This window comes from Pseudonaja textilis, chromosome 4 (genome assembly GCF_049901715.1).
Source record: "Pseudonaja textilis isolate UNSWEBS1 chromosome 4, rPseTex1.2, whole genome shotgun sequence".
Taxonomy (NCBI): Eukaryota; Metazoa; Chordata; class Lepidosauria; order Squamata; family Elapidae; genus Pseudonaja; species Pseudonaja textilis.
The window spans coordinates 39,483,443-39,555,531 of NC_141993.1; positions in this window are offsets into that span (position 1 = coordinate 39,483,443).

Sequence of the window (72,089 nt, forward strand, 5' to 3'; positions counted from 1 at the left end):
TAGAACAGAGTTTATTTCCTGGAGAATAAAAAGTACTGGTTCCTTCTTATCACAAGGCAACTTGGCACATCATTTTACAAATGAAAAATGCTGAATGAATGAAGGACCTTTACAGTTATACTGCATCCAGATCCCTTAAAGGCGCTTAGTCCTATATCTTAAAATTTAACCAATTCTCTGAGCAAACTCTTCTTATTGAGCTGTAAAACCAGAACTGAGAGAAGTATGAGGAGACTTTAGAAAACAGTATATATTTGCAAAAGTAGAAAAGTTTTTTGTTTTTTTTTAAATGGAATAGCAAGCCAGGGAGAACTAAGCAATAATTTGACAACCAATTTTTTATTAATATGAAGAAGAAGAAATGCCAAAGGATTTTCACATAAATGGCATAGAGGCTACCTAACTAGTTAGAATAGAATTTCTTCCATCTTTCTTTCTTCTGGATCCCCAGCTCCATAGTTCCATAGTTAATTAGATGTATTGTGTACATGTTTGTACATGGGTATATGCGTTACAGTGACTGCATTTTTGAAGCTTTCTACATCTCTTGCCATAAGTATATTTTAAATTTGATTTTTTTTTCTTAGAAAGCTGAGATGGTCTTATAATGCACTTCATTGGTATGTCATCCATGTATGTGTCAAGTCCTCAGCTTCAGTTTCAATCTCTTGTACAATTAAATGTGTCCGCAGTATGTTCGTGAAACATACTTATACTTATGCACCAGCTCCCAAACTGTTTAAACCTCATGCCTAGGGACAAATAGCTACTACCTTATACGTGGGGTTTTTCGCTACTACTTTATATGGAGGGGGGTTTCCTTACATTTGAAGATTTGAAAGCTTCCAATGATTGGAGCTATTATAATACTGAATTCTTGGTAACATCTGAACTATTGCATCAACATAAAACATCTGTTTTATTTTTTCAGAACTTTTAACCTCTTGAGATTGATTACTTCACTCAATGAGTTGAATTAGTAACAGTTTCATTCCTCTCCCTCTCCAAACTTCATTTAACTTGGACTTTAATAAACTGGACTTCCATTTCAATGAAAGTTCATACTGAAATTCACATGCAGCAGAAGACGGACAACGTATTCTCCTGGGAGTCAAGATATTTATCTTCTTTCTCTCTCTTTTTTTTTAAAAACAAATTTGCAAGGGTATCCTTCAGAGGGATCCAAAATGTCCTGTTGATTAAAAAAAAAGTCAAGAAACTGTTCATGACCATATAGGGGGTGGGGGCTTTAATTGGGCAGTCAGGATGACCCTCTTTACTTTTTAGAACCACCCATCCACTTAACCCTCACTACCCCACTGCCACTGACATTCCTCTGAATCTATATATCTTTTTGGAGTCAATAGCAGCATTCATTTTCAATCTTTTTAATGTTTCAGGGTAGTTGAAAGGCTGTAGGAGGTGATGAAGCAAAGCTCGGTAACCAAGGATGTTCTGTTTTAAAATTATATTGTAGTTTTGCATTTGGGTGGGAAATGGAGACTTTCTCTTTTTTTAATGCATTACTATAAGCCTTTGGAATGATTTTTTTCCCTATCTCAAAGAGGCAGATAACAATATTTGTGGAGACCTTTCTCAAATGAAACGTTCTTTACCTATGCTGGGCTATAATTCCTAATCAGTGACCATCTTGACTGGGGGGAGTGTCAAGATGACAGACATTGGTGGCATTAAAATCATGTGGTCAAAATGGCAGCCACATTGCCATTCCCTTTGGATCTAGCAATGACTTTTTAGATTTTCTGGGAACAGGGCCACAAGAAAAGTTTTTCATAGAGAACATTATTACAATGGAATAATTGAAGGACTGACTGAAGTGTCAGTCAAGGCACAAGTCTGGTGTACTTAGTACATAATATACATTTTAGAAAACAGGCTAATTACATAATTACCTAATTATGTTTGTTTGAATGGGTCATTCTTCTTTTTAGACAATTAATATATTTATTTAGTAGAAAGAGAATTGACAGGCTAGGCTTTTATTTATTACAGAAGCTAAAAGGTTTCTGAGCAAGTTGTTCTGCTCTCTGATTTCACTGTTCCTAAAGAAGAAGAAAATCAATTTAAATAGAATGGGAAAGAGGTGAGGAGAAGAGAGGAGAACCTGAATGACATGAATTGGTCAAAGTGATTTAACGCCATCTACTAACTCTGTATGTTCAAACTAAGATTAACTTCATCCTCATCAAACTTTCAGTGCATGTGACTATTTCTACTCCTTTCTGCAGAAGAGTAGAATGGATCTTTTGCATGATACATCTACAGCTTCTTTCTAATTTATTGGTCAAATAACTCTGTGAGTTTAGGCTCAACTGAGAGTTATTTATTTACATTTATATAAATCAAATAAAGCTTTAATAGATCAAAAGAAAGAAAAACATGTAAAGCTCACAGTAAAAATTACTTTTAATGGGAACTTTAGAATGCATAGAAATATTGTAAGCTTTTAAGTTTTTCTTAAAATTCTTAATCAGTTTAGGATTATGTTTTATTTTTCTGGGTATTTAGAACAGTCCCCAAACAGAAAACAGAAAAGTCCCCAAAGTGGGTTATATAATATGGCCACAAAATTTCCAGTGTACATGTATTCTGAGAAGGAGAAGAGACAAAAGAAGTGAATCTCCTATAATGCTGCATTCTGAATCAAAGAACAAAAAAGCTACAATCCAAAATAGCGACCTCTCCAATAATATCAGACTTCACTTTTGCTAAATGCTGGATTAAAGTGCAAGGATAGTATACATTTCTATTGCTATGTAGATATTTTTTCTTCGTTTTGGAGTAATGGCTCTTAGAACCAAAGGACTTGCCCTCTTACTGCAAACTGCAGGCTTGGACATTCCTAACAAACCTATAGTGAGATCAGAAAGTTACGTCACTACACCAAGCTATTATCCAGAAATGTCTCTGAAATAGCTATATTTTGTTTTTGTTTTTTAAAAAAGAATAGACACACATAGTCCAGCCTGAGATGCAAATCCAGCTATTCTGCTAGCTTCTAGATGTGCCAAAGGTGCAAATCTAAGTTCAAGATCTACCAAGTTTACCTTTTGGAAAGATAACATAACTAATAAATCCAGACAGAGAGGTAGAAGTGTGCCAGATCTGAATGTGCAATTGAAAATCTTGGATTTGTTATGGCCCAGCAGAAACCACCCACACATACACATACAAAACCACCATGCACTGCAGGAAATCAGTTCAAAAGTGGCTTGCAATATATTACAGGCAAGGTTGCCTTGTGAAAAGGTTAAAGCAAAATAGCCCGGATAAGCATATATAATACTTTATGAACATATAAAGGCTTGTAGCAGGAAATGAAAATGATATCCCAGCCATAGAACATCACAGGGGTCACTTATTCTCTAAAGCACTTGAAGACAGGGCAAGAAGCAATGGATGGAAACTAATCAGGGAAAGAAACAACCTAGAATCAAGGAGAAATTTCTTTACAGAACAATCAGGGGATCAACTTGCCTCCAGTAGTTTTGGCTGCTTCAACACTAGAGGTTTTTATGAAGAGATTGGACAGCCATTTGTCTGAAATGGTAACTTCCTACCTGAACAGGGGATTGGAGTAGAAGACCTCCAAGGTCCCTTCCAACTCTGTTATTCTGTTACGTATATAGTAATATAGACGCATGTATGGATAAGGATATTTGGTTCCCGGTTCATGTAAATCAGGGGTGTCAAACTCAATTTCATTGAGGGCCGTATCAGGGCTGTGGTTGACCTTGGGGGGGGGGGCAGGGGGAATGGCCAACTGGGTGGGTGTGGCCAGCTTGACACCACTCTCCAAACTGCTAGCATGTTTCCTCTTCGCACTGGGTAGACTGGGCCAAAGCAATGTGGGATGGCCCCTTACATTTTCCAGGACAGACCTGCAGGCTCTGGATCCGCCCCACGGGTCTTGTGCTTGACATCCTTGATGTAAATGATCTGTGATCTAACCTGAACCCTGAAGTCATTGAATATTGCTCAGTTAACATCAGGAGAAAGAAATATAAAAACACAAGGTAAGGCCTCAGGAATTTTTCTCCATGGGGATAACACATAAATGATATAAATAGGGCTGCAAGAACTGGGCCAGCATAATTCAGATGATGATCAGAAGGCACTAAGGAGACATAGAAACTCTTTGCTGCCCTGTGGTGGTAGTCTAGATGTTCCAGGTATGTCTATGGTAAACCTCCAAATAAACTGTTCTTGTAATGCATGAAAAGGAAAAGGAAAAAAAATTCTCATAGAGGAATAGGTTAATGAATGTTTCCCTTCTTGCTTCCATCTTCTAAGCATATGTATCTAAATGCTATGCAGAATTCTGCTATTAGTTAATAATAGCATTAGCGGTTCAGAAGTGGCTTTTTTAAAAAAAATAGAAGAAGAATGAAGAGAAGAAGTCTTTAATACTTCGTCTTAGTAGCTGATAATGTAAAATAGGGTGGCATTTGAAGGCATAGGAAGATGCCAGTCTCTGGGGAGAGAAAGGTGTTAACTTCTAATAGCTTTTCAGTAATAGCCAAGCATCTGCAGTTCCCCCATAAAAAAAAAGGTTTTTAAAAATTAATAGAGCTGAATGTGCTTCACACTGAGGAGAATGCCAGATTAATAAGCGCATTAAGAACCGTTTTGGATTGGAAATAATTATGGAAGATGACAAGGAGCAAAGGTAGCCCTGGTAGTGCTTTCAGGAATACATTTTTAAAAGGAGTTTAAAGAGCCTTCAGATGTTGGTATTATCCTGCGTGACCAAATTAAGAGCAAATGAGAAAAGTTTATCTGGCATTTTGGAGTATTGAAAGGGCTTAGTGTTATAAATTATACAGTATGAGGAAAGGTAGTGGTGTGCACATTCACATTAAACATTATTAGCAGTTTAAATAGCAGCTGCTTTATGAAGCACTAAATGTTTTAAATTTAGGATTTAAAAACACACACAGAGAGAAATACATGTGATGTTATTGTTGCCAGTAGAATGAGCAGGCATTCTTGCCTTACCGTAATTTCTTAATTTTGTGTTTATAACAGCTGTAAAAATAATCTAGGATTGTGGATGACCAACTTTGTCTTCACCCTGGTCCTAAGCAGATCTCATAGAAACCTAGTTTCTGAATGCTGCTATCATTGGCTCTAAAGAAGTCTGTGCTTAGTTCATAAGGGGGTGTATGCGGGGAGCCAAATGCTGCACTTTGTCTCTGAAGGGTGTGGGAGGGGTGAGACACACACCTAAAAGTAACCACAGCCAGGACAAAAGCTAAATCTTATTTGGTTTAGTTTAGAAATTCAAATTATAGGTATATGACTAAAAAGGTAAAGGTTTCCCTGTCAGTCATGTCAGATAAAGGTTTCCCTGTCAGACAAAATAACTATTATTTCTGTGCTCATGTGGCCAGCATGACTATACACCAAAGGCGCATGGAACATTGTTACCTTTCCACTGAAGTGATACCTATTTATCTACTCACCTTTGCATGCTTTTGAGCTGCTAGGTGGACAGGAGCTGGAGCAAGTAACTGGAGCTCACTCACCCTGTTGCGCAAAGCTCGGGTCTCAAATCCAGGCTGTCAGCTCTTTAGCTGACCAGCTCAGCTTTTTTAACCACTGTCTGAGCCCACATTAATGTGATTACTCTTTTGTATTTCTGTCACATAAAATTGCTGTGAAATGGCAACTTTTGTCGATGCTGCTCTCCTCAGCCTCTGGTAAATCTCTACCTAGAGAAATCTGCACGAGACATAATGTATGCTGTGAATCTGTGCTACTTATCTAGATCAAAGCCAGTGACAGGACCTACCAATTTATAGGGACTTGGTTAACTTTGAAAAAGTTAAGCAGGGTCAAACCTGGTTGACTTGGGTGAAAGACCACCAAGACAGTCCAGGATTGCAGACTAGGTGGAAAATTTGGGGTGGGGAGGAAATATCTCGGGAGGAAGCAATGCGAAATCACTTTGGTTTGCTACTAATGAAACAGAACACTGCCATCAAGGAAAACTTTAAACAGCACTGAACTGTGCAAATATGTTTCTAATAAACCAAATTTAAAACTGGTCTGTGAGACCTACTGAATTAAACTGCTCTTCCAAATTGATCTAATGAATGTTCCTCCAGAAGGAAGACCCACTGAGTTCTGTGAGCATGCTTCTCTACAGAGAATTGTAGCCATAGGTTTTTGGCTCTAAAACTTACCTTTGTTTGCTTCAGTGGGCCCCTGTGTTGGAGTTTGTGTTTTGTTGAAAATAAAGATTGCTTGGATTGCATCCAGAGCCTATTACGTTCTCATAAGTCTAATCTTCTTTATTTGAAGAGTATTATTCTTTGAAGTCTTGTCTGAGGCATAAGACACAGATCCATCTTAAGGTAAATGTAAAGTAACAAAGGCTAGAAAGAAACCAAGTTGTCCTGGGTTCCACACATTCTAGAAACTCAGTTTATTTATATTGTCCCGTTATCCCCTTATTCAAATAATACTTCTAACACCACAGCTAAGAATTACTGAAATCCAAACCATTTCCAGCATTTCCAGGGTCTAGAATCAACTTTTTTTTTGCCATATTAGCTATTTCCTGTTTGTCAATGTCATTAGTCAATATATTCTGATTTTCTTCAAGCTATTATTCATCAAAATGTGTCACCTAGCATCAGCAACATGCTGTCATTTACAGAAAATAGGTTTCTGCAATATATGGGATTCTAGTTTGTTGCAACTCAAGTATATTCATTAATCCACATAACACTGTCATTTCCCAGGACAGTTGTATTTCATAGAGGAAAAAGTATGGAAGGGACATGTTTCCATTTTTATTTCCAGTGATGCAAATATGACATAGAAACTGCTATAAAAAACCAAGTAGTTAAGCCTCTATTCAGGATCCATGTTGCTTTTACAAAACCATGATTATTACAATATAATTTATATCCAATTTTCTGATTGGATAGAAATTATATTGTAATAATATAAGGAAAAGAAGAAAAAAGACTAAAATATGTGATGTAGATGAGAAAAGCTCACAGCAAGACAATGCAATTATAGCAACTTATCATTGAACAGTTCTTCTACACAACATGGTGCAGACTCATTACTTCAAATCCAACTTCTCTGAGATTTATTTTTTTCTTTTGAAACAATTTCTGACAGCTTTTGATCTTCTAAATGGAAAAAATCAAAGAAATCTGTTTCTCAGGAGTATTAATAGCAGAGGAATGTCTGGATGCTACAAAGTACAAAACTGAATATAATAGCATCCTAGTTTTATTCATCTTCAAAGAAAATGAAATATCTTTTGTAGCCTTAAAAATGGGATACCCTACAGATTTTCAAGGGATGGAATAAACCTCTTTCCATAAGAAAATATGAGAAGAAAGTCATCTTGAAGGACACTCTTTGCTTTTGTCCATTTAATACCCTGGCAAGCTAGCTGTCATGAACTAATCAAGCTTTCATATCTAAAGCAAAATTACTATACAGTTGGAGTAGTTCATATGCTTGATAATTGTTTCATTATCATTCCCTTTGTACCCTTTTTTGGTTACACATTAATATCTACAAATATTTCCTTTGACAGTTCCTAAAACACTGATTTTCTAGAAACTGGACAAGCTTCATATTTTACACTTTCTTTCTGTAACTAAAATAGGTCTTCCATTGGTCGGGGGGAGCATCTACCCATAAGAAAAGCAAGGGAGGATGTAACTGCATCTTAGATTTAGATTGCAGTTAACTATTACCTATGGGAGTGCAATGGCTCATCAGTTAAACATGCTGAGCTTGTTAGCCTGAAAGGTGACAGCCTGAGTTTGAGACCCAAGCACTATATGATGGGTTATGATCCCATTACTTGCCTCAGCCGCTGCCCACCTAGCAGTTTGAAAGCATGCAAATGCAAGTAGTTAAACCACTTTGGTGGGAAAGTATCAAAGGTCCATGCGCCTTTAACATATAGTTATGCTGGTCATATGACCACAGAAATTGTCTTCAGACAACACTGGTTCCTTTCGCTAAAAAGGGAGATGAGCAACACCTCCTAGGGTTAGACATGACTGGACACCTGGAGGGGAACCCTTTACTTTTATCTTTACTTTAACTATTACCTAATGGGAACAAAAGAAAGGATGACCAACACAGCTGTACAATTTTATTTATGTATTTATTTGTTGGTTTCATTTATATCTTGCATTTCATCTAGGAGGCCAAGGCAGCAAATATGCTCTCTCTTCCTACTTCCCCGCATAAAGCAATCCTGTAATATATGATGGATGGAGAGAGAGTGACTGGCCAAACACAATGCACAGCTACAGGAAGCCATCTGAAAAATATTAACACTGTATTGTAACTTATATGTTTGCACTCATTTCTGGCTTATTACCTGTAAATCAGAAGAGTTTGCATCAAGTTAAACTCAATTAGGATAACATGAGCAGCATTAATATTTGGTCCATCCAATACCTAGTAGGTTTCTTGAATATTTTCCCATGCTTTTTCACTTGTTTAAATGCTGGTGATCACATGAGCTTAATAATAATAATAATAATAATAATAATAATAATAATAATAATAATAATAATAATAATAATAATAATAATAATAATAATAATAATAATAATGCTAAACTACTGTGGGACTTCCGAATACAGACTGACAAAGTTTTGGAACACAATACTCCGGATATCACAATTGTGGAGAAGAAGAAAGTGTGGATCGTCGACATTGCCATACCTGGTGACAGTAGAATCAATGAGAACTTGAAAAAATCACCAGGTTTCAGTACTTGAAAATCGAACTGCAGAGGCACTGGCATAAACCAGGCAGGTGGTTCTAGTGGTTCTCTGCACACTGGGTGCTGCACCTAAAGACCTAGGCAAGCACTTAAAAACAATTGCTGCTGAAAAAATCACCATTGCTCAGCTGCAGAAGGCCCCCTTACTGGGATCTGCTTGCATAATCCGCTGATATATCACACAGTCCTAAACACTTGGGAAGTGTTCAACTAGTGATTTGTGATATGAAACCCAGTATAGTTTGCTGTTGTTTTTTGATTATTATTATTATTATTATTATTATTATTATTATTAAAGCATATATTAGATTACAGATATAATTAGAACATGATTATGATTACATGAAATGGGTATGAATAAAAGAAGAAATTAGGACACGTTGGTGCATTTTTGCATGCCCCTTACTTCTTAGGAATGGGGTGAGGTCAACAGGAGGCAGTCTAAGGTTAAAATTTTGGGCGTTTGGGAAAAACCACGGAGTAAGGTAGTACATTCCAGGCATTGACAACTAGGTTGCTGAAGTCGTATTTTCTGCAGTCGAGTTTGGAGCAGTTTACCTTAAGTTTGTATCTGTTGTGTGCTCGTGTATTGTAGTTGAAGCTGAAGTAGTCATTGACAGGTAGGACATTGTAGCAGATAATTTTATGTACTATGATTAGGTCAGACCGAAGGTGGCATAGTTCTAGGTTGTCTAAACCCAGAATTTCAAGTCTGGTGTATAAGGTATTCTGTTGTGAGCAGAAGAGTGGAGGACTCTTCTCATGAAATATTTCTCAATTGTATTAATGTCCGATATGCAGTGCGGGTTCCAGACAGATGAGCTGTATTCGAGAATTGGTCTAGCAAATGTTTTGTATGCTTTAGTTAGCAGTACAATATTACCAAAGAAGAAGCTATGCAAGATTAGGTTAACAACTCTTAATGCCTTTTTGGCAATGTTGTTACAGTCAGCTCTGGCAAATGTTTGGCACTTGGAGGCAGAAGCTTAGAAACCAATTGCTAGTAGAAATCTTAACCTTGTAAGTCTCGAATAAACATTATCAAAACTGGTAAATGTAAATAGCATGTCAGAAAAGTAAGAATCCAATAAAATTCAATGAGATTAGGTAAGATTTAAGCAGAAGTCTAACAAATAAAACAGCACCTGCATAATCTTCACTATTTGTTAATCCCATCAGATCCATATAGACAATCCTTACTCCTGCAATCCCAGCTATAGAAAGTAAAAAGTATGCTTCCTCGCTCAAAGAACAGCCCAAAGGAAACTATAGAAAGAAATTGTAACATAGAGAAACCCAAACTTTAGTTCTCAGGCAGGGAGCGCTGACTTGTTGAGCATTACTTATCTGTATTTCCTGGGGAAATACCTGGGAAAATTCCATTGTGGAAGATTCCACCTAGGGTTAGGTTTAAGTCCCCTTAAATTCAGAGAAGAAAATGTACATTGACAAAGCATATGCAGAGCTTCTGTATGCTTAGGAGGGCGCTATGTTTTCAAGCCTATCTGATCTACATTTCCTAGTAAAATACATGGAAAAATCCCGTTGTGAAAAAATAGACTATGATTAGGGTTACATCACCATGAATTCAGAGAGGAAAATGAGCATAGCCAATAGATCCAGGACCCTTCCAATATATTTAGGAGGGTGCTGACTTTCAAGCCTGCCTTATCTAGGTTTCCACTAAAAAACATGGACAATTCCATTTTGGGGAATACATCTGGCCCACAGGCCACCAGTTTAACACCCCTTATTCTATATGTATGTTTAAAATGTGTGTAAAAAAAATTCAATTGTATCCTAGTCTAGCTCCTCTGAAAAAATGTTTCTCCCCTTCCCATGCATTGTTGGTAACAGTGTCTGAAAAATTCTGGTGTATTTCTTCCAACTCTTTTTCATTCATTTTAATGGAAAGAGATCTACTTAGATAGGCTTTTTTATTTCAAATGAGTACTTTTTTCTTTATGTGTGAGATTCACATGAGTACAGGAGGCTAGATTCACATGAGTACAGGAGGCAGCTGAGGGATAGGCAATGTATGAGTGATCAATTCTCTATTGCAGTTCCTCAACAATCTGCAGCCTCCCTGTTTTCCTACACTTTAATTAAATCCCAGGGGAAGAAATCATGTGGAAATACCTCCCATGAGGGGGGAGGTTCAGATCAAAAAGGAAAGACATCAAAAGAACCTGAAAAATGATAGAGGGGGCTATAATTGGGAAATAAGCCCCAATACTTTTGGGCACTGTACAAAAAAATAGAAAGCTTAGAAGACATTTCCACAGGTTCTTTCCCATGGTAACATTATCCATCTGCATCCAGCCAGCAAAAAAACTATTTTGCCATAAATTAGCTGTTCCCCATTGACAACTTCTCTCCTGCCATAATAATAACATCACACAAAATGTCAGTATTTATTTGCATTAAGTAACTAAAGAAAGAGATCAGCGGTGTATGCATATGTTTATTTATAAAACCTATATGGCTATCTATATTATATATTGATCCTAGGCAGCTCATAAGCACCAGAAGAACAAGAATAAAAACCAAACCACCCTTCCCATCAGACGCCAGACCAACCATACTATTCATTATTAGAGATATTCCAGCTTCATTATTTCACCCACCCACCCCCACACTAAACATCACCAGCTGGTGAGAAAACATCCCGCCAATCCCTTTTTAATGTGGGTGGGTGATGAGTTTTGTCTTCTGGCTACATGGAGGATTTGGAAATGGATTTAGTAATATTCCAGAATAATGCTAAACCAATGGTATCAGCTGATAGTTGATCTCTTTTAAGACATGACTCCTTAGAAATAGTGCTAAGCCATGTTCAAAATTAGCTGGAATTTCAAGTGACGAGCATGAAGAAAAAAAGGCTCAGGAAGCCACCAACTTCTGTCTCCGTCCCTCCCTCCCTCTCTTCATTGTGCAGCCGCTTGGTATGCCAGAGCAGAGTGTATCCCAAAGTAGATTGGGTCTGGTTGGAAGTTAGCACTGCTTAAAGAGAAAACTTCAACTTTAATAGGATTAAGGATCGTTATAAAATGGATCAAGAATAGATTGGGAATAGAAAAAGGAACAGCCTTTTCTCAGCTTCATCTGGAAAACCAATTGCAGTTTTTCCTACATCAGGGGCACTTCAGACAGTCACTTGTGTCCTAGGTCACCTCATGGCTTGACTACTGCAATGTTCTCTATCCTTGAAGACCACCCAGAAGCTTATGGTGGCTCAGAATGCAGCAGCATGGACAGTGATGGGCAATTCTCCATATGTCCGCTTTACAAGCTACACTTCAAGTGCAGATTGCTCACCTATAAAGCATAGGGCCTACCTACTTGACAGATTGTCTGTCTCGCACAGAATCTGCCAAGATAGTTTGATACGGCAGGTTTGGTACATCTTCTCTGAAGCAGCGCCTGTCCTCTGCAATGAAATTGTCCCCCACCAAGATTTGAACGGACCCTCCACCCTGCTAGTATTTCAAAGGCCCCTGAAGAAGTGGGTTTTTCTCAATGCCTCTGGTAAAGACGATTGATGCCCATCTCCCTTTTCGCTGTTACCTTCCAGGCTTGTTTACAATCCCTGCTCCTATGTTTTGTGTTGGGTTTGTGTTTTTGTATTGTTCGTTGTTTTTAAATATTTTTAACAATTTGTAAACTGGCCAGAGTTGCCAGGAATCAGGTAGCATTTATTTATATTATTTCTTATGGGAAGAAACTTCATTAAAAGCTGAAAGGCAACTTTTGAAAAGAGTATTATTAAGCAAAATCTCACCCTCCTATCCACCTTTGCTATTTAGAAACAATTTTATAACAGTAGAATAACTTTATGGTCACTTTGAATGTACACAAATTGGCATATATTAAAATGAAATTTCATTGCATACAGCCCTCAAAGGGTCACCACCTCCAATATACACTACATAATCATGACAAAATAATAAATAAATATCCATATACCCACATATATTATATGACACAGAGAAACAACACAGTCTAGTTCAGATGTATACATGTGCATGGCGAAAAAAATGAAGTATTCTGGAGGGGGGTATTTTTCCCAGAAAAACTGAACGATGATGCCTTTTGATTGGCTTTTAATTTTTTTGGAAATGATATTTTGCATTAAGTAAGTTGCATATCCCAGTGGTCAAGGTGCTTAGCTAAGAGTGAGAAGATCTATGTTCAAATATTTATTCAGACCTGAAATGTATTGAGTGACTTCAAGCTAATTATTAGCTTTCAGTTTAATCTATTTCAGGAGAAGATTAAAATGAAGATTAAATGATGGAGAAGACCACTGGCACTCCTCCTCGAGCTGCTTTGGATACAACAGTAAATAAGTTTCAGCAGGATATCTCCTGGCAGCTGCCCCTTTTCCTTCCATAGGGCCCTCTACTTAGCACCGCCCAGCAGCAATTCCTAAACTGGGTCACCCAGCTGTGTTTTTTGCAGGATGATGTGTCATCACAGTGAAATAGTAGCACTTGCTGGGAAGGGAGAAAGGCTGCCAAAGTAAAGAGAAGAGAAGAGAAGAAAAGAGAAGAAAAGAAAAGAAAAGAAAAGAAAAGAAAAGAAAAGAAAAGAAAAGAAAAGAAAAGAAAAGAAAAGAAAAGAAAAGAAAAGGCTAAACAAAAAATACAGAAGGAAAAGAAGGACGTTCTGCTTACATTGCAGCTGCATCCCAAATTTGGAATTCATTCCTACCCACAGCTAAATATCCCAAAGAGAGCTTTAATTCTCACATCCAGGGGGGGATCCATGAAGTGTGGACAAAACAGACGAGGTTGTGGCCACAACACTGTGATCAAAACTTTCTGTTATAATATTGAATTGGCTAAATGGGAAAAACTTTGGATCACCAATAAGAAAATAACATTGGCCATGGCAAACAAGGAAAACCTTTAAAAGATGTTTTACAGATGGCATCTTCTGCCAGCAAGGCTTTCCAAAATGTTCAAAAATTTATCTCCAAATTGTTGGAAGCGCAAAGATGTATCAGGCACATTTTTTCACGTGTGCAATGGTGCAAAAAAGTATTGGAGACTGATCCAGACATGGGTGGAACAAATGGTGGGAGAATATATTCTATTTAAGCCAGGTTTTTTTTCTCCTAGAAATAATATCAGAAAGATATAGGAAAGATTTGATTTATCTAATAGTGGCTAGAATAATATATGAGCAATACTGGAAGAAGGAAAGCATACTGCCAGAAACAGAGATAATAAAGAAAATTATGGCCTGGGCAGAAGGTTAACCCTAGAAGGTTACCCTAGAATTAAAAAAAAAACAAGGGGGAATCTGAGTACTATGAAACATGAAATAAATTCTATCATGGTTTCATAGAAGAAGGCAAGGTCACAACAAAAGTAGCTATGATTATTAGAATAATTAGTAAACAATTTGTCAAACAAGATTGTAAATGGTGAAGTAAAATGTATATATGTATAACAATTGTAATGCCAGAACAGCTACACCATGTTGTAGTCTTATAATTAAAATTAATAATAATAATAATAATAATAAACTATGCCTGTTTGGTTTTAACCAAAAAACAACAACAACCTAGGTGGAACTTCATAACACTGCTGTGGTCATTATCTTGACTGTTTTGACCATACCCTGCAGGTAATCCAGTCCAAATCTTGATATTCAAGCCAAGATATTCATAACCTCTGTTTCTATGTTGTTTCAGGAAGGCCTAAGCCAAATGTTAAGTCCTAGTCACAAACACATACAGCTAGTCCTCGACTTACAACAGTTCATTTAATGGCATTTCAAAGTTACAAAGTTATGACCATTCTGCAGAGTTACTACCTTGTAGCATCCCTACGATCGTGTGATCAAAATTCAGATGCTTGGCAACTGGTTTGGTTTTATAACCACTTTGTCTACTTCCCCACACAGTTTATTCAAATTTGACGAAGGAAGGAAAGAAGGAAGGATGGATAACTTAATGCTAGTATTTCACCTATGATTTTGTTCTCTTCCTGTACAATGTGGACAAGGACCACTGACATTTCAAAGTGCACCCTTAGAGCTGATAATCCTATCTGACAGTGTTTTTTTAAAAGTGAGAGCAATGGTTTATACATGGCTGCAAAAAAAAATTTCCTGGTTCACTCCAGAATAATTTTGACAGAGAAAAAAGGAAAAAAGAAGCAGTAAAACCTACTTATTGGTTTCTTCCAGTTATGGGAGACCACGAATCTGTCACCACAACTAATTTCATGTAGTGATGGGATTTGGACTCCAGCATATAGAATTTACCTTGTCATTTAATCTGATGTTAGGGCTTGTTTGGTTTTTCATGCAAAAAGCATGAAAATGTTACATGAAAAACCAATAAATGAATGGAAAGTTATGTGAATGGTATCAATAAAAAGTTAAATTTAATAATGATTGGTGTGGCATCATTCTTGTTGCTCTTTCACATTTTGCAGAAAAGTTATGGAGAATAATTGTACATCCCCCTCGTGATTTTGAATTATTTTGATGCAAATTTGACCTGAAGCTGTATCTTGGAAACTGGAACCAATTAATACTCAGGGCCTAATTTTCCTTTATTAATGCCCCAATTCCAGTAAAATTGAGCTGATTTCATTACCGAGACTTTTTCCTTGTAGACCAATGTATTCCGAGAGATTATATGGTCTGGAATTTATGAAGAAAGGGTACCATGAAAGGGCATTGCAATAAATGACAGAGTGGAACCTAAAGATTGTGGAGGCTACTCCTTTTGCTTGGCTTCAGGACAGGCAATTACATTTTACAAGAGAAGGTTATCAGATCAGGTAAGGAGAGAACAGAATCAGTGTCTGGGTAGCAAACTTAAAACAACAACATATCTATCAAGGATAATTTCAAATCTGGATGGAGCAATTCTAGTTATTTCAATGTAGAATGGACGTTATCATATTATTTTAATAGCATTCAAATTGAAGCAAGATTATTCTTTTTTCTTGGTCTCATCCTTTTCGGACTTTTTGAACAACTACCCCTGACATATCATCGTATATATTTATAAAATTTATTCTATTATATAGTATATATGTATACAATTTATATACTCATGCACAGTACTTAACTAACATCCATACTTCCTTTCTAATATATAAATGGAAGGACACATATTCTTTTGAGTTTTAGGGATTACATGACAGTGGTTGAAATGCATCCTATCACGTTATGCCTCATAATTTCCAGCAAGTGAAACCCCTGTTCTGCTTCCATTTCAGCTGATTTCTTGGAAGAAAGCTTTCTACGATTTCCAAAGAGCAGGTGTTCCTGCACTTTCTGTCTGTCCAATGAGGCATCCCTTTCTTTGTGCTGTTTGTCTGGCTCAAGTTAAACTATTCCTATTGATTTATTAATCTAATGTTTGGGTGGCTGGAACTTGTTTTTACTAGGCAGTATACTAGATGACTCCTGGGAATATTATCAGGCTTATATCTTTATTCACCTATTAAGAAAGTGATGCAAGACTAACCTGTTCTAATGAAGCCAAGAAACAGCTTTGCATACCTTGAATAGTAAGAGCTGACTGAGGTTTTCATGAAACTTGATCATGCCTTTGGATTTTTATTGCTTGAGCCAATTAATTCCTTGATTAGCAACGAAGGAACAAAGTACATTTATTAACAGCAGGCTGGTTAGATACACATGCATACCCCAAAGAGGAGGGGGAGAATGATCATTTTAGGAAGCAGAATTTGCATCAGAGAATGAAAATGCCAATCTGGTTTCCCAATTTCTAAAGAAAATGAATTTCAGAATACTGGAAAATCAGAAGAGCAAGACACAAAAGATAATCTTTTGACTGAAAATGGAATTTGGGGCCTATTATTTTGTCTGTTTACGAAACCTCCAAGATCATGGTCTTTGATGGAATCAGCATGCTAATGCTGAAAAACAGTTTGTCTTTCCAACTGTTCATTCGTGCATTAAGCCAGGACACACCCCTGCAATCATTCTACATTACCCAAACCATAATCACATTGATACACATCTTATGAGCTCAGCTGTCTAATAATGAGTACAGATGTATAGGATAAGGAATTTCTAATTATGAGAGCTGCTGTATCCCCTGTGATGTTCATTGTACCAGCAGCCCTTCTAACAAGGAACAAGTATATTTATACATCAAACGTGGAATAAACATTTATTTTATAAGTAAAGCAAAGAGATCCAGCTTCAAAAGTCTTCCTGCAAGTGGGAAAGAGAAGAGAAGGAAGGAAGAAAATAGATGGAAATATGTTGCGATCTTTACCCAAAACAGTGAGGGATATCAATAACTGAAAACAAGTAATCCAAAGTCTTTAATTACTAGCCTATGCAATTTCCACCTCACATTTACAAGCAGTGTGAAGGGTTTGTGAGTATTCCTATCAAATTCCATTAATCATCATTGGTTCTGTAATAGGTTGGTGAGATGTGTGAAGTCATCATTGATGCTGTAGTTCGGGGTGGGGAACGATGACCCTTTTATGACCTGTGGACTTTGACTCCCAGTTATGCTGGTTCGGGAATTCTGGGAGTCGAAATCCACAGGTCATAAAGGGGCCATTGTTTCCCATCCCTGCTGTACTTAATGCTGACTATTGCTCCTTATAATAGGTGGGTTCAAGTCCTATGCCTTCTAGTGAAATTGTACAGGTTGATTGGCATTTACTCGGAAATAGCATACAACAGCATCTGCAGAAAGGGAATATTCTCTATGGAGAATTTTTATATAATTCTTTATTGCACACTATTAGCATTTCTTGCTACACTTCTCCTCAAATGGCACTCCATAAAGTTCATGACACTGTTATACAGTAATAGAAGAAATTTTGGTCCTCAGAATATCCTTTACTCCAAGGTGTTTTTTCCTGATTGTATGATTTAAAGTATCAAATAATTATAGTGTTCTTGTACTGGGAAATCTCACTAACTGTCTGCTGGGCTGAACCCACTTCCATTATCACTTTCAAAGTCAGTAAACTAGCCTTGAAATGTGAAAACAGAGGCAAAGAAGCCAAAGGGTTGAAAGTTTAACAATGTTTTCTCTGTAGCTCCTTATAAGTAATTTGAGTTGCTATTTTGTTACCATTGGTAATAGCTTTGAAGAAAAGCAGACCTTCTTCTAATTCCAAAGACCCTAATAAAACAGGTAATAATGGAAACATCCACCATCCATCTAAGGTGGAATATCAAGAACTTGTTATTCTGTAACATGACTACTCTGGCTAAAAGAGCAAACTGGTTCCCAAACATGTTTAATCTTGCATCCATTTTAATTTCTTAATTCTCCACAAGCCTAAATGTGATATTGAGACCTATCCAGGGCAACACACTGTTTTTACAGAGCCATTGCTCCTTCTAATTATGTATTTATTTCTTTATTAATTACTGCTACAATTTCCTCTAACATTTAACATAACCACACGTTAGTTTTATACTTTAGTTAGTAATTCATCGTATCATTATGTGCATGACAAAGACACGACAAATACAAATAAATGTGGGCATACCAGGTTTAACCACTGCTCTCAAAAATAATACTTTTTAAAATGCAGTAAAATGTGCACTCAAACTGAATGTTATCACAGCTTTATATAAACATAATTTTTCATACACAGATGCAAATACATAACCTGCCACCCACTGAAATTTGTGATTAAATGACAAAATGCCTAAAATTGCAAGAAAGGAAAGAAAAGGAAAGGAATTTATATTCTTTGCTACTGCTTTTCAGTGACTGAAACTAGCTTGGCTAATTTCTATTAAATTATACTAATTGGCTATTGCAAATCTGACTATTACAGATTTCAATAATATGTATGTGTTACCAGCAACAATGGCATAAGTTTGTACTGATTGATATGTGAAGAAATTTGCTTGATATTCGGACATGTTGTGAACAGTTGGGGTAATTCCAGCTACCAGAAAATTTAGGATATTTGCTATCTTAAGGAAAGTACATGTAGACAGAAAGAATTTTGGAAAACTAATATTGTATGTGACAAATGTGGCACAACTAATATATTCTATGCACAAAAATGGAAGAAAGGAAAACCCACAGCAGAAGATTGGATTAGAAAATTGATGGAGCTTAACTGAAATGGCAAAGCTGACCAGTTTGGTCGGGGAACAAACAGTCAAAGACTGGAAACTGTAAGTGGTGTTTTCTTTAAAAGAAGAAAAAACTGAACTGCTGATTTACGGATTGAGGGATTAAAAAGGGTTAAAGAGGGAGAAAAGTGTAAGATGGCAATTACATGATGGAAAGAAGATAGAAGTCAACATTCTGTTTTCTTTCCTTTATTACTTCTTTTTTCTTATTTCCTTTTTCTTATTTTTCTTTTCATTTTTATACTTTTATTGTAAAACTCTAAGAAAAATATATTTAAAAAGAGAAAGTTTGTGTGCAATGCATTGGGAGTTTTGCCCTTTATGAATAAAAGGCAACTTTTAAAATTTTCAAAAGGCAGTTTCAGTTTCCAGAAACCAATTCAACCACATTTTAGGTGGCTGTTTCTCAGAGGACCATACCTTTTTTTTTTGTCATACAACATGATTGAGTTCAAAGGTCTAATAAAGATTTAAATGGTCATTTGGGAAAAGTAATTGCAAATAAAACTAGAAAAATTGGTTGCTGAAAAACGAATCCCTGAGGAATGCAATTTACCTACAAAGCTGAATGTACATGCAATTAAAACCCTTTCTAGTAAACACTGCTTGTCCCTGATAGCCTTGCATACTCAGCTCTTAAGGCACTAAGAATAAGAGATTTAACTGACAATTATTACTAAAAGAAAAAAGAAAGTTGGACAATATACTAGGAATGTTGACTTGATAGAGATTTAAGAGTTTCAGGTTTTAATGCAGAGATGCACAGTTTAGGAAACTTTAAGACTTGTGGAGTTCAAATCCCAGGCCAATCCATGGACATCAACTCAGCCTAGCTGGGTGGAGAATTCTGAGAGTTGAAATCCACAACATTTAAAGTTGTCAAGATGGGACACCCCTGCTTTAAGGAATGCTAGAATATTTTTCTGATGGCCTAAAAATGTAGCAAAACTTACCGTCTGCCAGACTCAGCACAAAATGCTTTCAAAAAACTGTCCTACACTGGGAACGTAACAAATTTGAAGAAACAAAGTTAACATACATTTTGGCATGTCCTTTTGTAATTCCTTCCTGGTTAGATATTATTACTATGGCAAAGTAGTTTATTGGAATGTAGTTAAGAGATCAAGGTGTTAACATTTAATTGAAGGTCTAAAATCTGGAAACTTTTAGTCTGTTAAGGTCATTGGATATACTGAACTTGGACTGTACAAAATAGATGACTCATGAAAAAAGGCTTATGTCTCAAAATAAATATTCACTTAATATTTTTTAACCCTATTTGAATTAGCATTGTACCAAAGAGATGCAAGACTCAACAATATCACTTTTGTGTGCTGCTCAGGGCTAGAATGTAGCAATTTACAAATATTAGCAACAAAGGTTTAAAAATAATAATTCTATGTGGCCTAGGATCAAAATAATAGTAAAATTAGAGATATATTATTAGTAAGATATATTATTTTAATAACCTATTTTTTCTTTTTTTTTAAATGTAGATATTTGGGATTAACTTGAGGGTGCTTATCTTTGCTTAGCTGTTCAATTGTTACTTTTTAAAGATTTTCTCTTTTGCTATCTAGAAGGTTTTGTCTTTGTCTTTTTTCTTATGTAGTTTAGTAGAAGCTTTTTAATTATTTTTTCACTATATAACTTTTTATATATAATAGATTACAATATTTTATACAACAGTAATATAATTCTATGGCTGATGTGTGTGTATATATAATTCTATGGTGTGTGTGTGTGTTAACTAAAACAGTTTTAAGTCTTAATATTTTTATTTAAAAACGCATTTACAAAATTAAAATGCTGGGTTATTATTTACATTTTAAAATAAGTCAACAGATTAAAAAAAAAACAAATTTAATACTATGGATGCCTTAACAAAATGGCTGTCATAATAAAATTTCCCACTTGTAAAATTACTACCGTAGTGGGCATAGCTAACGTCAAACACCCATTTGCCAGAAGACAAATTCAGGAGAATATTCCCCATCATACTGTGAAATTCCTTATCCATGTCCACTACCTTTGATCCTTTTCAACCCCTTTAGCAAGTGGTACATTTCTCAAGAAAGACATGGATTATAGCCATATTTCTTTCAGTGATTAAAAATAAAAGCAAAAAAAAAAATACTTAGGATAAGTTGCCAACTGATCTTCAAGGGAGATGACAATAGGCACATTAGTGTCCCAGAGCACTTTTGAGGGACTACCCCATGCTCTAGGCATGGAGCACGTATAGCTTTATTTCTTCTTTTTCTCAAAGAAATTAGCAATCCAGATTATTATATTAGCATCCTTGTCTTTCTTTAAAAAGTTCATGTGCGCTTTCCAAAATGTTCTTTCCAGATTCTTTTGAGATTCTCCATTCCTTTTTGGCTTTAATAGTATCTCAGCATCAATTGTTCCAAGCATTCTCAATGTTTCCATGCTTGTCAAAGCAAACTACTTTCCAAAGAGGGATTTTCATTGCCTGTTTTATCAGTGGCCAGTCTTATTTGGGAATGGTTGGGAGGGGTGTTCCGGCATAGGGTCATGGAGAATGAAACTGCGAACAAGAAAGCTTTCCATCTATAGAATTGGTGGAATTAGGCACCAGAGCTTATGGTTGCTCTGTTCTTCCTTCCACAGGTTTGTTTTGCCTCTTTCTCCTACAGTATTTTCTTCCCAATGGATCTGTATTAGCTCTCCCTTCTTATGTGATTATGGCAGATCTCACTTGATTAACCTGGGTTGTGGGACTTCACATGGCTTCTCGCAGCTCCTGGGCTTCTGCTTCTTTGGAGTAACTTCTCAACTGATGGCTATGGAGATTCTCAGTCATCCAGGTCCTTGTTGTCCTTGCTTTTTTCAAGAGGCAACTGGACTTTCTAGTTTTTCTTTGAAGATGTTTCACTTCTCATCCAAGAAGCTTCTCAAATGATGGTTGAGAGAATTGCACTGCATTATACTGCACTTGTGGTTAGTGCTAACATGTCTGCTCCGAAGGCTCTTAATAAACTCAGCAGAGGGCCCTCCTGATCATTCTGCTAGAAAGTAGTACTGCCTGCAGAGCACTTGATCATCTGGCCATGCCTTGCATATGCTCAAATATTATTTCAGATTACCAAGAGTGATGTTCTTATCTCCTGATATTCCTTTAAACCAAGGGTCTTCAAACTTGGCAAGTTTAAGACCTGTGGACTTCAACTCCCAGAATTCCTGAGCTAACATAACTGAGGAGGAATTGTCAAGTTTGAAGCCGCCAGCTTTAAACACATTAACAGTGATACATTAAATTGCAAACCATCAAGTGATGAGAGATCTGAATGACAGAAATGCATGTAGGAGCCAATTCCTTGATAGGCCTCTCACTTTTGAGGGCAACATTTATTCCACCAAAGCAAAAATGAAAATCAGCTACTTTTGAAAATGGAACTATGAAGACTTGAGTAATCTCTGCCATGATGTCTGATATCCAAATTCTCCTGAAATCTTTTAAGTTACCAAACATCTGGTCAGGTTAGCAATCTGTCTTTTGGAAATGAAATGTACTATTGCCACCTTGTCAGTTCCTGCTGATGAGTTTTTCAGCAGCACTTTGAGAATTTTCAAAGGTTCACATTTATTTTAGACTGTAACTAGACACCTTGTTTTAGGGTTTGGCCATGCAAGAAACCAATCATGCCTGGAGATTCCAGAGCACCTAAAATCCAAGCAACTTTTCAAAGCACTTGGCAAAAATGTATATAATAAGCTGTCATTCAGAATCAAGAAGAATTGGATTCTTTCTACGCGTTATTAAACTTGATACATAAATTCAAGACAGAAATAGTTTCTATGTCCCAGAAAAACAATGGCTGTAAAGTTAAATTTTGGCTGCTTGATATTGTAGACTATTGTGAGTGGCCTATTACACTGGAGAGTGGGGCTAATGATCCTGTACTTTCTTTTTTAAAAAATACAAGTTGAAATAAGCTACATGGTTTGTTTGTTTTTTAAAGTGTTTTTCTGGATTAAATTTGGTGTATGCTGGCAATTTCTATTGAATTTAATGATGTAGAATCTCATCACAAAGAATACTATTCTTTATTCAAAGGATTTAAATTAAAATAACCAAAATATTTGTATCCAAATCCAGGATTATGTGATTTCTTTCCAATCAGAAGCCCTACATACAATTTTCATTTTAAATGGTATCCTTTTCTAAGTTAAGCATGAATTTTTAGACTACTGGATTTAAAAACTGAGTATTGTATCTATTGAAAATTAGGGTTTTTTTCTTACGGACTATGGAAACAAATATAGGCACATTACTATGTTAACATTCTGTATTTTCCAGAAATATTTGAGCAATTACCAAAACATTTTGACTACATTCCTTAAAGCACAGAACTATACATAATGTAAAAGTAGAGACAGCACACTATTTTAGATAGCTCCAATTATTTAGATCAATAATAAAGTTGATTTTGAAGCAATAAGACACTGAAATTCCTTTCACTACAAAGAAGATAAATTTGTTTCAACTACATCCTCTAATCACATATTATTGTATTGCAGTTTGGATATATTTGTAGTGATACCAAGTCAGTAATTGTCCACAAATCAGACCTTAACAATGATTTGCAAAGTATGCTGAACAAATTTCAATAGTAATTTTGATTTACAACAACTGCTATTTCAGGAAATTAACTTCCTATCAAAATCCATTGCTCAAACTGAAATTCAGTGAAATCATTTTATGTGAACTTTTATTCACAAAAAAAAAAACAACCAAAGGCTTATACTCACAGAGGCATGGTTCCAAAATATCATACATTTTGTAGCTTTAAACTCTTTGCATTAAAGTGATCACATAAGCAGTTTTGAATGAGAGAACCTAGTAACCATTTGATAGTGCTTCTAAAGATTCAGTGGAGAATAAATTGCTAATTTTTCGGTTGCCCCATGGATATTTTCAAAGACAGTTTACTAAGCTCTCAGGGGCCCTTTTAATAATGGAAACATGTGGGCCCAGCACACTGATTTATATCCTGTTAGTGTGCCAGGTGCCAAAAATATAGGAGTCTGGCTCTAAACATCATTTTATTTGCAATTCATACTGTGTCAATAATCAAATTCTACAATTTGCATTTCTCACAAGAAATATTTATCCAAGTAGATGAGTTATAAAAATGTGTGTGTGTGTGTGTGTGCACGCGTGCACATTACAATTGTATCCTTTTAATAAATTATTCCAATAAATCTCTAGAATATATAAAATATGAAAAGAATGGTTATGATAAAATCAATATTTCAGGATTTTTTTAAAAAAATCCAAATACCTAGAGTTGTTTTCTTTCTTGTTCATTAAGTGACAGTTAACATAACCAATTATAAGTTAGTGATATAATTAAATGCTTATCATCTAACCTTCTAGCACAACTCCTCTCACTTTTTTTGCACAGTATCTCAGGTAGGCTCACCTGTCACAACCTTCCTAAACAGCAGGAAGGATGAAATAACTAATGATTAGCATTAGGAGGGGATGACTCTCTCCCCAGATCATCTCTATAACTTCCGCTATGCTTGGTCAGTGACACTGCCCCCTACCTATTTTGCAACTAAGAATTTAACTACTCTTCCCTCATCTCCATTCTGGATACAAAGTAACTTTCCCTGCTTAAACCAATGGAATCCTCGCGCAACAACAAAGTGTATATAATCAGTGCCATGCCACTTATTTTTAGGGCAAGTAGACCATGTGATATAATACCTATGCATGGATGTATTCGGAAGTATGTTTGTGTTCCTTTCCTTGGGTTACTGAGAAAAATTCACTGACATGAATCATTAGTTGGAAAAAAGCATGTAGGCCAATCAGTCCTACCTCTTGCACAGTGTAGGAAGCCAGGTCAAAGTATACCCAATGGGTAGCTGTCCAACTTCTGCTTGACTACAAATGGGAGCCCATAACCAGCAAAGGACGTGCATTGCTTCTTTAAGTAATTAGTTCCACTACTGAAGTATTCTTATTCTTTGAAATGTTTTGCTAACCTTCAGCCATCTGCCTATAACTTAGAACCATTATTTCACATTTGACATTCCGAAAGGATGAATTGGAAATAATTTTCTTCTAAGTGACAACTGTTTAAATACTTTTAAGAATGCCGTCATACTTTTTTTTAATCTAGTTTCTTAGTTCTTATCTCTTGATTATCTTTGTTCCATTTGGTTCAGTTTCCCTGGATATTATGATCTGACTAGCACATAAAATAGCCTGTTATTGCTTATCAGGATCTGTAAACTTGTAGATTTGGAAATATTGTACTATTCATATGCAATGATTTGTTGACAAATTTCCTCTAAATCCTTTGTTCTTGAGAAACAGTCTCAAATGAAGCCAGTTGACTTTATACTCGGATAGAAGACTTGCCATAAGAAACTAGTTGGTATATAAATATCTGAAAAACAGAATCCAATTTTCATGTACATTAATATTTTCACAATCTTCATAAATTCTATATGATAACTAATATGTGTATTTAAATCTAAGCTATGAATGCATAATCTCCATCTAAAATATCTTTTATAAGAATTTAAGTGAAGGTTCATTTAATATCTTAATTTAGCACAGAATGTCTTACTGATTTAAATTTACGTACTGGAGTCCACTTAATTTATGCAAGAATGAATAAACCAATATTATTGAACTTATAGAGACACAGAAACATTCACACATGCATACATACACATACACACACACATGCACACACATACTCACACACACACACACACACACACACCTCTCAGGGGAATTTAACCTATATTGTTAATTTGATGGAGTGCTAATAAGTCTCCTAGGTGTCACTGGTTTTTCATAGCAATTGTAACTTAAATGCTTACTTCTTGTTGGATCAACAAAAAGAATAGGCTCATCTTATAAAAATATGGAATGATCCTTTGAATATTCCTATAGGTCTTTAGAAATATTCCACATGGAAATATTCTTAAGTAATTCTATATATCACTTTCCTAAATAATATATCATGTAAAACTATCCATTATTTTTGAATTATAGTCCAAACAAACATTTTGTTCTCATCTGAGAAATTGAATTTTTATCACATTTAACTTCAGTGTTCTTTGTTCAATTCAGCGTATACTAGTGGATAAGAGTGACTAAGTGAAGGGGAATGGATCCAAATCCAATAGTACAAACATCAGAATATATCTAGTTTAAGCTGCCATGTTTCATTCTGTCTTTCCCATCCAAGCGTCATTAGTCAGAGAATGACCACTATTTTTGACCTTTTGTAGTTCAGGGTGCAAGATTAGAAGATTTGCTCTAATAATTACCAATCACTCTGACAAAGTAACCTTAATTAGTGGAGCTTTTTTAATATTGCAGATAGGAAAGGAGCTTAAGTGAGAATACATGTTATTATGATTTAACACCTTGTTCACATCTCACATATATTCTTTTTCTTCTTCTGACACCAATGCAATTAGAGAACTGAGTTACAACAGATTTTGATGTTATTGATACCTCCTCAATTCTCTGTATTTCCAACAGGAAGGGAAGAGTTTAGAGTCTACTTTTGCCATTTATTTTGTTTCTTAATTTTAATCTGTTAAATATTTAACATTATTAAAACTGGAAAGTGTGTTGTTGTTGTTTTGGGGGAGAGGAGGAAGAAGGCAAGAAAAAGAATAAAAAGATTCAGCAAAATTTATATGCACTAAAACTTCCATATGGTTAGTGTCTTAATAAAGGAACTCAGTTAAGGAACCTGCCTCTTACAGGGAAAAAGTCCATATAAGATCAGAAACAAGACCTTGATACAGATCTTTATCAACTATATCTAAAGAAAGACATAGAGCAAGCTTTCCAAAGATAGCCATCAGTAGATGGGCAGAATCATGGGGGAAAGGATGGTGTTTTGATTTCTTTTCTCTAATCTTTTCAACCTTATTATTGGTCTCCAAAAATGTTCCCATGTCTGGGAGCAACAAGCAGAAAAGAATACTGACATACTACATTTATGGTCCAAAGAAAGCAAGATAGTGGACATGGATATATTTCCTTCACCAACATTATTTTTACCTCATGAGAATTTTGTGAATTAAATAAATTGAAATCTTCCTTCCTTCCTTCCTTCCTTCCTTCCTTCCTTCCTCCCTCCCTCCCTCCCTCCCTCCCTCCCTCCCTTCTTCCTTTCTTTCTTTCTTTCTTTCTTTCTTTCTTTCTTTCTTTCTTTCTTTCCTTCTTTCCTTCCTTCTGCCTCCCTGTCTTTGTTTCTTTTCATCCATCCATCCATTCCATTCACAATTCTGCCCCATAAGATTCATTGTTTAATGGATATTTTAACTTAGAGATGATTTGCCTTTGGCTATTCTCTTCTGGCTTTTGAACATTAATTGCCATGCTCAGCCAATCATTGAATTTTCAATATGCTACTTTATCACTCTTTTTGTTGTTGTTGTTGTTTTTGTTTATAGATATAGAAGAAATTAATGCAGCCTTTGATTATTAAAAAATAAACCTGATCTCAGTTTCCAGTTTTCTAGCCAGTGAAAACAAAATATGGTTATCAACAAGTGCTTGGGAATTATAAAAATCAGCTATAATCATTTTTATTCCAAAAAAGTATATATTTGCCAATAAACTACCCCATTTAAACAGTCTACTTTTTATAACTGATTTGTGGCCACCTTCACAAAAAACTGTGCAATGCACTTTTGTTCCTTCTCTTAGTCTCTTAAATTGTTTCTGTGTACTCGGAATCCTAGAAAAACAATGCAAAGCAGAAGAACACATTTTCTGATTACCGGATTTCCAAAGGTGATCTTCTCAGCATATTACAAGTTCACCTGAAAAAGTGCCCTTTACCCTGTAGACTACAATAACATCTAATCATCATCATGCACACTCAATTCACAATTCTATATCCAACCCAAGGGAAAAACCTCTGGACAAGCTGCTAAATAGGTTAGAGAGAAAAGGAGGAGGAGCAAAGATTGAACTTCAAAAGGATGACAATACGGTCAGTAGATAATCATAAACAGAGTGAGCTCTTCCCTGGAGGTCTTTAAGGTTGGCATCCCACTGTAAAAGGTTGCACAGTCCACTTTTTTTTTTAAAAAAAGGACCAAAAAAGAGAAGACAGAGACCTAGAACTTCCCATTGAGGTATTTAGAAGTTTGAATGGCCACATAAGACATCTTACTCATTCTCAGTACGGTAAAAAGTAGAGTACTTTATTAGACTAGATTGCCATCTGTCAGAAATGGTGTAGGGCAGTGATGGCTAACTTTTTCATTGTCACGTGTCTGCACCCATAATGCAACGTATGTGTGACTCCCCTCCCATGCATGCGCATGTGCCCCCCCATGTGCACCACGTGCCTCTGTGCATGTGCGTGAGTCTCATGTGCCCCCCACTGCACATGCACAACAAATACCCAACAATCAGCTGGGTGTTGGGAGATGCACGCACATGCGCAGTGCATCTCTTCTGGGTGACAGCTCACGTGCCAGCAGAAATGGCTCTGCATGACACTTCTGGCACGCATGCCATTGGTTCACCATTGTAGGTGTAAGGTCTCCTGCTTGAGTGGGGGACTGGACTAGATGACTCTATTAAACTATAGTATCAATGTCATTGTTAAAGCTGTGTCTTGGATTCACTTCATCAAAATTCCTCTTTCCATAAAAATATTACAGTTCTCCTCAGAACTGTGATTCTTCTTCAACAAAGTATTCCAATGTGCCTTGGAATCTCATCTGGTGTCTCAATTAGCTGGAAGAAATTTCTATGATGATGCAGAATCTTTTTCTCCTGTCCACCTGTTGGTGCCTTCTTCCATCGGTTTGCAGAGAGGACTTTTATCATCTAACATAACTAACAGAAGAGGCAGAACAGTTGAAGAAAGGCAATGCAGCCGCTTGATTTCCCTTTTTGAACTAAAGGGACCAGCTGCCTTCTCAGAAGAAATGACTCAGTTAAAGCATGTCTCAGTTAAAGAAGTAAAGCATTCTTTTGAAGCTTTGCACAAGGGTAATCGTTGCGTCTAAATTTTTACCTAGGCATGTAGATTTCCCTGTTTCCCTGTTTTTCTCCAGATCGCTTCTTCTTTGTGGCTGGAGGATAATAGTCCAATTCTCTGTACAATGCAGGTAATTAGAGCTTCTGAATCCTTGACAAATAGCATTTGGCCTGCATGGCAGAGATTGCTCCTTCCACTGGGCATTTCTTTCAATTGTCTTATTGTCAAGTTTCTCCTAATACTGAATCAAATCCTAAAAGGCCATCAGGACTGATCTTGCTATCTTAGGCGGTTGTTGTTCCTTTTATAAGGTGATTGCTTTAAATTTTGAAGATATCTATAAATTCTGTTTATTACCAGTCTTTTTTCTTTACTATCTTATACAGAAAATCCATCAAATTTCCATTGCAAAGATTCAAAATAGTCCATTATTAAATTCAAAGAGAGGTGGACTTTGTAATTTTTACTTATGTCATATTGTTAAATGATTAATTCCACTATCTAAAAAACTTGCATGTCAGCTACTTTTTTATAGTGTGCAATAACTATATGTCATAAGGGGGAGTCTCCATTTATTTAAGAATATAGGTCATTAAACCACAGGCAAGATGAAGAACTACCTAGATCAAATTATGTTGTACTTGTTTTGGTGCATTTGGAGCCTGGGAAATGAAACTAAACATTTGAGGAATAGGCTGAGAGATTAATAATGTAAAGTGTGTTTATAACTATAGCAGGTTGTTACTGAATATAGTTTGCATGCAGAATAACAGTAAACTTGAAATTCATAATGATATCAATTCAGAATAGATTTTGGCATTTCAGGCTCACCCAGATGTTGTTGGATTCTGGTTGAGGCCAGCAGAATCAATGGTGAAGATATGATGAGATCTCAATATTTGGAAGACCATCAGGCTAGAAAAGACTGCCTTGTAGAACTGCAAATCTAAGTGTATACCAAAACCAAAGTAATTAAGAAGATCACTTACCAATACCTAGCCTGGAGAACAATTTCTGGATTCTGCAACTTAGTGTAATTCCTGGGATGTACATATAAAATTTATAACCCAGGATTTAGCATCACACATTGACTGGCAGATGTACAGGGGAAATTTACATGCACAGCATGAAGGCAGCCATTGCTCCCTTGTTAGAGAGTGTTTATTGATTCTGAAGGCTGAATATAGCTAAGATTAATAGCAGTTGATAAGCCATTCTTCTAGGTTTCAAATGGGAAAATCCAAATCTGATGGCCACAAATTCTAGTTACATATATATAGGTAATCAATTATATTTCAAATATATCAAGTACATTTAAAAATGAAAAATGTCATATTGAGATGGGAAGAATAAAATATAACCCACTTAATATATTAGTTGCAAAAATATAACCCTACTAACAAGTATACATTTGATTTTAAATAGACAACTTCATTGAATATAATTGAGATTAGAGATATTCAGAACAAAAGTTCCAAGTACAGTTTTTCTCATCTGAAATTGTCTGTTCACTTGAATCTTTATTTAAACATCTTTCCCATTGTAATAGATTTATGTTACACCAACACTATCAAGGACTCCTTACCCAAATAGTAAAAGTTCCCTAATCCATCTTTTTCTTGTTAAATAAGAGGACAAAAATGCAACCTTTTTCAGAGCAGAAATAAAGAAGGTATGTTTGTTGAAAATATAGAGGCAACCTACTTATTCTATAAGGTGGAGTCGTAAATGGTAAACAAAAATTGTAAACATCATCCCATTGGATTAATTATGCAATTGCCCAAATGATTCTGAGCTTAGATATTGCTAAAGAAATCTGTCACTTCAGAGAGTGGCATCTTTAACATATAATTTAGGGGTTAATGTAGTGTAAGTATCTGCTTTACACATTGTTGTCTAATGAGGACAGGGCGGTAATCTCTTCTCATTAGGTTAATGTGTCAACTCTGCCAGGTTACATCATCAGCCTATTTTTAAACAGATATAATTAATGTAAGCATCTAACAATACATGATAATTATTGCCATGAATTCATTGTGATGCTTTCCTTATTACAATAATAAGAAGAAAAATGTTATATGGGTGCCATTCCAGAATAAGTTATGAGTTTTCATGAAATACGAATGACTATAGAACCCAAAATATTTTGCTCATTCAGCTAATGCAAATGTTTGCAGATCTGCAGGAGGGGGAGGATGTCTACAAATCAAAGGCAGCAAACACCAGGGTGGCTGGAAAGTGCCATACCATTTCCTGTTCAGGTTCACTTTAAGGAAAAAAAAGTAAGAAAGGATGTACTTTGATGCTGGGATATTTGTACCAAAGGTATTCATAATGGTTTGCATGACAACAACACAATAAGTAACATCAGTTACAATTTATTATATTTTGTCTGTCTGCCTGCCTATTATGTGTCTCACGTTAGGCTGCAAAAATCTGGATGACTGTATGATGGGATGGACTTTTGTTGCCTATGTTTTACTATTATTATTATTCCCACTTAATTAAACTGAAAGCAGAAAAAAGCAAAAGCAAAACACAAATATAAAGACACATGCAAATACATATGGGTTGTCCTATAAGTATACAAAATTATACACAACTATTTGAATAAAAAATGCCATAGTTTGAAATAAATACATTTTTAGTTTGTTTGTTTGAATTTATTTAAAATGTTTAGCCATCTAACTCCAATTTCACTGGACTCTGTAAGCCACTGGTAACATAATGTCTTCAATTTATTGAAATTTGTTTTTCAATATTAATGGACTAGTTTTAAAAAATAAGGATAACATGTCTACAATAGAAGCATTCAGCACTTTTCAAAAACTGCTCTATTTTCCACTTCCTGGAAAGATAATCCACTACTTCTTTGGATAAATCAGCTAAATTGTTCTTTGGATATGAAAGCAAAAAAATATGCTAGAGTAAAATTATTCTGTGCAAATAAGCAGTAAAGAAAATTGGATTTAATTCATATGTGCATATTCTTAATTAACAGCTCAGAATTAAAGCATGTGCTAAAATGTATCGGCTTCTGATGGCATAATTTTGTTTGGGATGAAAAGTGAATCATTTAAATCTATCAATTATTTCCCCTGTTCTTAATTAGAAACAAAACAGATCCCACAACAGCTGTAGCCTGTATTTTGAGGTAGACTCCTCTCTATTATGTCCATTTTAAACCCAGAGAAAGTTTTCTTGCAGGCAACATTTGGCAATCGCACCTCTTGTCTGCTGCTGAGAGTGCGTCATTAGGCAACAGATGTATCCCTCAGCTGCTATTTGCAAATTCAAATCAGTTCTTCAGTTATAGAAATCCCATTACATTTCTCAGAAATCAACTGAATATGCTACTTATCAAGTTTATTACAACAACCCTATCAAAAAGTTGGGACGCCCATATTTATCTAACAAGTATGAATCACAGCATATAACACGATAAATTTAGGTCCATATATCTTCTGGAAATCATGCCTGCAGCATCTTCCTGGGTAATTTATTCATTGACACCAAGTACTTCTGGAAAAATATGTGCAAATTATATGTAAACAGATGTGCAAGAGCACATAGAAGAATTGCTTTTTTAAGAAACGGAAAGCTTCACCTTAGAATCTTGCAATTGCACACAAGCATCCCTATCCTATTTTTTTGAAGCAGTATAAGACATTTTGATGTCTAAAGCTAAGGATAGGATACCTAATCCCTGTTTTCAAATATTGATGCCCATAGGACTAAGCAATGAATTTTACAACAATACTGGCAAGAGATCTGTGTCTGCAAACACACATCTCTGAAAGCACAAGAGAAATCCTGTAGCATACACAACTTTTCTTTTCAACACCGTGAGATGCTGCCTAGCCCCAGCTACCTGAAACAGCCATCTCATTTCACCAATCATATTTTTGGTAGTCTCGTTCTGTTATAGAAGTCTTAAGTGAGATTGCTGCTGGGGTAGCAAAGCTTTAAACACTGTATCAAAAATGCTAAAGGATGGGTAAGTCAACTGATTGTATGGAAAGCAGCACCTTACTTCCTGTGAAAAATGATCATTAGAAGAAATTAGAAGAGGGGACAATCAACTATCCAAGCAGTTGGGACTCTAGTCTAGAGCTTTCCAGGATTCCTTAATTATCTGGATGTGTTTTCAAGATACAAGAAAATTGCTGGAGAAAAAGAAGAGAATAGCCAGGTCATAGTTATACAGAAATAGTTTTCAGTCTGCAAGCAGAGAAATCCATATCAATCCTGAAACATAGTCAGATATCATAATACAAGGAGAGGGGGGAGAGCAGGAGGAGCAGGACCAGGAGGAGGAGAACAAGCAGGAGGAGGAGGAGGAGCAGGAGAATGAGCAGGAGGAACAGGAGCAGGAGAACCAAGCACGACCCCATAACTGTAAATCATTCAACTGTCTAATCAAAGATTATCTCTATTTAGCAAAGTTAATGTTCTAGCATTGTATTAGAACAAAGTTTGTTGGTTCTCACTTCTCAACTCTCCTCTCCTCCTCTCTCCTCTATATGCTAACAGCAGAACAACAAAATACATCTGAGACTTTGCCAATTTTTCTATCTAGGCTATCAAGGAAGAAAGAAAAGTATTTTCACATGCCAAATATCTATTCCTGAGTTGTTGTTTTTTATTTGTATCCTGCCTTTATTATATTTACAAATAATTCAAGACAGCCAACACATCTTCCTCGTCCTATTTTACGCACAACAACAATTCTATGAAGTGAGTTGGCTAAGAGACAGTGACTGGCCCAAGATCACCCAGCTGCCTTTCATGGCTAAGACAGATTTGACTTCAGGGTCTCCTGCTTTCCAGCTTGATGCCTTAACCACAGAAGGAAAACAATAATGCAGATAAATGATGCGTTATTGGGATATTTACTTTACACACCCAGGAAAAAATAAATAAATCTAATCAAAGTTTAACCATTATTATTTTCAAAAGTAATATGTATATGTAAAAATATGCAATAAATATCATGCTTTATATATATAAAAAAGCAAACTGCAGTTTGAATTTAGACAGACTTTTTTGTTGATTTCTAATCATAGCAGCTGTAGAGCAAAAGTCAGGAGAGTTTCAATGACAAAAATTTCAACTCTAAATGCCTAATGTGGCCTCATCCTAATTATGATCCATTTTCTCCAGTTCTCTCTGGGGATGGGAGACTTGTTTGTTACAGGAGACGGATCTATTATTAATCTTAAAGTAGTTAGTGGAATCATTTGCAATGTTCATTAACCAGTATCACCTTATGGATTACTAAACAGCATCAATGCTTTTGCTAATGAGCCCCAGTAGTGCAATATTTTACATATATTATAGCTAGACAATTAGGGAATGCCATGCTTTTTAGAGTGGATCTTAAAATAAATTGTTTTGGACATTAAGTAGATACAGTGATATAGACCTAATATAGGAGGCTAGCATTAGCTAATCTAATGTGATACAGAATAAAGCTTGTAGAAAAATAGAATTTCCTTTTTCTTTTTTGATTTCTGGAGGACTATAATGGGTCCATCTAGTACTCTCTAAGGACAGACCCTAGAATATTATTCAGCAATTCATGCCATAATATACTACAATTATGACAATTTGCCTGCTCATACCTGTTGGTTTCTAATATGATCAGAACTCTGAAGCTGTTGGATCAATGCATAGTTAATCTATCTCTGAGATGAATAGCAAATCTTTAGCTTTTGCTTTTAAATACAGAAGTGTCAAACTCAAGGCCCGCAAGCCAGATCTGGCTCAGGGGGTTCTTACCTGTTTCCTACACTGAAAACAGCAACAGACCTGTCCTCGGTGCCACAACCAGCCAAAATGGTGCTCAAGAGGGCTGCATATGGCCCTACCAAACTCCATTTTTACTGGCAGAGGATTGCGGGAGGCTGTTGCAGCCAAAAAACTAAGCTCTGGAGCCCATTTTCACTCAGAGCACTCGGGCCCCCACAGATGCCCCAACACAATTGATGTTGAGCTGGCCATGCCCACCCAAGGTCAAACACAACCCTGATGCAGCCCTCAATGAAATTGAGTTTGACACCCCTGCATTACAGTGGTATTACATCTCAAGTTGGCATTCCTAGGCTTTTGTATCAAGGTTTCCATTTCCTGGGCAGCACCGATGAATAATACATTTTAAAAGGTAACAATAAAAAAAAGCACTTGTGGATTTTACTCTGCTAGTCATAGCCGACTGTAGGCGGCACAGCTCATTTCCATTCCAAGGCCATTGAACCAGTGCTGTCCAAAGACATTTCTGTGGTCATGTAGTCAGTATGATGTCACAGAGCACTGTAACCTTCCCACTAAAGTGGTATATATTTAGTTACTTATATTTGCATGCTTTCGAACTGCTAGGTTGACAGGAGCTGAGGAGTGGAGAGGAGCTCACCCAATTGTATTATGCTCAGGTGTCGAACCTGAGCTTCCAGCTTTCCAGCTGCCAAGCCGTGTATCTTAACCACTGAGCCATCATGCTATCATTAGTACTGGAATAATAATAATAATAATAGTAATAATAATAATAATAATAATAATAATAATATATCAAATTGGCATAACTGCAGGATGTACATAAGCATGTGGCCTCTTACGTTACTTGAAGACAATAGAAAATTATTTGCAGCAGCCAGTTCCTGTTAAAGCAGTCCACTGAGTGCTGTATAAAGCAATGCTGAAGAAGCCACTTTGCTCTTTTGCAAGTCCCTTGTGCACATTATCCCTAAAATATGTTTTCAGTGTTTACTATTAATGCAAAGTGTACTTCTGATTCACTTGACTGACAGGCAGGCAGAGAGGAATAAGATTCCTCTCTGAAGAACAATCTGCTTGATTTTTAACAGGATGCTTGAGTTATTTTTCCATCTGAAATTCAACCTTATTTCTATTCAATCTGCTATATGGCAAAATGCCAATTGACCGCAGACAATTAAATTGTTACCAGGTTTACAACTCTGGAAACAAAATGAGCACTGATTTAGTTAATGATATATAATGTTGATAATAATAAAATCATCAGTCTGGCTGTGAATTAAAAATTACTATTCTCATACAACATGGTTACTAAAATATAAAGCTATTTTGAGTACCTTCAATCAAGTATATGAACTGTATTCTAGGTCCTAAATCACGATGCTGCCAAAATGTGAGCTCAGTTAATTCTAATAAGTTTAAATTCAGGACAAATCCTGAGTTCATGCCAAGGAACTTAATTTTTATTGTACTTCAGACTGAAATTGGTTATGCATTAATAGTTTGCGTATATTTTCTATAAGCATATCAAGAAATTACTGCTATAATTCAGAGGTTGGAAACATAGTGTCTCTAGGCACTATTATGTCCATTAGTAATCTCCATTAGTGTAACTCCTTTCTTTAGAAAGAAAATAAAATAGTCTTATTTATAATGTACAAGCACACATTTTGTTAGGGGGTGGGGGAATTTTGGAATACAATGAGTGTTTCCCATTCAGCCAAATTAAAATCGGAAAGCTGCTGATATTACCATGCAAGAAAAAAATAATCTAAAGCTTCAATGACACAAGTACAGTAGGAATGTGGAATGTAAGACGCATGAGCCACAGAAAAACTCAACACAATGAAAGATGGAATGAATCAGTTACACACTGACATCTTGGACACCAGCAGCTTGTAAAAACCTAGAACTGGATGATTTCAGCCAGAACATCAAACTGTTTACTCCATAAACAAAAACAACACCATCGCTTAACTAAAAGAGTAGTTAAGTAAAATGTAGTCAATAACCAAATCATATCAATTCGATTTTGTTTAATGTAACAGTTATTGAAGTTTATGTTCTAACCACTCAAAAAGAAGAATAGGAAATTGATGATTTTACAGGCAAATTCAAGTTGAAAATAACAGATTATGCAGGCAAGATATGATGCTTATGGGTTGCAAATAGAATGCCAAAGCTGGAAAGCATGTGGAAAACATAATTGGGCTGTGTGGCCGAGGGAACATAATTAAACAGAACAATAAATCAGTTTTCTTAACTATCAACAGTAAAGGAACCAGCTAACAAGGAGTATACAGCAGACTAGCATTTGATAGGGTAACATTGAAGATCTTAGAAAAGATATCCCATATCACTATACAATAATTAAAAACAAGAAGAGAATGGGTTTTCCTGTAACACTTAATGTGGAGATGAAAATTGGTCTTTAAAGAAATAAGACTGAAGTTTGGTGTTGTAGAAAACCCTGGAAATATCACGGATAGCCATAAAATGAATGGATCACAGATCACATTCCAATCAAGAGTTCTCACTTGACACACAAATGGTCATGGCCGACCTATTATATATTGGACACATTTTGCGAAAATCCAGGTCCCTTGAAATTCATAAGCTGGAAAAAAGGAAAGGAAAAAGGAGTAGAGGACGACTAGTAGAAAGCTGGTGAAGTCAACTACAACCGGTACCTTTGAAAGACGTAAAAGACCAAGCTGAGGATATATCATTTTGGAAAAAATCTGTGTGTTCACTAAGAGTTGACACTAACTGGACTGCACTTAGTCAATCAATGACAACATCAGCAAGAATATTTATTTTTCCCATCATGCCAAATAGGCATTTTGTTTCTCTACCTGCAACTCCGACTCTATTTGGTTTATTGTTTGGTACTATAAACAAATGGGAATATATGATAACAACCAATCATGGAAAGGTGTGTAGTGATTACATTATATGATGACACAGAAGAAAGCAGAAAAAAACACTGTTTTGCACATTTCAAGATTGGCCTACTTAAACAAAAATGTAACATAAATTTAACAAAAAAAAAAAACATTCCAATAGGAGGATTTTCATTATATAATGTGATATTTGTAATCCAGCCACTTCCCTCATTAATTCCTTTAAGTATTTCTTAGCTTTTATTTGTTTTGGGGGATTTCATATTTTGAAATCAGTATTTCACTTAATAGCTATAACACCAGGTGAAACACTTGTCCTTTCTCTCTCCCTTCAGTGCAACTCCAAAGAGATTATTACAAATCAAAGGGGAATAATTCATTTTCAGATCCCATTAAAATTTTCAGTCAGGATGGCTAATGGGAGTTATCAGCTGGGGTACCAATTACTATCTTCCCTAGTGATGGCTGGTTCGGCTGTGAACTTCTGTCTCCAGTATCCAAGATTCAGCAGACAAATCTCAGCAAGTATAGTATTGTGAACATGTACTAAATCAACACCCTGCAATCTCTCATAGGAAACCATCTTATTTTGATTATCTTGGCTACTGCAAGTCATAACAGAAGATAAGTGATGATTTTAGAAACTGGACATTAAAGGGGATTAACTATTTTAAGCAGAAGAAAAAAATGCAAGCTGATGTCAGTTATACTGGGACTTACAGAATGATACAAAATATTATAATATATATAGAAATATTAAAGAAGATATTTGCAAAACAGAGCCAGTAAGTACAATATCAACATTGTCAGTAATGATTTCTGGTTTTTCGATGTCCTGGCAACCCTTAATGGACTTTTTGCTGACACTAAGATTGAAAAGTTTATTTTTTATGGATTTTGCTTATAGGAAAGAAATGGATATGGAATGAAGAGATATCTGTTTAACTTTATAAGAAGTGATGAGTTATTAACTTTGTCTATATTTTTTGAGATAAAGGTTGGACATCACATCTTTGTATATTTCTTTTCTTTTTCTTTATTATGTTATCTTTTTCTTTTTTGTGCATTTTTAGTCCTTCTTTCCATTCTCTTATCTTTTTCTATATTTAGTTTTTATTAATTATTTCAGAATATATTTCAAAGACTTAAACAGGATGACACCTGATCATCTACTTTGCATTTGTCTGCCATCTAAATGTATTACCAAATAGAAGTATAAATATATCATTAAATGTGTAGTATAATTATTGTGGGTTTTTTACATTCCGTGAAACGGTATGTAAGTTTCAGTGTCAACCCTGAAGCTGATCTGGCAGGCACCATCTTGGAGCCTCAGTGCTGCCACAATGGAGCTGAGAGATGGTGAGGGATTAGAGATAGCTGGGGCTGTGTAGTCAAAATAATATACTTTCCCCTGGGAAGTGAAGGACATTCTCACACCTGGGCGGAGGAAGGAGGAATGATGTTACCAGACCTGTGGAGACTGCCATGATTGGGCCATGTGACTGATAGTTTGGGGTTGAGGGGAAAACTTTTATTTTCAATTAGGTGAAACCAAGGGGCTTCTCAGAGTTGGTTTTCACCAGATATGTGCAGTGGTGGGATTCAGCCAGTTTGCACCAATTCATGAGAACTGGTTGTTAACTTTCTGAGCAGTTTGGTGAACTGGTTGTTGGAAGAAATCATTAGGGCAGAGAACTGTCGTTATATTATTTGAATCCCACCACTGGATATGTGCCAATATGATATTTCCAATAAAGCTATTCTTTGAGGAATTTATCTGCCTCTGAGTTTTTGCTTGCCATGGATCTATTACTTGAACCCTGACATTAAACCAACTCTCTACTATGCCATAAGGAGGGGGGGGAAAAAAGACACTAAGTGCTATTGCTACTATGAGAGAAGGTTTTTGACACTTTCTTAAAGTAAGATTTTCAGAGGCTGAGGATGGCAAGTGGGACCTCACTGAAACATCACCAAGATACTCTTAATCTTACATGGGAAAAGACCCGAACACACCTAGACCTACATTCCTGTACCCGTGAAAATCTACGAGAATGTATGTATGTATGTATGTATGGTATTCGGCTTTGTTCAGGTATTTTCTCACGTCATTATAGTTGTGCCCAGACGAACACAACCAGAAGCCTGACGATGGCAGATGAGATTCTGCCAAAACGTTGCTACAACTTTAAAAACACAACTATAATGACGTGGGAAAATACCTGAACAAAGCTGAATGCCATACATGTAAGTACCGCAAAACTTAAGAAACATATATATATATATATATATATATATATATATATATATATATATATATATATATATGTTATGACTTCCCTTCAAAATTCAAACGAACAAAACAGAAAGCAGCCATTTCACAATTAAATCAAACGGAAAGAAGTCTTACAAGATAACGGCTGGCAGAAACCACAGCATAAATCTTTACTCTGTCCGGCAAAACAGTCCTGGCAATAAATCTCCAGTCTCAGAGCTCCTTGCTGTAACTTCCTCACTCAAATAGTCACTTTGGTCCTGGCAAAATGTACCAGACCAGCTGTGTCCTTTTATACTCATTGAGGCAACGTGCTAATTTACTGACTTGCTCTTCTCATTCGCTCCAGCTGATTTTGCCTTCTCAACCATCTTTATTTTTTACATTTAACCACAAATTTTCCAAGTTCTCATCTCCACTAGAAGACTCTCTCAAAACTTCCCTGTCAGCCATTCCTGGCTGTTGATCAGATAAGGAACCAGAGGAGGTCAAAGGTCCTGACAATTCTAATACATCAGGTCTGTCGTCCTTTGTCACGTCCATCTCTTCATCCTGGTTATCAGTCTAATCACTAAGCCAGGCCGGCTCATATTTTTCTGCGATGACCTCCTCACTTGATGACCTCCTCACATATCAATCACAGGAGCTGAATCCAAGCCCGGAGCCACAACATATATATGTATGTATGTATGTATGTATGTATGTATCAAACATACCCCAACCAGGATACACACACACACACACACAGAGAGAGAGAGAGAGAGAGACAGGTAAATACATACACAGAGAGACACCCTGTATGTGTGTCATGCCCCTGGTGCAGACTGACTCTGAGGAAGAGGCGGAACAGCCAACAGGGAGTGGGAATGTGGCTCCAGAGGTGGTGGAGGAGGCTGGGGAAGGGCAAAGGCCAGCTGAGCAATCTCGTCAATGCAGTTTGTTTTGGTTTTCTTTTCTTTTTTAAATTTTTTATTGCTTTTTAAAACAAACATAAACAAACAAAACATAAAAACATCAAATCATCTTCCATATATGTACATACAGTGTGCCGGTTGGTTTACAAATTGTTTTGTGCTTCCATTTCATAATCTTCAATTCTAATTACATTGTATATAATCTCGTATTTTCAATCACTATATTAAATGCATTATATCTTTATTAATCAATCATTTGACTATACTTTTATTCATTCATGTTTTCCAAAATGATCATATTTTACTTAATTTGTTTTATGACAATTCATATTATCATCCCAGATCTATCCTAGAATCATTTTGTAGATATAATAAGAAAAGAATACATCTTTATAAATTTATTATTTTCTAAAAGTCTACATATTTCATTACTTTATTTTATTGTCTAACCATTGATAGAATAGATCCCAAATTTTATAAAATTGTTTATCATCTTGTTCTCTAATTTCAAATGTCAATCTACTCATTTCAGCACATTCCAATATTTTCTTAATGATTTCCTCCTGTGATGGAGGAAGCCTGATGATGATGAATGAGAACTTCATCGAAACGTTGCCTAGATACTTCGAATCTTACGCGGGAGAAAACCCGAACAACCAAAGATCCATATATATATATATATATATATATTTTTCTGAGGTTCTCGCGGGTATTTGTATGTGGATCTTTGGTTGTTCAGGTTTTCTCCCAAGTAAGATTCGAAGTATCTAGGCAACGTTTCGATGAAGTCTCATTCATCATCTTCAGGCTTCTGTCTCCGGCTCTGTGCTTCTCAGAGTGATGTGAGATTGCAGCTGCTTCTTCCTTTTAACTGCTAGTGGGGGTGGGACTTGATTGGGTGGGGGCTTGGCTGTGTTCTGATTGGGTGGGGGTGTGTTCTCATTGGTAGGGGGTTTGGCTGTGTTCTGATTGGTTGGGGGTTTGGCCGTGTTCTGATTGGTTGGAGGCGTGTTCTGTTCAGGTGGGGGCTTGGTTGTGCTCAGGTTAGTCTTAGTTGCTGGGGGATTTGAGTTGGTGAGCTGTGATCTTGCTGTTTGGCTTCGAGTTCGTGGTCGTGCTGCATCTTCATAGTGGGTGTCGGTTTGCTTCATGTATGGCTCGGAGGGCTTTGAAGTGGGTAGTGATGCAGCTGCAGTGCAGCTTCTGGTCCATGGTCGTGTCTCATCTTCTGAGTGGGTGTGAGTCTGTTTTCTACATGGAAGTGTGGTGGTGGTGGCATCTTGTGTGGCTCTCATGGGTGTGGGTCTGGTGTCCTTCATCATGTTAGGTACTCGTCTGTTCATGAGGGCGGGTTTCCAAATGGCTGGAAGGTGGGAGGTGTCATCTCATTTGTTCATGCTGTGTGGGCGTTTTTCTATCTCTATGGCTTCTCTGATGATTCTGCTGTTGAAGTGTTCGGTTTTGGCAATAGTTCTGGTATTTTTAAAATCAATTTCTCCTAGAGGTTTCTCCTAGACCAAATCAACAAAGATCTCCTCACACTCCACCTCAGACTCAGCAACAAGATTCACCCCCTACTTTGGGACAAATCCAAACAACTCGCTGTCTGGAGAGCCGAAACACAGACCACCCTCAAGACAGACACACACACCAACAAACTCAGGAAACTACAACAACGCCAGAAACCAACTCCTCCCCCCTCACAGCCACACATGAAACAAACAGTGCACAACATCTCAGACAAGATCCTCACTGAAGCTGAAACCAAGGTCCTTTCAAAAGGATTCAACTTTGCTGTCGCTCCCAAACACATCCCCACAGAAACCATCATATGCGGAGTTGAAACCAGCCTGACCAAAATCAACCCTGACGATGCTAACAAAATCAGACTCAAAATCACCAACATCCTCTGCACTAGCAAACCACCCAAAAGCAACTTATCCAAAGAAGAACAAACTGCACTACTTAACCTGAAAGAAGACACCAGCATAATAATCCTACCAGCAGACAAGGGCAACGCGACAGTGGTTATGAACACATCTGACTACCAAACCAAGTTAACCAACCTACTCCAAGACCCCACATACAAACCCCTAAAGACAGACCCCACCACCTACCTAGAAAAAACTACCAAATCCAAAATAAAAGCCTCCCCCATCAGTGAAGAAATCCAGCAAAGAATCATACCCAGAGAGAAATCATCCAGATGCCCCAAGCTTTATGGTCTCCCCAAGATACACAAAGAAGGAACCCCACTCAGACCAATAGTCAGCTCCATAGGCTCACCTCTACAAAACCTGGCCAAATTTCTTGCCAAACAACTACAACCCTACCCAGAATCCATCAACTCACACGTAAGAAACTCATTCCAGTTCATCGAGATCATAAAGAAACAAAACTTACAACCTAGCGACCTACTAGTAAGCTTCGATGTCATATCCCTCTTCACCCAAGTGCCAATAAAAGAAGCCTTGACAGCCATCCAAAACAAATACAACCCCCCCAAGCACATCCTAGATCTGACCAACCACTGCCTGTCCAATACATACTTCACCTACAATGGACAAAAATACAAACAAATAGAAGGAGCACCCATGGGATCACCCCTCTCACCTGTCATCGCAAACCTCTACATGGAACACTTTGAAACACAAGCTCTAGAAAAATACGACCACAAACCCAAACTCTGGCTCAGATACGTAGATGACACTTTCATAATCTGGCCACACGGGAAAGAAAAACTGAACAACTTCCTCACACATCTCAACAGCCTACACCCCAAAATACAATTCACCATGGAAACAGAAGCCAACAATCAACTTCCCTTCCTAGATGTCTTGGTATACAAAAGATCCAATGGCTCCCTAGGACACACCATCTACCAGAAGAAAACACATACAAACCGCTATCTACATGCACTCTCACACCACCACCCAGCACAGATCAATTCCGTAGCCAAGACACTCATCTCCAGAACAAAATGCTTAGCTGATGAACAACACCAAAAACCGAACTACACACTCACCAACGTACTTACAGCCAATGGATTCCAAAGAAAGAAGATTACCCACCTAATCCAAAAAGAAACCCCAACCAAAATCCAAGACAGAGAACAAGAAAACGGCAAAGCCCTCCTCCCATATATAAAAGGCACTACAGACAAAATCAGCAAGATCCTCCAAAAACACAACATCAAAACAGCATTCTGCACAAACAGAAAAATATCCACCATTCTAAGAAACCCCAAAGACAAAATCGAATTAGAAAACCAAGGAGTATACGAAATCCCCTGCACTGCCTGCCCTAACACATACATTGGACAAACTAACAGAAGAATAAGTGCACGCATTGAAGAACATAAGAACTCAATCAAAAAGAAGAAATGACCTCTTCCCTGGTCCAACACCTCAAAGCCACAGGACATGAAATTGATTTTAAAAATACCAGAACTATCGCCAAAACCGAACACTTCAACAGCAGAATAATCAGAGAAGCCATAGAGATAGAAAAATGCCCACACAGCATGAACAAACGAGATGACACCTTCCGCCTTCCAGCCATTTGGAAACCCGCCCTCATGAACAGACGAGTACCTAACATGATGAAGGACACCAGACCCACACCCATGAGAGCCACACAAGATGCCACCACCACACTTCCATGTAGAAAACAGACTCACACCCACTCAGAAGATGAGACACGACCATGGACCAGAAGCTGCACTGCAGCTGCATCACTACCCACTTCAAAGCCCTCTGAGCCATACATGAAGCAAACCAACACCCACTATGAAGATGCAGCACGACCACGAACTCGAAGCCAAACAGCAAGATCACAGCTCACCAACTCAAATCCCCCAGCAACTAAGACTAACCTGAGCACAACCAAGCCCCCACCTGAACAGAACACGCTCCAACCAATCAGAACACGGCTAACCCCCAACCAATCAGAACACAGCCAAACCCCCTACCAATGAGAACACCCCCCACCCAATCAGAACACAGCCAAGCCCCCACCCAATCAAGTCCCACCCCACTAGCAGTTAAAAGGAAGAAGCAGCTGCAATCTCACATCACTCTGAGAAGCACAGAGCTGGAGACAGAAGCCTGAAGATGATGAATGAGACTTCATTGAAACGTTGCCTAGATACTTCAAATCTTACGCGGGAGAAAACCCAACAACCAAAGATCTACATATAATATATATATATATATATATATATATATATATATATATATATATATATATATATATATATATATATATATATATATGAATTAAGATATGTGTGTGTGTGTGTATGCATGCATATACATATCACACACATACACATATATATTATACTCTGTATGTGTATGTGCATGTGTTAAATGTATATGCATATGTACATGTATGTTTGTATGTATTGCATAACCTAGAACTAAGGAGAAATTATCTAACAGTGGGAATAATTGGACTAGAAGGTCCCTTCCAACACTGTTATATTTATTTATTTATAAAATTTAAAGGCCACCCATCTTATCTCATTGTACTGTTACTGTTACTAGGTCTTAACTGATTTTATTATTGTTTACTGCTGAGCATCACTTGTCTGAGATGGGGGGGGGGAGCTATAGAAATCTAACAAATTAATTAAGAGTTATATTACTGTTGAAATAGATCATTTTGTGATTAAGGTAATGCTTCTGGGTGATGGTCTTAAGACATCCGTTATAGCCACCAACGAACATGATCATTTTAAAGAAACCAACGAACAATGTAGTTATTCATTCTTCCTTGTGGTTAAGTGAAGAAAATGCAAAGGATTCTAGTGTAAGCCTCAAATAAGCCTAAAGTGCAAGCCACGTGTGACATAATTACTGGAACCTGGACATAGCTTGCTCATTTACCTTGTTTAGTCATTTCCCTGTATTCTTGGGGCAGGTACTTCAGTTCATAAGCACTTTGAAGTTCCCCATTGTTGATGTTTTTAATGAGTGCTTGGCAGAGATACATTCTTTTGGTTTGGCAACTTGCCATTATTTAATCAGTCAGAATCAAAGGATATATAAATAATTAGTACACTTATTTCTCAATAGTTTTGGAGTGAATGAGCATATCTTTGTATTCATCACTTGTAATGTTCTATTAGATTCTGGTGTTCATATATACAGTACATTTCACAGTTGAAATAAATGCACTCATTATTTATATATTAAAAGTTCTTTTAGCTCTTTCTCTCTTAAGCAAAAATGAACAATTAAGTTTTTTCTGTAATCTATGTGAAACTTCTTTTGAAAAAATGAATCTTCTGCTGAGAAAGTGGATTACTTTTCATACACCATAATAAAAACAAACACACTTTGTCCCAAAAATACTAAAATGAATACTATGTTTATATCTATCTTTGTGATTAAACTGTTTTTGTACTATAAAGATTCAGGATCATCAGGTGATACCTGCTATTCAGTTTATATGACTATTCCACAATGATTTGTTCAACTGGCACTTCCCCTCAAGGTATGTAGACCAATTTTTTCCAGCCTTGTTAGTTATAGCTAGTTTTACTAAAAATCACATCTTGGGCAGTCTTTGGAACAAGAATGTCCTTCAAACACTTTTTTTTAATGAAAAAGAAATTTTTATATTAGTCACAAAAAGCTAAGAAATATATTTTCATTTTCAGATTCCTGGAGAAGGGGAAGGGAACTTAAGAATACATTGCAGATTTATATTTTTTTCCTTGTAATACATCTAAAGAGAGAAGCTGCATAAACTGCATTACAACATTCATCAGGGGTGCTAGAAATCTTAATGAAAAAGAAAGAAAGAAAGAAAGAAAGAAAGAAAGAAAGAAAGAAAGAAAGAAAGAAAGAAAGAAAGAAAGAAATTCAAACTATTGTTACCAGCCCACCAACTTTCCCAGTGTGTCAACTCCAGTATAACTCACCAGTATTCAAGTATGGAATATAGATTAAGAAAAAGAAAATTGCCAAAATGTGTCATAGAAATGCAGCAATGAACTTAATAGCTTATACCTTAATTATGCATTCTGAATTGTTTATAAATCCTTTGTCAGTGGCTTTTAGCTATACATTAACATAGATGTGACTGCTACATATGAAAAGTTATTGCCTTTTTGTGGTCATTTTAGAATTACTGAGTGTCATTTCAATGTTTATAGAACAGTCTTTGGAAGGATTGTGCCGAAGGCAATATGTTGATTTTATTACTGTCTCTAAAAGGCAAATATTTTTTACAAGGGATTTCCTGCAATAAATACCTGTGTTATTCCAACTAGGGAAGTTTGATGTTGTGAGACACCTTGCAGCTGAAATACGGTCTTTTTCAGACTGATCGTGATGTAAGTCCTGCAGGTCTTATAAGAACAGAAAGAGGAAGAGTCAAGGCTTTCCTGTTTTCCATCAAATTGCCCCAGTGAAATATTTTTATTTCTGGAAAATGGCCAATGGGGTCCTGCTTTGGGTCATGTGCCAGAGGTAACAGAGTACACTGAAATAACTAATTTTAAATTGAAATTTGTTCATCAGAAATTATCCAAATTGTTCCATTTTGTAGAAAAACGCAGAGAAGTTGTGAGGCAGAGTATCCTTTCTGCACCAGTATCCTTCAGGTGTAGCAGTCAGGGTTTACAATCTCTGATCTCTTTCTCCTCTTTTGACCAGGAAGCTACATTCTCTAGGTCTAATTTTAATTTCTTCTAAAAAAAAGAAATCAAGTGGAGTACAATGGTGGGAAAATTATGGATCCTGAAGTTTGGCTCAGGGAATGGAGTTCATCACATGCTGCAGCTCACAGCCCATATGCTGAAAATGCATAGCTGTGAAAGTAAAAAAAAAAAAGTGTTTTCTTTCAGCTTTCATTGAATCCTAGGCTAATTTTTGATTTTCTTTCTCAAGTGACGATAAGGAAACAATGGAAGTCTTGAAATGTTATTCAAAGGTATTGAGACTGGACAAATGGAAGGATAGACAAATAGAAATGTTTGAATCATAGACAGGCTAACCTAAAATTGAGAATGCAACTTTTTCCAACATGAATCTCATATACTTTGGGCATCCTTCTGGATGATGTTCCTTTATTCAGCTATTAATGGTGTTCCAGCTTCATCTTTTCCTAAAGTTGACCTAGTCCTAAAGTTTCCTAAAGTTGATCTAGTCACAATGGTTCATACCTTCATATGTTGTGTTTGCAATGTTGTAAGAAGTTTTATGGCAGGCTGCTCATCAAAAGCGCATTAAAAAATATACCAATTTGAGATTAGTATCTTCCTTGCGCATCCCCCCAAACACCAAGGGGCTCCTAGTATCTTGGAAAGCTTGGATTAGCTCTGGAAATTAATCTGTGTATGTCCTGCTCTAGAAAAATTGCCAGAAACCACTGCATAGCATTTCCCCTGGATCTGTAGGGTAATCTGGTTTTCCAGTGTCTTTCCCTTAGCTTCTCTTCTACCTCTAAGATTGTCCACTCCCTCTAGAAACCTTGGTTTCTCTCTCAGCCTCATTATCATGCACATCCTTCTCCATTGAATAGATGAACAATTTTGCCATTCGCGAACAATGTCTGAATTGGTTCTTTTGTGGTTTTTGCTGTTGTTGTTTTGCTTGCCACAAAATAACCTGACATGCTGAGATAGAGGGGGAAAGTAGATGGGGGCAGCTGCATCTTCTTTTTGGTGCTCCAGGTACTCAACATAGAAGCATTGGTCAGCTCAAACATGGAAAAATAGAGGTAGTTGCTATAGTGGGCTGAAAAGGATTATATCTGGTCTAAAATAGTACAGCTAAATTGTTGTCTCGTGTAGGTTTTGCACATCATAAAACACCAGTCCTGAAATATTTATTTATTTTATTTTTGTCAAAAGATTATAAGATAACAGGTATAAGTATAAACATAGTTATGAATACATTAAATGGATACGAATAAGAAAAAGAAAGAAACAATAGGACAGGGACGGTAGGCACGTTGGTGCGCTTATGCACACCCCCTACAGACCTCTTAGGAAAGGGGTGAGGTCAATAGTAGACAGCCTAAGGTTAAAGTTTTTGGTGGGTGGGGAAGAAACCACGGAGTCAGGTAGAGTATTCCACACATTGACCACTCTGTTGCTGACGTCATATTTCCTGCAATCAAGTTTGGTGCAGTTTACCTTGAGTTTGTATCTATTGTGTGCTCTTGTATTGTTATGGTTGAAGCTGAAGTATTCATTGACAGGTAGGACATTGCAATGTATAATTTTATATACTATACTTAGATCAGACTGAAGGTGTCATAGTTCTAGGTTGTCTAGGTCTAGAATTTTAAGTCTGGTGGCATAAGGTATTCTGCAACGAGTAGAGGAGTAGAGAACTCTTCTTGTGAAATATTTCTGGACTTTCTCCACTGTATTAATATCAGATACGTAACGTGGGTTCCACACTGATGAGCTGTATTCAAGTATTGGTCTAGCAAAAGTTTCGTATTCTCTAGTCTAGTTAGTAGTGTGATATTACCTGAGAAAAATATGAACACAGACTTTCTATTTTTATCTTAACTGAATTGTTTCTGTTTCGTACTTGCAATAGCCTAAAATGGACGTTGAAGAAACGGGATAGGAAGAGCAATGATGCTTTTGAATGTTAGTGTTGGAGAAGACTCCTGAAAATACTGAGAACAGCCCCACAAAAAGGCCAAGCAAACAAATCTTCAAACAAATTGATACATGTTCTTCCTCAAGGCACAAATTATGAAACTTGAATTATCTTACTTCAGATACAATATGCAAAGACCCAGATCTCTAGAAAAGACTCCAATGTTGGGAAAGGCAGAAAGAAAAAGAAAAGGGAGACCAGAAACAAGGTGTATGAACTGAGTTACAGAACCAACTAGTTCATTGTTGCAGGTCCATATGGATAAAAGGAACTGAAATATTTGTCCAGTTCTAAGTCTATTTGACCACTTTGTCACTACTAACCATTCTCGAAGTTAACTTGTATGATGATCTTTTTTATTCTTTTGGTTGTCCACAGTGTTCTCTTTTCCAACACCAAAGTGTGCAAAAGTGTCAATATTCTTTCTATCCTTCTTCAAAAGTTCAACCTTTGCTTCCAGAGTCACATTTCTGATCTTTGTAAGTATAGACACATCATAGCATTTGAATATCTTTTCCAAAGCCTTCATGACTATTTGAACGAAATTATTTAATGAGGCAACCAACTAACAGGAACAATTGATCAATAGAAAGAGGGACAAATATTTTTTTATACTAGTTTAAAATTGCAACACATTTGCCAGTTTCTCAAGGTTTTGTTTGCATGGTGAATTTTCTATATCAGAAATTCTGGCATTTCTAGCCTCTCTTTCACTCACAAACATGTCTTCTTGTACTAATAAAAGTCAGACTTCAGAAATCAGGTCATATAAATCATAGATGATTACTAGAGAGTGGTGAAAGGAATATTTTTATATAATGATATATACATATTTGACTGTTTTAGTTTCTGTACTTATATTCATTTCAGCTGAGTTGCTGAATACAAAACAGATGCCAAAATTATGGATTAAAGGTTGCAAAGACATTTTTACATTGCTTTTGATCAGTGTTTTTATCAATAGTACACATGAAAAGGATCTCAGAGGCTGAACTGAATGCATTTAGCTGATATAAATAAACAGATAATGAAAAGTTCAATTAATCCCTTTTTAAAATGCCCTAATAAGTGTTGCAGCTTTAAATTCACAACCATAGTACAATGCATGGGAAACTATATCGTAATATAATATTTGTTCATTGTCAAAACTATTCATTTCCACATTGCTACTTTTTTATCAAAATGAATGTATAGTTGATCATTTATGACCCACATGCAAAGTAATTTTGTGTCATAAATACAATCTCCTTATGAAAAAAATTATTGTATATGGCATTTTACCTATAGAGAATAAAATCTAGAGTGACTGCAGCATTTTGACCTTAATCCAAGAACTGGACTAGACTCCAGAAGGCAGATCCTCTTTGCTTTTGAGGACAATAGAAATAGCAGAACGTGTGTTTTTGAATACATGAACAAAAGTTATCAAAAGGTGGGCATTTTAGTCTTTTTCCACTTGCCAATATTCTTCTTTTATGCAATTAAATGTTCATGAGATCCATCATTCTTTTTATCTGGTCTGTGATGAGATAAGAAAATTGGATACACCGATAAAATAACAGCAATGAATGGTTTATTCTATTTCTTGTAAGGATGCTTTATACTCTCTTTCTACATTAATATGTTAATTTAAAGAAAATCACATGAAAACTTCATAGTGTAATATGTTTCCTGGCAAAGAAAACTTTCCTAGAATTATTTATTTTTCAAAGATAGATGTATATTGTATATAATTTCATATGGATTTTGAGCTGGTAATTGCATTCAGGGAAGTACAAAATTTAAAGAAGATTTTTATTTTAATTACCCATTAGCATTAGAAATTGGAACAGGTCAGATCACTTCAAAATGCAAACTGAATTAAACACTCAAGCATCTCTCAAACAGAACAGAATAAGTAGGATTTACTATTGCCTGGTAGGGGTTAAAAGTGGCTTTTTAATTGGAAAGCTCAAAGACTGTTGTCCCAATTGGCAAGGTACATTATTTTAAGATGAAGTCAGCTTCTAATAAAATAAATTGTTTATAATAAGAGAAAGATGATATATTCTTGAATATCTTTGATATATATACTTGTTTATATCTAAGAAAGATCCTTATGCCTAAGAAAGATGAGAGGCAATTTGGTCTAGAGATTAAGGCACCAGGCTACAAACCAGGAAACTGGGACTTCTAGATCTGCCTTAATTACAAACCCAACTGTGTGGCTTTGGCCAGCCACTCTCAGCCCTAGGAAGGAGGCAATAGCAAACCATTTATGAAGGTGCCCACTCTATAAATGAATGGCTGCTGTTGGGTAAGAGGGTGATAGAGATGTACATCAGTCAATGTGAAGATCTTATTTCTAGATAGTCATCCTGATCATCCTGAGCCCTGATCAACTGATGGACTGTACTGGCATAGGGTGATTGCATGTGTTCAAGCATTACTGACTTTCAATTGCTCAACATTGGCAACATCAAAATGCCATGCCCTGCAACCACTGCCACGACTCTAAGTATTTCTGGTGCAATGCCAAAACTTTAAGAAAACCAGGAGTACATTGGGGGAGGGAAAATGACATCCATTCAGTTCTGACATGCAAAATAAATTCTTAACTTCTAAATATTCTTTTGTATCTAAATTTGGGTGGATTATTTGGGCTGTAAAGGAAAAGGCAGAAGATCCCTCATGCCTGCATCTGTTCCGATCACTGCTTAATTAAGAAATCAAATAATCAAAACTATCTTGAGTTATTTGACTTAAAATGGATCTCCTATTCTGCTGAGTGGTTTGTTGTTTGAAACCAGGCCAATAAGTGGAGGAAAAAGAGAATTTCATTTCTTTAACAGCTAAAATATAAATTCCTTTATTTTCCTTATTTCATTTCAACAGCCAGATTTTTGCTGCCTTATACACTCTTTTATATATAGACTTACATTATAAACTATTTTAGGAAAAATTTCATCTCAAAAAACTTGAAAGTATCAACATACAGAGATCCTTATTCAAACTCTGCAGAATTATTTTATATGATGAAAGAATTAACTTATACCTCAAAAGCATATCAAAGTATCTGCAGATTAATGCATTTTTAAACTCCGTCCATATGTTGATTGACATATTACCTTACTGGACCATTCATGACTCCTTGGATCATCATATAATCATGTCATCCCTTATCTAAATAAAGAAATAGAAATACCATCGGTGAGCAAAAAAAGTAACTGGAAGCAGGAGCAACTTCCTGTCAGCTTCCACGTTTACTTCCCTTGTAGGAAGTTGGCAGGAAGTATTGGAAATGATGATGTTGTGACTGCAACTGACTGCAACAACACCACAGGATGAAGCAGCCACAACTTTCAATCCAATAGTAGTCATGGGTCCCAGATTTTTGACACATTCTGTAAATTCGGCCATTTGAGATAAGTTGGTTCAAAAATTGTTGCCCTAGGATGCACTATTTCACTCAATTGAAGGTTACAAACAATTATAAAACAGATAAAAAAGTTTTAGCAGTATATAGATAGTGGGGGAAACTGTCCTGTCCACACTTTCTTGTCAATGAGTCTGGACTTGGGTACTGAATAGTCCTCTCTTTCCAGATAGTGTTTATCTCCCTGGACAACCTAAGAGTTCCTGCTGAGAGATGCCACTTACCAAGAGATATGGGAGGAGTGGTAACTGACCTCTCTGTGGGAACTCTTCTCTGATGGAGACTTCCTTCTGAGGCAAGGATTGCCTGCAGTTTTATTTTTTCTCAGACACTGGTATTTAGTTATGGGACCCTTGTTATCTAGAAAAGTGTATTAATGTATTATTGGAATTTGTAATTTATTGTTGTTGTTATTTAAAATTATAATTATTGTTGCTTTCACTTCTTTTTTTAAAAAAATTGTAAACCACATAAAATTTATCTGAATTGACACAAAGATAAATCACATTTTTAAGACAAATGTTCTACTGCCTTCTTCTTCTTCTTCTTTTTTTTTTTTGCACTGCATTGGGACTTACTCCCATCGAAGAGGATATCCAATTGCAACTCTAGCTAATTTTTAGAATTTTTAATTAGTGTGTGTTGATATTCCACATATAAAAAAATATGTAAAATACATATTCCAAAGTCCAAGATGTTTACTTAAGGAAATGGGATTTGCATCCCAGTCAGAGAACAAACCTTTTGCATATTTATCCATCTCTCAGAGGCACATTTGGAGTAAAGTTTTCCTAGCTAAAAATCTTGGAAGGATTCATTCTTAAATTTGGCCCTATTCCACTAAAGGAAGAGATGGCTTGATATTTCTAACAGCCATAAAGAGTCTCATCATAAAAATGATGACTCAAAGTTTTGACAAGGTTTTAAAAATATTTTACACATGAGCATATGAAATCTTAATCTTAATCTGGGTTTCATATTGGGATAAATACATTCTTCTCACATGTGCCTGCCATTCTTTGCCTCCTGGGCCCTATAAATATAGCATTTATACATTTCATAGCAAACCAAAATAAAACATAACAAGCTGATCCCTACAGTTTGGGTGTGACTACACACAAACAAAATTAATGTTCCCAGAACAAAACTGGGAATAATAGAACAATAATGGCATGATTGCAAATTTAAAACCACAAAAATGTGCTGTTATCTGTCTCATCCTTTTATTGTTCTCAATTTATAAGATTGCATTTTAGTAATACGTCTCCTAACTTAACACACAAAGTATGAACAATGCAGACTATTTATTAGACTTGCATTACACATATTTTTATTTAAAAAAACATTATGTGGCTATTTAGTTCAAGGCTTTTCCATAGACTTCTACAAAAAGTAAATAGATAGATCCTTCCTCTTGAAATTAAATATTAGAAGCAGTTTGCATTTCTTGATGATTTCTTGTCCTCTACATATCCTCCTTTATTGATTAGAAACTTGGGAGAAACAGTCTGAAATCAGAATCTAGACCATGGTGACAAAAACTTGAATTTTGGCAATCAGATTTCCCTTCATTTCCTCTCAGAAAACCTGGACTTGAAGGGAAATTGGATTATTCACTTAATATAAGGGCAATTCTCAGTTTATTTTTAATAATTTTCTTTTGAGCATCTGATCTACTATTACAGATTTCTCATTGCATCAGCTTTAAGAAATTACCTAAGGAATTTCAGGGAAGTGAGGAATACTAGGAACTGTCATGCCCCTGGTGGAGTTTGACTCTGAGGAAGAGGAGGAACAGCCAACAGGGAGTGGGAGTGTGGCTCCAGAGGTGGAGGATGAGGCTGGGGAAGGGCAGAGGTTGGCTGAGCAGTCAGAGGAGGACCAAGGCCCATCTCCTATCCATCCTAGGTCATGCAGGGAGGAGAGGATCATGGAAAAGCAAGGTCTTTTGTGGAGATGAGTGGAAAATAGCTTTCCGGACGAGGTACGGGCATTTTGAGTATACTGTGATGCCTTTTGGATTAACCAATGCCCCAGCTGTGTTCATGCATTTCATGCATGATGTTTTCCGTGATTTGTATTTAGATGACATTTTAATTTACTCAGACTCCCTGCAGGAACACTGACAGCATGTGCAGCTGGTGTCACAACATTTGCGTGATAACCACCTGTTTGCTAAACGTGAGAAGTGTCAGTTTGCACAAACCACGATTGACTTCTTGGGACATCGTACTTCACCTGCTGGGGTGGAAATGGACCCAGAAAAAATTCAATCGTTGCAGGAGCAGGAAACTCCACAGTGGGTTAAGGATGTGCAACGACTGTTGGGGTTTGCGAACTTCTACCACACATTTATTCCCTGCTTTGCTCCCTTGACTGCTCCCCTTTCTAATCTGCTCAAGAAGGGGGAGAAGTTCCATTGGGGTGCTGAGGAGCAGGCAGCTTTCGAGGCATTGAAAGTCGCCTTTGCTTCTGAGCGTTTCTTCAAACACTCTGATCCAGGCCAGCCATTTGTGGTGGAAACAGATGCTTCTGATGTGGCTGTCGGTGCAGTGCTCCTCCAGGCCAATGCCCCCACGGGCACCTTGTTCCAGTGAGCTTATTATTTCCAGAAGTTGTCGGCTCCAGAGCGCAACTATACAATTTGGGACAAAGAGCTATTGGTGGTTAAGGTCACTTTTGAGACATGGCAGCACCACCATTGAATGAGCTCATCACCAAATCGAGGTTCGGGCAGATCATCGCAATTTGGAACACCTACATTTCAGACATTGAACCAGTGTCAGGTGAGATGGTCCTTATTCTTTGCTCAATTTGATTTCCGGGCGAAGTTTGTTCTGAGAGGAGGGAATCAATGTGCTAATGCCCTATCTCGAAAGCCCAAGTATACCTGAAGGGAGGATAAAATCTTGCCCTGGATGGTGATTTTGGAGCAGTTTGTGGCCACCGAGGAACCTGTGGACCTCTGAGTGAGGATTCAGGAGGCGCAGTGGCAGGACTCATTTGTGGCAGCTTGATGTTGAGAATTTGATGAAATGGAAGACAAGAGACTCCTTGGGCATATATTGGGGACCTGTTGCAGTTCCATGATTGCATTTATGTGCCTGGAGGTCCTCTTCATGGCCTTATCCTACGTCAATGTCATGAATGTCCGGTGGCAGGACACTTTGGGGTTTTCAAAACACTGCACCTCATCTCTAGGACATTTTGGTGGCTGAGACTTAAACATGATGTGTCGGGATATGTGGCGTCCTGTGGGATCTGTCACCAAGCCAAGTATGTTCCTGGTGCACCCCCTGGTCTCTTGCAGCCCTTGCCCAGGCCAAAATGACCATGGGGGGGCAGTTTCATTGGATTTCATCATTGAGTTACCACCATCAAATGGTGCCACAACCATTTTGGTGGTGGTGGATATGTTGACTAAAATGGCCCATTTTATTCCATGTGCAGGTCTTCCATCGGCCAAGGTAACGGCTCAATTGTTTATTTCCCATGTTTTCCAGTTGCATGGGTTACCAGACCGCATAGTATCAGATCAGGAGGTATAATTTACGGCACGCTTCTGGCAGACCCTACTCGCAAAACTGCAGGTTCAGGCGTGTCTGTCATCTGCTCATCACGTCAAAACTGATGGGGGGACAGAAAGATTGAATGCTATTTTGGAGCAATATCTCCGCTGTTTCAGCAATACTCAACAAGACAATTGGGTGGAGGTGCTGCCTGTGGTGGAGTTCACTTATAACAATGCTCAACATGCATCCACCCGTGTGTCCCCTTTCTTTGCTAACTATGGGTTTTATCCACAACTTTTCCCTTTAGCCCTGTCTGATTCCCCAGTTCTGGCAGTGGATACATTTTTGCAGGAGTTAAAAGCCATGCACCACATGGTCCATGATCAACTAGAGAGAACCAAGGAAGACTATAAATGGTTTACAGACCAACATCATCACTATGTTCCGCCTTTAGCAGTTGGCAATTGGGTTTGGGTCTCTACTCAATATTTACCAAAAACGCGACCATCAAAAAAGCTCGATCACTGTTACTTGGGACCTTTTCCGGTCAAGGTGGTAATCAATCCTGTGGCTTATTGTCTCTCCCTGCCACGGACCATGCATATTCATCCTGTTTTTCATCATTCCCTATTAGTCCCTGCCTCAACCGACAGTCCACATAGACTGGCTCCATCACAGCAGGCCCCAGTAGCCCCTCTGGGAGAGGAGGAATATAAAATGGATAGCATCCAAGATTCATGCCAGTTGTGGGGCCGATTTCAGTATTTGGTGGCATGGAAAGCTTATGGACCAGAGGACTTCACCTGGGTCTATGCCACTGATGTTCATGATCCTCATTTGGTCCAGGATTTTCACACTCTGTTTCCTCAACATCTTCGTCCGCCTGGTCCCAGAGGAGGGGGCCCTGTGGGGGGGATAGTGTCATGCCCCTGGTGGAGTCTGACTCTGAGGAAGAGGAAGAGCAGCCAACAGGGAGTGAGAGTGTGGCTCCAGAGGTGGTGGAGGAGGCTGGGGAATGGCAGAGGCCAGCTGCGCAATCAGAGGAGGATCCAGGCCCATCCCCTATCCATCCTAGGTCTTGTAGGGAGGAGAGGATCAGGGAAAAGTGAGGTCTAATCAGGAGGATATTACCATGATCCTCCTGATGGCTTGCAGGTGGGAGCTATGTATATAAGTTTGCAACTGCTCAGTTAGAATTGCTGGAGTCAATTAGTGTTTACCTTGAAAGAGGTTTATCTTTGCTGGCATTCTTCCCATGGACTTTTCTTGGTTATTTTCCTGGAGTTTATAATTAGTTATCTTGGCTTGCTTCAGAACTCTCATCAATGCAGTTTGTTTTGGTTTTCTGTTTGCCTCATTATTTACTTTTGTGACTTTAAACTGTGCCTAATAAAAGAGTGAAGATAATTTGAAGGCTTTACTGGACTTTAATATATGTTTTGAGTTGGAGGTTATTTTGAGAGACTACGGGTCATCACAGGAACACACTGATGTACTGTGCTACAAGATGCACATTGAACTGCTAGTAATAGTCCCTTTAAGGTAAACTGCAGTCAATTCTTCATTACTCAATAGGAACATAATCCCTTTCAGCCCCCTCTGAGTGCCCCAGGCCTTACAATCTTTCATAAGAAGCAACTGTCATCCCAAGCTCTTCTTTGCAGAATTTCATTATTTTCTGAAGGCACAACAGGTAGAATGCTTTTAATACAGATACATAACCAACAAAAAGATCAGTTTCATGCATTAATTCCCAAGGAGCTTGCATCACTGTAATTTACACACACACACAACACACACAGAGAGAGACAGACACACATGACCCAAAGTGGGATTGATGTCAAGCGTTCTTCTGACAATCAGTGCCAAGGCTCACGCAATGTGCCATGCATGCAACTGCATTGTTTTGTTGTGCAATCTAATCCCTCCAACATCTGCATGTATCGACTACATTAGAGTGACAAACTTAATTTGTTGAGCTTCACCAGCTGTCCTTGCACATCTGGTTGGAAGTGGTTACATGGAAGAAAAGCATCCCTGCTTAACTGTTGTTCAAATTTACCTTATTTCAATGCCTTTGTAGAATTTTTGGAGGGAAGATTCAAGACTTTAATGCTATACAAATGATATATTACTGCTGGGTGTTAGCCATCATGACTTAAAAGGAAAGTCATTATTCAGCTTTGCCACAACAAATAATTTTAAGAAGGCATGTGGTTAATGCCAGAACGGTTTGTCTTACTACTTGTTGCAAAAGACTTATTGTCTGCACAAATTCAGAGAATCATTAGATGGAAGCAAAGAGATATTGTACAGAAAACTCTTTGCAACCTTATAATGGCCATTTGCATTTTGGCAACCCAGATCCAATAACCCTTCTACAAATCAACATTTCTTTTTACTAATTTGTCCTTCTATTACTTATCCTGACATAATGGGTCAGAAAAAAGAGTTTGTCATAGTCAAAATGGAGCCATTAATTATATTCTAGGGAATCTGTAAACTTGAAGGTTCTGAATTTTCCAAAAGGGCTAGTTCACATCACTAGGGAGCCCTGGTAGTGCAGTGGTTAAAATGCAACATTACAGGTTAACTCTGCCCACAGTCTGGAGTTTGATTTTAAGGAGCTCAGGGTTGATTCAGCCTTCCATCCTTTTGAGATTGGTAAAATGAGGACCCAGATTGTTGGGTACAATATGCTGACATTGTAAAATGCTCAGATAGTGCTGTAAAGCACTATGGAGTAGTGTACAAGTCTAAGTGCTATTGTTATTGCTATATAAAAATAAGTAAAGTAAAACCATCAGGAGGAAAAAACTTTTTTGAAGAATAAGAGATCTGTTTGTCTCCCACATGTGCCAGGAATTCAGTTCAGCAACTCTTAGTTGAGAATACAATTCTAAGTTTTTCACAAGGGAATGAGTCATCTTCTCTAGACAAGCGTCAGAGATATTTTGAAAATTCTACTGATGTTACTGAAACACATAATTAGCAGGCCCATAGTACAATAATTCCCATATGCATAACAAGCTCCAGTCCAAATGTGCCAAAAACTGTAATATGCTCATAATTAAAAACAAGATTAATTACCAGTTAATTTCTCCTTTCATTATTGTCTGTACAGTTCACACAACTGGCTTGACAAATAGTATCCACTACCTTTGCTGAGACTCAGATCTTGCTTATTTTAACCCTTCAAGTAATTAAGGAAGTGGATGTGTTTCTCCATGTTCTGAATATCCTTGTATTTGACCTTTAGTGCCTCTTCTCTTTTCCTTTTTATTTAAAGCAGAAAAATCATGTCATCATTATTCATTGATCTACCACTAAATGTCAGCAGCAAGTTTTGAGGAAGCTGAGAAGTTCTAATAAAAAAAGTATGGTCTATTATTTTGCATATAAAACAAGTTGGAATGGTCCCACAATAATACACCACAATGCAGTAAGACTTTTTAAAAAATGATCAAAATTGAACTGCCATGTTCGTATGGTTAACATTTAACCATGACTCAAAGATTTAAAATATAAGAATGCTTTCACCTCAGTTTTAACTCAATGGGGCTAATAAATCATACTCAGATTCTAATCACATAAGCTCAATTCATTCATGTCTAGGAAATGCAGAATCTTGATCAAGCTGTCAAAACAATGTCAACAACAATGTTGCCTCATTATTTCACTACCTTACTGGCTTTATCTGGATCATCCTCCAAACTAACCAGGATCCAGAGCATGAAAAATGGCAACCATCAGTAACACTGCCAAATTTTAAGATCAAAGCATGTCAGACACCAAAGCTATCTATTAGTTCAAATTATTTATCAGCTACTCACCAAATAATAAAGTATCTGTTAGGAATATAAGTCACCTAACAGGTATTTGGTGATGAGGTATTTGCACCTAGTCTGAAGGCTACTACATTAAGGGCAGCATTAGTGTGAGGAGCTAAGGAGAAATACATTGTAAATCATTTGGATGTAGAGACAGCATATCTGCATGCATTGTTGCAATACACTATATATTTAGAGAAACCTCTAGGTCTCAAAAATGATAATACTGATAAAACAATTGATTGCTAGAAATTGAAAAAGAGTCTTTATGGTTTGAAGCAATCAGGATATGAGTGGAAACAATGTATAGTTAAAGAATTAACTAAGATAGGTTTTGTAGCTGGCATGGCTGATCCATGTTTGTTTAAAAAGGAAACTAATGGTATAGTGTCATTATTGTTATTATTTACTGATGACATAGCATTAATCACTAGAGATAAATTAGCATAATACTCTGTGTGGAGTTGCTTTTAAGGTGGTCAAGACTATTGGCTGGTACTGATTGTAGAGACTATGTTAACTTTTCTTTTAAACTGATCCATCAGCCACCATTGTTTTTGAGGAACAATTCAAAGTGTGATGACATGTAAAATCCCCTCTAAATTAGGACAAGGCTATTTGATGAACCAGAGTCTGAGCTGTGAGCATGCCCAGACGTTTAATATTTTCTTTCAGAGAAAGTTCTTGCCCACCTGTGAAAAGAACAATACAAAATCAAGAATGAACAAAATGGTCACAGCTTTATTAATTGTGGACATCACATGTAATATGGATAGCTGATAGATGATAGCACATGTTAAGTATTTGCCAGCCTGATGTTTACATAGTCAGGTTGTTTTCTAATACTATTTACCTGACCTGAAGACAGACCAGGAATTCTTTCTTGTCTTGTCCCATCAAAAAGCAATGAACTGTAGATGTGTGCAGCCTTTCTGACTTGTGGTCTTGAAGGTCCATCCCAAACCATCTAAACCAGTAGCCCCCAACCTTTTGAGCACCAGGGGCCGGTTCTGTGGAGACAGGTTTTTCCCACTGACTGATTTTGAGTGCAGCATGTATCTCATGGATGGGGCTTCGCTTATTTGCATGGCCTGATTTCTGGCATGTCATGAACCAGTACTGGTCTATGGATCATAGTTGAGGACCCTAATCTAAACAGTAACTAACATGACTGGAGCTTCCAAACTATCTGACCAAAAGCAATTCAACCCAAATGGTATCAGGAAGGCATGGACATCAAAGGTTTCCTCAAACTTAGTCCTACTCAGCTCCCACAAAAGAAGAAGCACCAAATGCCTTAGTACAAATGGAGGAAGAAGAAAAGTTATGCAGAAAAAAGCCGGAGGGAAAATGCACGGAACCTGTCAAGGAAGAATAGCTGGGTTTTGTGATAAACTCAGCCACAAGCTCAGTAAGAACCCATTAATATGTTCTCCCTGCATAGGACACCGTTGTGGAACAAAGATCCTCTCAGTCTCACCCACTATCAAACTCACTTTTACTAAGGATGCAAAAGAAAGTTGCTCAAAGGTATGTCAAAGGAGCTTCTTCTCTACTATCTTCCAGGTTATGAATCAAGTTCTGAGCAGTCGATGCTGCAAATATTTTTGTTTGGGAATATTCTCTATATGTAGGCAGGGGAATCCATATAATGCTTCTTACAATACAGCTACAAATGTTGTTTACCACAGAGTCATGGGTTAGACTCTCAGTAGTGATTTGCTGGCCCATGTTCTTGCTGCAGAATCAATATTTACACTATATTTTGCAAGTAATCATTATTCATTGTCCAACTTAGAATTATATCTGTATAATGGTGTCCTTTGTTCGGTACCCTGAGGTGATCTGGTTACAGTTAATGTTGCTATTAAATAACTGAAAAGAGTTATTAAATAACTGAAAGGAGTCACTATTACCAAAGTGAAGGAAAATTGTTCGGAGAGACTTTCATTTTGCCAATGACTGTGCCCCGAATGTTGGCTCAGAGCCAGAGATGCAAGCCAGTACAGACATATTTTCTACAGCTTATAAAACTTTGGAGTCACCACCAATATTCAAATCACTGAGGACATATGTACCCGTCCTGCTCCTCGTGCACCATACACAGGATCCAAAAATCACAGTCAAAAGCAGTGGACCAGTTCAATTATTTTGGTAGGAGCCTCTACCAAATAGCAACCATTGATACAGAAGCCAACTGCAGAACAGCAAAGGCAAGTTCTGCTCTTTGTAGTCTGCACTCCATTGGGTGGGAATGGCAAAGAATGAGTGAAGCAGCAAAACTGAAGTTCTGCAGAACTGAGGTACTCGCTACCCTTCCATATGCCTGGAAATATGGACTGTATATTGAAGGCATGGAAAGATAGCTGAATCATTTCCATATGACTTGTCTTTGCATCACATTAGGCATGAGATAGCTTGATAAAATGTCAGATACTGTAGTTCTTTCTAGGGCAAGTCTACCATCAATCCACACACACAGTTACCATGTTTTCCCCAAAATATGATCTACCCCAAAAATGAGCCCTAGCCCGATTTTCACATCTCACCTAATATAAGACCTACCCCCCACAAAAGAATAAGCCCCACCCACCATCTGGTTTTATGAGGTGGGGCAAAGCACAGGCATAAAAATCAAGCTAGGGAGGGGTTGACCGCTGCAAGCTCATCAGACGAGCCACTTGGCATCTGGCTGCGAGTGACCACAAGTGGCCACAGAAGTCAGGCAGCATTAAGACAGGTGTTGGAGTATGGGAGGCCTGGCTGCGGTGATCCTAAGGTAAGCAAGTAAGACATCCCCCCAAAATAAGAACTTGTGCTTTTGGGGGAGCTGAAAAAAAAATAAGACTGAGTCTTGTTTTGGGGAAAACATGGTAATGAGCGTACACAGATCCATTGGGTGGACAGATTATCTGTATGCCAAACAAGAGCATATCCAAGGAGGTCTTTTCTGGGGAATTCTTTGGGGGTAAATGCTTGCATGGAAAGCAGAAGAAACATTACAAAGATACACTATACTCCCTGAAGTCACTTGACATAGACAAAACCACCTCAGAAACCTGATACAAAATCATTCCATCTGGCATAGTTTCATTCATAAGGGCTGTCAAAGTTGCAAAGTAAAGCACACTGCAAAAGCACGATATAAGTTGCCCTTAGTCACTTTGGATAGTGAGATGGGATGTGTGTGTGTGTGTGTGTGTGTTAGGTGTATAAGTCTAAAGGCATCAGTGCAGTAATTGCCATGTCTACACATGTTTTCTCAATGTGTGCTATGGCATTCCATTCCCGAATTGGCCTGACTGTCATCTTCAGACACATCACATTTAGTTTGAATATGACTGATAGGGTTGAGGTCTTCATCAATGACAAAAACCAAAACACTCTCTGCAAAGGAATTTGGAAAAACGTAATTATAAAGAGATACAAACATTTACAAAGAGAGAAGAGGTTTTATGTTCTCATGCTTCTAGATAAAGAAAAGAAAATACTTCACTGTCTCATGGGGAGAAACCAAATTCAAACCTGAACAGATTTTAACAGGCCTATCGGTTCCTTCCCAACATGTACTTCATGATTTAAAATAATGTTTTTCTCCAAATCATTTCAATAATGCCATGTAGATAACAACTTGGTGGAGTTCCATCCCCTAAAATAGGGGATGTCTGTGTAAAGCAGATAAAAATGATGCAATATAACACTTCTAGAAGTCTGAGGCCAGCTGCATGATATACACTTAAGATATGCAGTATGGAAAGCAGGAAAGGAGTTCATATGGTTGAGGATTTAACCATCTCACAAAACCTTTTAATTATATCAGTGAAAGTCGCTAGCCTCACTGGCTGCAGAGAAAATCTTGAATGCCCTCAGGAAAGGTCTGCCCGTGGCTAAGAAACCAATGAGTCAGATGGAAGGAGCTTCCAAGTTCAGCTAATTATTAGGCGTACTTCATTATCCTTTTACAAGCTCTTTAAACGGTTCCTTTGTACCGCAATCAGAGCTACACAGAAGTTATGATTCCCTGTCATGTGACAGAATTATAAAACGTAGCATTAGGGGAAGAAGCTCAACATTCATTTTTAATAAGAGTTTGCACTCAAGACCAAAGGTGCACTGGCATTTTAGGAAAAAAGGCCGAAAGGGGTTTTTTGGTAAATCCAAAACTCTGCGTCTTCTTACTGGCAAATTGACTGTGTCTTAATTTATTCTCTCTCTCTCTCTCTCATTCTCTCTTTTCCTCTCACCCTCCCTCCCTCCCAATGTCCGTCCGTCTGTCTGTCTGTCTATCTGGTTCAAGTAGTTTTTAAGAATTTTCTCAGGTGTTTTTTCCCCCTCAGGACAGAAGAATGTAAACATTCAAGGTCAAGAGGTAACTTTTTGTTATCTTTATCTGGGGTGACTATATACTGCCACAAATCTATTTAGAAACCAGAATGGTGGTGTTGTTGTTTTAAAAAGGTAGATAAATAAAATAAGTATTAAATAAGAGCGGGGAAATCTAGTTCACCATAATAAAAGGCCACTGCTAATCATTTACTATTCCATGTGGATTAGCGCCATGCCAAGGTACAAATATTGCTTTCCAAGTTCAATCTAAAAATTCCTAATATCTTGTTCTCAAGTGTCTATTTTCCTTTCCTTTCCTGGTTTTGGAGCCCTCCCTCTGACCTTAGCCTTATGATTTATCATTCATTTTCTAGGAGATGGGGATAAAATTCTGACCTACACTTCTGGTTTTAACTCAAATGCTCTTTTTCATCCTAATAAGCACAATAGAGTTATTCTTCAACAAATATGGAAACAATGAAAGCCATATGTGCAATTTTCTCGTACATTTTGTCTTTAATTCAAAGGAACCTGCTGAGAATCACTCCCTTCATAAGTGACAAATGACTCTTGGGACAGGAAGATGTAAGAACTATAATACTCAACAAATACACTCTAATGGAAAAGTCATAAGATGGGGTCATTTTTCTCTCTCTTATAGTCGTGTATAAGCTTTCAAATGAGAAAATTAGGATAGGGTTATTACAGCATTAAGAGCAGATAATTATAAAATCTTTTACACAAGGGTTCACAAAAGGGCCCCTGCTTGACACAAACTTCCAAGTGTTCTGTGCTCAGAACAAAATCTGATGTTCTGAAAATTTTGTTTCAAGATCGAAACCAATTCTGTTTGTTTCTAAACCAAATTCCAGCCAATCCAAGTCCCCTTGTTTCTCTTACTCTCCTATTTTCTTTTATTCCAGGCTGTTCTGAGCATGTGATTACTTTTTGTTCTTTGATGGGTGATTGTCTTGGTTTCTTCATCCAATTTTCCTACACATTTCCCTCCAACCTGCCCCCTCTTCCCGCATAAAAAATAGCCAAGCATAAAAATCACATTGTTGGGTTTTTTTGTTTTTTGTTTTGGATAGATTAGGGTTGAAATTCAGTAGTGCTCGTCACAGCCTACATGTTCGACTTCTCTTGATGCAATCAAAGATGCACTTCAAAATGGTACAAAAAAAGGGATCCGGTGTGTAGCACAATCCTACATTCATAAGAATAGAACTCAACCTGATGCTGAAAGTAGCATGAAGTTTTACCAACAACATAATTCAGTATATCAAGTGGATGGAATGGAATGAATACACATGGCTTATATAAATAAAAGACTGGCACCAGAACACTTATACACACAAGTAGTTCGAGCCTCCCTTAAGGATTTCTGCATGTTTTCTGCCACTGATATTTATAATACTTCTCAAATCATGACACATCTAAAAAAAAAGCTGAAATATATTGAAGGGAACCAGAAGTACAAGATTCCTGCTTCTGTCTGTTACCAGTTAACTGAAAGTAGGACTGTCTTTGAGGTCCTGCTCCATCTTTCAACCTGCTTGACAAAAATGTTTACAAACACTTTATGATAGGAAATTTTTCGGGTGATGCTCTCTTCAAAAATCCATCAGTGAGAGGCCTTGGCTCCATTCTAGCTCTTCTTTTAAGTGGCAAGTATTCATCTGAAATAAAGAAAGAGAATCTGCACTGAGCTTTCTTTATTTGTTTGTGACTTACCCCACCAGAGGTGAGAAATCTGGCCTTTGTGTAAAACCTCATCAGCCGGTCAATCATATTCCCTGTGTAAACACCTAAATTCACAGGACAATTAATAGTGAAGGAGCAAGAAAGATTTTGTTTCTGGCTAGCTTTGGGGAGGATACTATTATAAATGTCCACATTTATTCCTCGGAATCATCTCATTTCAACAGAATCCAGATTGGAACACAAGTATCAATGATGAGTTGTTCTTATGTAAGTATAACTGATGCCTTGAAAGTTAATGATACCATCTTCTGCATGGCTCCTTGCTCCTCTTCCCCCTCTGCCATAAACTCCTGACCTTCTGACTAAAAATATGCAAAAGATCAGACAGAAAATAGATTAAAAATGATTCAATTCCTTCATGATTTCTACTACATTAACAAAGGTCTCAGGATTCTAACTGTTGGACACAGAATCACGGAATTGGACAACCTTCAAGGCCAACTTACCACAGCCAATCAGCCCTGGTCAACTCACCATGGCCCATTTGCCACAGCCAACTCAACACCAGACAACTCACCATGGCCAACTTGCCATGGAAGGCTGAGGGACAATTAACAATTCCATTTAATTATTTTAAATTATTTTTAAAATTATTTTAATTTTTGCCATTCACATTTCATTTTGTCCCTTCTTTGGCATTCTTTAATGATTCTATTCCACTATTTCTTTAATTCTATTCCACTATTTCTTTGATATTAGTATAACTCTGGTCCTGCGGCGAGTTGGCTGTGGTGAGTTGTCGTAGACCCACAGCAGCAGCCCAGCCACCCACCGAGAAAATTAACATACTACTAAGATTCTGAAAACTTAGGAAACTATAAATAGGGTTGGGGTAAATGTTTGAGAGCTCAGTTCAGTTCTGGTGCCTAGCATGTTCTTAGCTTTTAAAAATGTTTGTTTTCTATGCCAAACTCTGGCTGGAAGATTTCAGTTCTGTTATTTTGTGGGGGGGTGGGGAAGAGAGATATGTAATATATTTGGGGGAAGGAGAAAAACAGACACTCAACTTCTCTGCTGCCGCTTTCTCCAATTTTGTCTCCCAATCCCTTCTCCTCCCCCACCCCAGTTCAGTATAATCAGGTTTGGAGGAAGACTATTGGTTCAGGATTCATCAAAACCTCATTATCAGACTTTCAACCTGTTCAAACAATGAATCGGGGGCAGTTCAGTTTGAAGCCAGAACTGAAGATCCCTTGCTTCCCTCCCTCCCTTTTCATTTTGGCAAAAGCCCCATGCACTGCAGAATTTTTTTAAAAAAAGACCACCACCACCCCCAACTTCTTTGCTTTCATTCTGTTTCAATAAATCAATCCCAAATCAACGTCTCCACCTAAGCCTGAGAGACTGACTGGGGTTTAGCCTGTGAGCTTTTCCCTCCAGACAACAATTATGGGGGAGAAACATCTGAATAAACACAGGATCATTTACTGAAAGAATTGACAGGCCTTCTACTTGAACTGCTTTAAATTATTTGACGCCATTTTTTGTGTTGTTTTTTTCCCCTTCATAGAAACATATAATTACAGTCATTTGCCAATGGCTAAGAGGGGGGGCAGGGGTTAAGAGAGGCCTCAGTAGGCACATATGCATGCATACATAAGCATTTTCTTGTCTATAGAACCATGGCATGGTTTGCAAAGGTTCCATCCCAAATAGCCACACTGTGCCTTGATACAACTGCATTTCCTTGATCTGGCATTTCCCAAGATCCAGGCTGCTTCGAGATAGCTCTTTCTCTCTTAGATTTGGCTGGATCAGGATAGAAAACTAATCATCATCTTCTAATGACCCCGTAATCCCTTGCAAAGTAGAGCCTGTACAACTGAAAGGAACTGAGTATTTACTGGACAGATGCCCTTCCTGTCACCAATGTGGAGCTATATTCAGCAGATATATTCTCATCATGCCCAGGGAGATAAATATCTACCTCTACCTTCTCTATATCTGGATGGAAAACTAATCCCCCTGTCCATTTCCTATGAGCCAAATTAAGTCTGGGGAAGGGAAGATACACCCTCTCCCTCCAACAGTTTCCTACTTCATTCAAACAGAAGCTAGGAGTAATTGTTCCCAGCCTCCCTCCTCCAAGGAAAAGGTGGCAGCTTTGAAGTGTCATCTCTCCATTGAGTCAGTGTCATTGTGCTTCTGCTTTTCCCAGACAGAAGGGGAACCAATGGCTTTTTGTTTGAAGTGTTATGGACCAAAGGAAGGTGCCTGGTAAGTAGATAGGCACAGCCTCCTCCTTCTTGTCTGGGATGTTTTTCATTTTATTTTTACACGAGGAGAAGACACCCTTTTCCTGCATTCATTCTTCATTCATTCAGACTTTTAAGCTGATCAAAGGAAAAGCAGTGAGTTAGAACACAAGGCAATAATTATCTGTGGCACCAATTAGGGAAGAGACAGCTTCTAGGTGCTTTGAGAATGTGTATTAAAGAATGTATCTGAGTGCCTTTAGTGTGTCCTTGGCTCACCAGGCAGGGACCCCTAACCTACTTTCAAGCACTGGGCTTGAAAGTATCAATGGTGGGATTCAAAAAAAATTACTATCCATTCTGTGGGCGTGGCTTGGTGGGCATGGCAGGGGAAGGATACTGCACCATTCCCTCCCCACCCCACTAACCTGTTTTCCAGCTCTGTTCTGCTGTGCAGGGCAACAAAAGAAGACCCAGCCAATCAGCTGGGATTAAGGAGGCAAAGAATAGAGGGGGGGTGGGGCCAGTCAGAGGTGGGATTTGCCGGTTCTCCAAACTACTCAAAATTTCTGCTCCTGGTTCTCCAGAACTGGTCAGAACCTGTTGAATACCACCTCTGATATGTGTGTGTGTGTGTGTGTGTGTGTGTGTGTGTGTGTGTGTGTGTGTGTAAGTAAGAGTGATGGCTGAGTTACTTTTCACAGCCTGCCATTTGGTTGTGGATTAAGTATTTACCCCAGAAACTTCATGGGGAAGGAGGAACCCAGGTCAGTATTGTAAGAGGTGTCCAATGTTGCCTTTTGGGAAATAAAGGTGTTGCAGGTGGATATCAACCAGCATTTAAGAATCAGACTTTGCTGGCTTGGGATGAGAATTTTAGGGTGCTAAATTCTTACCATACTAAATCTTTGGGAGGATGGAGGTTGAGGGCATCAGGAAAAGATGATCATCATCGCAAAGGTATCCCATATTCACCTCACCTTTCAGCCAATCGCCCTCTCATAGTCCAGCTCCTTCGCAGGGTTGATGTAAGAGAAAATGGGAAGAGGAAGCTCTGCCCCAAGTTTCTAAATAACATGTGGGATATAAATCTGACCGATCCACAAACATAATAATTGCACATGATAGTAAAAGGAGAATATTTGGATTGAATGAGGTGGTTGGTCTATGGCAGAAGTCTCCAAACTTGACAACTTTAAGACTTGTGGACTTCAACTCTCAGAATTCTCCAGCCAGCATCTGGGAGTTGAAGTCCACAAGTCTTAAAGTTGCCAAGTTTGGGGGCCCCGGGTCTATGATCTCAAGAGAGACTCAACATGAAGATGTACATAGGTGGTGATGGCTGCTGGTCATTTTTTTGAATGTGAGTCCTGTAGCCATTGAAAAGAAGCCACAATTTTGATTCCTGCAGTTCTGATTGCCAACTGTTAGTGACCCTTGCTTTCCCAGCCTTTCATCCCCCTTAGAAACCAAATGGAAAATAGCACAGCAAGGTTGTTGTGTATCCAGCAAAGTTTTTCAAATTAAGCCAGCTGAAGAATTTGAAGGCCAAGAAAAGATTTCCAGATCATTCTTTGACCAAAGTTCCGAAATTAACAACCACAACAACAAAGTACAGGATTCCAACTTTTTCTCCTTTGCTTGCCCCTTTTTTCCTAGTTGGACTTAAATTTTACCTCAGCAGTTTGGCATCACGCAAATCCTACATCCCAGCTTACGTTTAGGAATGGATCTAGACTCTGTTATATCCAGTTCTTCCCATCTCTAAAATTTAAAGATTAAAATTTAAGCTTACTCAACCAAAAAACCAAAAAGAAGTCTTACAGGTCAGGGACATTATGCTATAGACTAGCTGATTTGGTATGGGTTAGTAGAGAACACATCATTGTGTCTTTTTCAACAAACCACAGTTAAGTGCAATTATTTGGGCCAGTATTAGGATATTGGAAGAAAAACTCTTCTTAAATCAACATCTAAACCTTGGTTTGTTCTGAAAATTCATTCCTAGAGATCTTTATAAGCTAAAAAATACTCAAGTACTGTACTTTATCTAAACTAGTCCCCTGCAAATCTGTCTGCATATAACTGTAATGTAAATAAGTCCCTCCAGATGATTTCAAATGATATTGTGAATATCCTTAAAGCACAATCTTACATTTAAGTAACTTGGCAAGTTTTATGATAGCCCATTAACTTGTTCATTTAATAACTATTGTTAAGATATGATCAAATGCTAATATGGTGGAGTGTTTCCATCAGCTTCCAGGGTTGTATACATTTCAATGGATCAAGGCTAGAGGGTTTCACTCCCAACACTTTACTGTTCCAAAACTGGACTTTGGGTATGCAAGGGTTTTAAAGCCGAGGCTGAGACCCATTTGTCCCATTCTGGCAAAAAAATGTCTCTGTTCCCCAGACTTTGAGTGTAAATGATACACCGTAGAGTTCCTGTCTGCTGGATTGGGAATGCTTTCTGTCTAATTGTTCCCATTCAATGCTGGTTTCAGGCTGGTTCAGTCAGTCCAGTTTCTTGGGCTGGCAGGAATAACACAGTAAATCTAATTTAGTCACAAGAACTGGATTTGTGGAACACAAGGTTATAACTGTCTGGTTTGGCTCTGCAACCAACAAGACAGACACAGACTTCAAAGGATAATTAGGACTGCAGAAAAAAACAATTACTACCAACCTGCCTTCCATTGAGGAACTGTATACTTCCCTGAGTCAAAAAAGGGTTGTGAAAATATTTACAAACACCTCACATCCTGGACATAAACTGTTTCAACTCCTTCCCTCAAAATGATACTATAGAGCACTGCATACCAGAACAACTCGACCCAACAACAGTTTTTTCCCAAACACCATCACTCTGCTAAACAAATAATTCCCTCAATACTGTCAAATTATTTACTAAGACTATATTACTGTTATTCTTCTCATCCTTCCTATTACCTATCTCTTCCCACTTACGACTATAACAATGTTGCTTATATCTTTACCATTTATGTTGTTTTATTTGTTTCCTAATATGTTTTTATTGTTTATTAGCAACCTATGACTATCATTTAAGTGTTTTATCTTATGATTCTTGATGAATGTATTTTATTTTTTATTTATGTACACTGAGAGCATATGCACCAAAGACAAATTTTTTCTGTGTCCAATCACACTTGGCCAATAAAGAATTCTATTCTATCCTAGACCAGGAGTCTCCAACCTTGGCAACTTAAAACTTGTGGACTTCAACTCCCAAGCCAGCTGGCTGAGGAACTCTGGGAGTTGAAATCCACAAGTCTTAAAGTTGCCAAGTTTGGAGACCCCTGTTAAGTAACCTGTCTGGCAGCCTATTGCGTAAAAGAAGCAGAGCTTGCTTCCTGGAGAGTGCGCAGGAACGTGTCATCCAAGGACGAGCATCTTGCCGGTCGTCGAGCTAACTAACCACGGGAAAGACATCATTCAGAAACCCACGCAAATGGCACGATGACGTCACGAGACGCATGACATCATTCGTCTCCTCCACGGCAGACGCCCCCTACCGGCGGCCGGGTGCTTCCAACGGGCAGTCTGCTCCTACCGTACCTCGGAGGCGCCAGGTTTTCTTGCCTTCCCTTTTCCCGCTTC